This window comes from Benincasa hispida, chromosome 4, assembly GCF_027475165.1.
Source record: "Benincasa hispida cultivar pf3 chromosome 4, pf3_genome.v1.1, whole genome shotgun sequence".
NCBI lineage: Eukaryota > Viridiplantae > Streptophyta > Magnoliopsida > Cucurbitales > Cucurbitaceae > Benincasa > Benincasa hispida.
The window spans coordinates 50289525-50361613 of NC_143481.1; the positions used below are offsets into that span (position 1 = coordinate 50289525).

At 31.4% G+C, this 72089-nt stretch overlaps 2 long non-coding RNA genes across 2 annotated transcripts; one reads left to right on the forward strand and one right to left on the reverse strand.

The window, feature by feature from the left end:
• The first annotated feature begins 11608 nt into the window (after window positions 1-11608).
• Window positions 11609-14432, forward strand: LOC150036785 (uncharacterized). The gene is made up of 2 exons (XR_016529061.1): window positions 11609-13432; window positions 14047-14432. It is a non-coding gene; the product is annotated as an uncharacterized LOC150036785 (long non-coding RNA).
• A 16091-nt stretch (window positions 14433-30523) lies between these two features.
• Window positions 30524-31549, reverse strand: LOC150036786 (uncharacterized). The gene is made up of 2 exons (XR_016529345.1): window positions 30993-31549; window positions 30524-30887 (listed from the first exon to the last, which is right to left on the reverse strand). It is a non-coding gene; the product is annotated as an uncharacterized LOC150036786 (long non-coding RNA).
• Between the last annotated feature and the right edge of the window lie 40540 nt (window positions 31550-72089).

A 72089-nucleotide genomic window follows, 5' to 3' on the forward strand; every position in this document is an offset into this window, starting at 1 on the left:
ACCTCAAGAGTATCAAAAGATGATGTTGACATTTCACCTACCACGCCATTAGCAGCAGAGATACAGAAAAGGACCATCATGCCGCGAGTGTCAGATTTAGAGCAGGTCCATTAATGTTGTCGGCGATCAAGCTCTATAAATAGAAGCCGCTGAGCAGAATTTCAGAGAATCCAAGTTTCTACCTTCGGGTGGATCCTTGTGATCCAGATCAAAGTGTGAAAAGATAGCTTGAGAGTTCTTCATCTTCTTCATCCATTCCGAGTGACGACCGGAGCCTTCGCCAGAGTTAAAGATCGAGAGAGTCTGCTCCACCGCCCATCCATGGCACCACCGACAGCCTTCATACACATCTGGAAGCAAGACATTGCTTCCAGCTGGTCCTTCCATTTCTCTTCTTTCCTTGTATTGTATTACATTTTGGCTTAAGGAATTAATACATTTTGTGATCAATACATTTCTATATTTTCCTTCGACTTCATCTTCATCTTCATTTACTTAGCATCCTTAACTTTCATTGCATCACTTAGTGAGACTGTTAGAGTATAGCATACTTAATCATGCGGCATAAGAATATGAAGCATGTAGCAAACCACTAAGAGGTATGCATTGCGTGAGTCTTGTGAGAAAACCTTATTTGCTTAGTGTGAAGCAGTAGCAATGCTTGTCTATAAGCGGACGCAATGCTTGTCTATGAATAGAACCAGCAACAACTAACTGTCCGGGAGGGTAAGTGGTTGGTCGCATTAAGCAATGTAAGCAAGTGTTCACTAGAGATAGAAATAATCTTACATCAGCCAGGTTTATGCGATTACCTTGCATATGAGATCAACGCATACATTCCATTCCAACGCATGACCACCGACGCATGAGATCCAACACATAACCTAAGACATGCATCGTATATTTGTATTCACTAATTATCATCATCACGTATGCAATGTTATGTACACGTCCTGACATATACTTTGAAGTTGGAATCATCAGCAGGTTCCAATACAATCCAGGACACAGTCATTGGACTGCTGTAAAAAACATCCTCAAGTATCTATGGAGAACGAGAGACTATGAGCTTGTGTATGGACCTAAGGATTTGATCCTTATTGGATATACTGATTCTGATTTCCAGACTAACGTAGATTCAAGGAAATCTACTTCAGGATCAGTTTTCACTTTCAATGGATGAGTTATAGTTTGCAGAAGCATTAAACAGAGTTGTATCGCTGACTCCACAATGGAAGCAAAATACGTAGCTGTATGTGAAGCGGCAAAAGAAGTAGTATGGCTACGCAAATTCTTAGTTGACATGGAAGTAGTGAAGGAAATCAGACATGAGAATTTTCATGAGCAGCGAAAAGATCGTTCCAAATTTCATTTGTATTTGAACATACACAATTACAGTCAAGAAACAAAAACTAACCGGTCATACAACAAAATGAAATTACAACATGCTTTACCAGATAATCAAGGGAAAGATTAAACATACTTTTGAAGACTCATCTTCAAACTCCCTCGATCACGAACGCTCGTTCAATCTCCAAGACTGCAACACACGAACGCTCGAACATAGTAATCGCGACACAAAACAATCAATCAACAACCACCACACGAACATCGCGAACACAACGAACGACCTCCAAAAACCTCGACTAAGTCGAGTTAAGTGAGATACCACCACAATGGCTATTTTGGAATTCTTGGTGTGAGAATCCAAAAGTATGGGCTTTGTGTGGACTTGGTTAGAAAAATAGATCGGAGGAAGAACAATCGTGTAAACGATTGGGCAAGTGGGAGATAACAAAAGTCTATCACATTGACGAATGCCCAATCGTTTAACAAATGCTCTGCGATCGTTTAGCAAATGCCCCGTGATCGTTTAGCTAATGGCAAGCTGAGTGAACTGTCGTCTAGTGTCACTCCACAATCGTTTAGTCTCTCTTCAGCTATCATTTAATGAATCTTATTCACTTGACAGCAAACTGTGAGAACTTGCCGAGAAGGGTAACTCTTTCTCAAATCTCAATCATACTAAATTTAAGAAAACATATTTCTTTTTATCTCACGGTTACCATGAAATCACCAATAACCTCCCACTCAATTGGTTATTAGAGAAAAAGATATAATTATCCAATAATTAATATTATTATAAATATATATGATAACCAACTTACCATACTATATTTATAACCTATAGTTTTAATATTTCATCTCATGAAACAAATAAACTATAGTTCTTTTTCTATTTCATGGTCCTTAATATAAATCTCATTTACATTAATCCTCCACTTGATGTATCTCATACATCACACCGATCATATCATATATAATCGAATTTCCTCTTGTCAATTTGAACATTTCAATTCAACACCATGAACTGATTCTCAACTTGAATCCATTGAGCAACCAAGGGGACCTTATGGACCTGTAGCTTAAAGCTCCAACGGTACGTGAACAACTAACTAAACTTTTTAGTCATGGGATCCACCATCCGTTAACTGCCAGACACTCTACTAAATACCGACAGTTACACTCTTTTTACTACAGATATATTATGTGTCCATATCAACCAATCAACAGTGCGATAACCCTTCACAGATCGCTCATATGTACAGCTGGGCCAATAACCGTTATGCCTCTGTAGTTACACTAACTCTTTAAGTACCACTGATCCCTTTAATGAACATAAGTCATAGTCCTACTATGACTGAGTCCTCTCTTCCAAAGAGAAGTTGTGGCCACTATGTTCAAGACCCAGAACCAACCTTTAAGGGAGCAATCTATCTACTTACTCCTGCTTTGGAGAAGGAGTGAATTCCATCTTATGTAATTGAGTTCCCAGCTCCCAAATCAGATAAATTCCCAAAAAGGTAAGCATGTTGAGTTGGCAATCTGGCCACTCTCACCCATACTAATCAAAGGACTGCCCTTAAAGGCAAGAGTTCCCAAAACACTCAGGATTGAAATTATGTCACCTATGGTCGTTTAGGTGAGATGTAAGTCTCAAGTATCAACGGCGTTATATATAGAAACTAGTCATCTCGTGGTTCAATCTTATACAAATCTTTGTATAGGACACCCCCGCTCGTTGTCTCCACATGAATGGTCAGGATCTACCATCTGTAGTAGTTCACAACACTTGCAAACCTCTACAAAGTGGGTCGTATCCGTAGTGTCACCAGGATCAGGTATCCCTCTTTAATCCTTATACTACAGACCTTTTTAGATTATCATATAAGGCATGATCCACTTGTATATCTCATATACATGCTTAAGTTTACATATAATAACCATGGAGCTTTGTTTATTGGATATGAGTAAATGTCAAATAAAATAACTCTTATTTTAGTCATAACAATGTGTACAGATTACAAACTACAAGACTCTAGGAGAATTAGGACACCAATCCCAAGTAGTTCTAGATATGCACCTACCCATCACACTGTATTGTGACAACAATGGTTCTGTTGCCAACTCGAAAGAACCAAGGAGTCACAAACATGGAAAACATATTGAAAGAAAGTACCATCTCATTAGAGAGATAGTACACCGAGGAGACGTGATCATCACAAAGATAGCCTCTGAAGACAACTTTGTTGATCCATTTACGAAGGCCTTCTCGGTTAAAGTGTTTGAGGGCCACCTGGTTGGACTAGGACTCCGAGCAACGTAATCTAGGGTAAGTGGGATAATATCTATGGTATTAGAGATGCCCTAGTTTATTGTATTTTTCCTCTATGTTTCTCAACATTATATTCTCACTAGAGTTTTAGTCCAAGTGGGAGATTGTTGGGAATGTCCTAGAACTCGCAGTTCGTAAATTTCATGTTAAACATTCTATTTATCAATAAAATGTTATTGAGTATCTTATTTGATAAAGTAGTTGATATTGCATTCTATTATGAAATCCAATAAACATATCCATGGCTATAGAATGAATACTGTAACTTTATGTAGTAATATAAATAGGATCAAGGTAATAGTATATAGCCTAAATGGTCTATAAGTATATGGATGAAATTGGGTATCTCATCCTGCTATCACTATTGGATACGACACGTTTTTTATAGGTAATACAAATGATGTGATCCACAGATCATTCATGTAGAGACATGTGAGTGAAAACATCCTATGCAATGAGTTTTCATAAATATTGGACCACGAAATAGTCACTTTTCTTTATAACAACCGTTTACTGTTAAAACTGATATTTCATACTAAAGTAACCTAGGATAACTCGATCTTAATCCTGAGCTAGCTATGAACTCTTATTTATTCGGGATTGTCCTTTGATCTACATGGATGAGAGTAGTCCAACAACACTGCTCAATAAGTCTTCTATTTTGGGGATAAGACTAGATAGATAGTTGAGGACGTAGCCCTACGAGATAGAATTCACTCCTACCTGTTTCAAGGTTAGCAAATAGGGCGTTCACTTAAGTGTTGATTAGTCTTGAACAATTAGGGCTCTGCCTTCTCATGATAGAGAGGGACATGATTCATAAGCGGTATTATGAATCAATTATTCATTAGAGGGTCAGTGAGAACTTAAGGAATAAGATGTATTTATAGGGGTAAAACAATAATTTTGATCTAGCTGTAAATACAAATAACTTGTGAAGGATCTACTTGATCATGGTTAACATGGACAGAAATACATCTTCAGTGAAGAGAGTGTAACTATGAGCTATAGGTATGTCTTGATGGTTAACGAAAAGTAATTAATTAGATTTAAAGAGCTTAACCAATTGATTACAAATCGTTGGAGCTCATGATCTATAGGTCCAATAGGTCCTAGCCCATAAATTGGAATAATGAATTGAGTAATTGATTCGATGAATTTTGAATTTAGGGTTATGAATTTGAAATGTTCAAATTCAGTTTTAGGGTTTTTCTATTGATTATATACGATACAATTAGAACGTTTAATTTAATTGAAATTAAAACGAGATTGGAGAATCAGTTAATATTTAAATTATGATTTAAATATTGATTATATGAATTTGAATCATATTGGTGGAATTTATGTTTTATTAATTTAATATTAAGATATTAAATTAATTAAATTAGTTTTATTTAAATTAAATAATTTTGAATTAATTATATAAAACTAAATTTTAAATAAAATAGTTTTATTTAAAAGTAAAAACCACTTTAATTGAAATTGATTTTTGAGTTAGTGGATTTTTCCCAAAAATTGAAAAAATTTATTAACAACATTTATGGTGTTTTATCACCAATATCCACTATGAGTTCTTCAATTTATACAAAGTAGGAGCTGCCCTATATGCATCCATCTTCTAATGCATGATTCAAGGCTATATAAAGAAGCTTCATGCATGGAAATTAAAAAGAAGACTGAGTTCTTTATCCTTACTACTGTAAAACTAAAACCCTACTCCACCTTCATTAGTTCATTGTCAATTCAGCTTGATTAGAGTGTTTCCATCACACATTCCTTCTTAAGCATAGATGAGAAGATCTTGGTGGTGGTCTATCTGAAGAATCCAGCTCAAACTTGTGGAGATTATGTTGAAATCGTGAAGAGAACTGCAAAGGTATTGTCTATTCAAACCCTAATTTGAAAACTTCATGAATAGCATGTTTAAAACTCAAATTAAATATAGTTTATGTACTTATTGATTCTGAATTCTTCTGTTGCATATTATATTACTCCTCCAAATAAGTCTTTGGAAAGCAGTAAAAATGGGAGGGGGTGATTTGGTTTAGTTAATAGGAAAACTAAGTGCATGAAACTAAAAATGCAGGAAAGTAAAGGATAGAAGTGCAATTAATCAAGACGTCCTAGTTTAGAGGAATGAAGTCGCCCAATGCAATTCAGATCATCGAACTAATAACACATGAATTAACCTTTTTGCCCATGCCTAGCCCAATTGGTTGGGAATCCAGCCAATAGTTCTAATTACCTAATTAACTAAACATGCATAGATGAATCCATACTAAACATATTTACCCTAACCGCATTACGCTCTAGGGCTTACACTATGATGAATATTAATTTCCATTATCTAATTAAATATTCAATATGGTTTCTCCTAGGTCAATAGAACAATGTTCTTCATTATAAACAACAAATCACAAGTCTCTCTAACTTTTTGCTTTTCAAAGATTAATCCACAATGTCACATATTGCAAGTTAATCTAAAGCATTTGAATTTCACAATAAAGAATTAGTTGTCCATGAATAATAAAATCATACCATTTATAAACACTAACTCAGAGTGAAACTCGTAAACAATAAATATATATCATAATGTCAAAATCTCCCAAAGTTACAAGGGTTTCCTCAAATCCTCTAAACTAAGAAAACCTAAAACCTTACCTTCTCATAGAGATAGAGAAGCTAAAATCTAGAATTTACTTGAATAATTACAAGGTGAAGATCAAAAGACGAAAATAGAAGAGAGAAGATAGAGGAAAAAGGATTGGAAGTTGAAAATGTTTGATTATCTGACCTAAAAATCGAAGAAAGGTTATATAGACACTGCGCAGCGTCGCAACACTGAGGGACAGCGTCACAACGCTTTGCCTTCGACGCCTTGTTGCTGCAGTGCAATAGACATTTGGAGCCCAACAGCACTCCAAGGCAGCATCGCGATGTTCTCACCATGCATACTCTCTGCCTTCAAGGGGCATTTTCGTAATTTTGACTCCTTTGAAGTTTGGTTGCTCATTTAAGCTCCTAATTATCCCAAATTAATCCTGGATGGCTCGTAACAGTCAATTCTACCTCCTAAATGCCTAATACCTATACAACACTAATTAAACACATTAAATATACTAACGACCTTGAATTAAGCAGAGCAAGATAATACATTCTTTTTGCTATTAGAGATTTGATGATCAGCTAGGCCCCCAATCATCAATTTTGAGGAATGTTAGGTACTTTTCTATGGTTTAATGAGATTTTGATGAATATTCTTGGGATTTTCTACTCGTATTTGTTTTCCTCTCCTTGTAATGAATTCATATGCAATTCGTGTTCAATTAATGTGATAGTTTAGTCATTTTAACCATAGGTTGTGTATGTATGCTATGTATGTTGTGGTGGGATCGAATCCCTAGCGAAAGCGTTTTGTCGCTTTTGTTTTGATTTTTGGAAGATGAAAATTATAGAAAATTAAGAAGTAAAAACACATACATCACATGTTGTATACAATGTTTAGCTAACCATGAATTTAAAATTGAAAGATGAATTACCTTTCCTCTAAGAACGCCTCCAAAAGGCTTTCCATGAAATGACTCTGACAAGAACTCACTTGTGAGAGTGGCTTTTGAAAGAGGATAGGGAATTGGGAGGAAGAAACAAAAGTATAGAGAACCATTATTCTGTAATTGTTTTAGAAGGAAGGAGTTTTGATGAATTTTATGTTAGTCCCAACACAAAGCTTTTCTGTGTATTTTAATGTAAGCGGAAAGGGTAATTGCCTACCTCTCCTCTCCCCTTTCATTTAGGGAGAGTTATTAATTAATTAATTAATCATTTAATAATTAATTAAACATCTCATATTTAATTTAATAAAGATTTAAATCATATTCAAATGCATATTTTCTCTCTTAACCTATAGTTTTAATATGAATCTTATTCACCTTGATTTATAACCTATACTTTTAATATGAATCTCATTCGTATTAATTTAATATTTGAACTATATTCAAATACATTAAATCTTCTATATTATATAGTTTAATTTTGAATCTCATTCAAAATTAACTATATATTATAATGTATCTATATACATTATATTAATTGCATCATATACAATTCACATATATTTTCTTAAATTAATTAATTTGAACTTTTTAAATTATTCTTTCAAAACTTTTTGGTCCTTGATAATTCATTGTAAGCTGGCAAGGGACCTAGTGGACGTACAAATTATAAGCTTTAATGATTCAAAATTAATTAATTAAACTCTTTAAGGGCCTGTTTGGCCCACTGATTTTAGGTTGAGGGAGTGGAGTTCTAAAGCCCACTCCCCATTTGGCCCACAAACTTTCTAACAAGGAAGTTTCACAATATTGGGGTTGATGTCCTAAATCTCGTGGGTCTTGTAGTTGTAATTGTATTGTACAAACATTTTATTTATCTAATAAAATAAAGAGGTATTTTATTTGTCATTTAGTTGTATTTATCTATAAAAACCCATAAACTAAGGTCCATGGTTATTTTCTGAAACTTAAACATGTATGTAGAGATATACAGGTGGATCATATTTAAGTGATAACCTAAAACGAGTTGTAGTAGATGGATAAGGATGGGTACTTTATTCTAGTGATACTACAAATACGGTCTGCTTTGCAGTTGTTATAATTGTTGTAAAGTGCTACAAATGATCTGATCTTGATCATTCATGTGTAGACTTGTGAGTAGGGGTGTTCTGTACAAAGAGTTTGTATAAGATTAAACCACGAAATGTATAGTCTCTCTATATAACATCATTGATAGATGAGCCTTGCATTTCATCAGGATGACCATAGTTGACTTGACTTGAATCCTGAGTGAGTTGCGAACTCCTACCTATGAAAGCGGAACTTTGATTTATATGGGTGAGAGTGACCAGTTTCTCCAACTCAATATGCCTATAATTTTGGGGATTCGTCTGATTATGGAGTTGGGAACACAGCTACACAAGAAGGAATTCACTCATTCTCTATAGTTAGAGACTGTATATAAATTTCTACATTAAAAGTTGACTCTGGGGCTTGAACAATGTGGCTCCACACCGTTGGGTTATATGTCCTAAAACTCGCAGTTTGTAAAGTTAAACATATTCTATTATCAATAAAAATAGTATTCGACATTACTTCAATAAAGTTGTTATTGAATCTATAAATTGCACTTATAAAGTCTAAATCCAATAAGCTAAGATCCATTACTATTATATGAATACTTGAACTTTATGTGGAGAAATAAAAGTGGATCAGGTCCAAGTAAATAGTCAAAATAATCTATAGTATACGAATAAGGTTGGGTACCTTATTCTGGTAACACTATTAGATGCGGTCCACTCTGTAGTTATTACAAGTTGTTGTAAAGATACAACAAACGAAGTGAACCTGATTTGTTCATGTATTGACATGAGGAGTGGGGGCGTCCTATGCAATGAGTTTGGATAAGATCGGACCAAGAAACAAGTCACTTTTACTTTATAACGTTGTTTACTATTTAAAGACTGACTATTTCGTTCAGATGACCTAGGTAACTCGATCTTAATCTTGAGCTAACTATGAACTCATGTTTATTCAGAATTATTCTTAGATTTACATAGGTGAGGGTTGACTCAATAGCGCCAGTTCAATATGCCTCCCATTTCAGGGGTAAGACCGGGTAGATAACTAGGGACATAGGGTACAATAAGAAATTCACGCCTACCCATTTTAGGGACAGAAGAAAGGTTGTTCTCTTAAGTACTGAACCCATGTCTTGAATAATGGGCCCCACCCTTTTATTGGCTCGAGAGGGATTTGGTTTAGTGATCAGATCACAAATCAATTGTTCATTAGAGGATCAGTGGAACTTAAAGAGCAAGACGTAACATCGGGGGTAAAACAACATATTGACCCAGCCGTTATTTGAACAACCTGTGAAGGGTCGACTTACTGATTATGGTTAAATCAAGTGGATACAAATATATTAACAGTGAGAAGAGTGCAGCTATCGAGCAATAGTGGTATGACTTGATAGTTAACAAATATTGATTAATATGGTCTAAAGAGTTTTAGTCAATTAATCTTAAATCGTTGAAGTTCATGATCTATAGATCCATAAGGTCCTCTACTAGCTCGTAAAATATGAACTCCTTGAATTAATAAATTGAGTGAATTTGGAATGATATCAATTTGAATTGTTCAAATTGGATTTCAATTTGAAAATGTTCAAATTGAAATTAGGGTTTGATTTTGAATAAGTTCAAATTCAAATTAGGATTTGTATAATTATATTTGATATAATTAAACATTTAATTTATTGAAATTAAACGAAATTGGAGAGTTCATAATATTTAAATATTGATTTAAATATTAATTACATAAATAGGATTCATGTTTTAAATTGAATTGGGTGTGTGATTCATTTAATATTTGATATTAAATTATTTAATTAATTAAATATGTTTGATTAATTAAAAATCAAAGAAATTGAATTTTGGTATTTTAGATTTAATTAATTATAAATTGATTAAATCACATTTTAGTTAATTTTGGAATTGATTAAAATTTGAAATTAAAATATTGGTTTGAGTGGGGTTTTCACACATTTACACCAAGTAGGAGGTGTTCCTCCCAAATTTACACACAAATCCCACTTCTTCACGAATTTGCTATTGGCATTGAGCTGAGTATTGAATGCTTGCATGTACTTTGTGTATAAAAGCTCTAAAATTGAAGATTGGAAGGGAGAATTTCTGAGTTCTTTAAAAGACTGCTGCAGAAATTCGTCTTGACCAAAACCCACACAAACACCCTTCACAAATTCACTCTAATTGGAGTTCCACCACTCAAATTCAAGGATGAAAATAGTAGAGAAGATCTCTTGGTTGTTCACTGCTGAATTGGAGCTGGAATCATGTGAAGAGCAGTTTGAAGTTGGGAGAATTCATCAAAGGTATGTTCATAAGGAATCCTCTTTTGATTTTCTGTCAAAACATGCTCTTAGAATTCAAATTAAATGTAATTAGAGTGCTTATTGATTCTGTTTGCTTCCGTTGCATGCTTGTATATCCTATCACACACCCTCTCCTAAACCGAGAGGGGTTTAGTCATAGTTGGACTATGACTTATTGTTCATCAGAGGGATCAGTGGTACTTAAGGAGTTACATGTAACTACAGGGGGAAAACGGTAATTTTGGCCCAGTTGTACTTACGAGTAATTTTTGAAGGGTCAATGCACCATTGATTGGATAAAAGTATAGCCATCAGTTTTTTGTGAAGTGACTTACAGTTAATGAAAGTTGATTAATTTAATCAAAAAGTTTGATTATTAATCAAGTACCATTGGAGTTTCAAACTATAGGTTCATAAGGTCCCCTCATTAGTTCAATTGGGATAAAAATGAGAATCGAATTAATTTAGATTAATTTGAATTGTTCAAATTAATAAAGGAAATTATTTATCTAAAATTATATGACATATATTGTGAGAAAAAATGTTCAACTTAAATGAAGTTAAAGTATATATAAAATTATATCATATTAAATAATTAAGAGAATTTGTTTTTATAATATTAAATTAAAGTATATATATAAATTAAATAAAAATTAGTTTTGTTTAATTACATGTATATTTTTTAATTACATAAAATAGGTTGTTAATTAATTTACATATTAATTAAATGAAAATTAGTTTTATTTAATTATATGTATTTTTAATTATATAGATCTTTCATTTTCTTTAAATAACTTATAAACCTTTCATTTTCTTCCATAAATTCTTTCATTATTATTTTGGAAGATGAAATGAAATGTTCTTTCATCTTCCACTGCACTATTTAAATACTCCAAAATGTGTTGAATTGTAAGATGTTGAAAATATTGAAGTTATCGAAGGTTTTAGAAAAATGTTCTTTTATCTCAAAACAAATCATTCCCTCTCAAAATTATTCAAAGAAACCCACAAACTCTTTATGGTTCTCTACCCCTAGAATATCGAGGTCTCCACGTGGTGGTGTCTGTTGGTTTTGAACCCTTGTTTTTTATTGTTCATGTTCGAATTTTTTGGAGAGGAAATCATGAAGAGACTAGTTTTCAAGAATATATTTTTCGAATATTTTATTCTTCTTAATTTCTATATATATGTATGCTTAATTGATCAGGTATATTATGTTTCCATCGTATATATTCTTTGCACGTTATGTAAAATTAAAATTAGGATGCGATCTTTTCCGCAGTGGATACTCACCTATTCTTTCATACAAACCCTTCCCACCGATTTCAATGATAATTATCGTTGAAGTCTACACATTCACTTTTCATTCTTCCAACTCTCTCTCATCAGACGTGTCCTCTCATCTCTCTCTTCACACGTTTTCAATCTTCTGTCTTTTATCTCTTTTCTTCTTTGTCTTCCTTTGTTTTCATCATATGATTTTGGACAATTGGATCTTCAAAAAAAAAATTTGATTTTCACTTTTTTCTTTAGATCCGTGTATTTTGTAACGATTTTTCTATGTGATTTCAGTGGTTTTTCTTCAAATCTATGGGTTCCTATTATCTTTCTCTATTTAAATTTGTCATATTTTCTTTCTTTTTCTCATATCTAATTTTTTGTTTCATATTTTCTCAAAAAACATGAGCTTTCTTTTGGAGATCTATGATTTTTTCGAAGATCTATGAGCTTTCTTTTGGTTTTCTCTCTTAGATCGATTTGATTTTTATATGTTTTTCTTAGATCTATCGAGACTTCCATTGAATTTTCATTTTAGGATTTTTTCCATTTTTTTCCAAATTTATCTATATATTTTTCTAAAACATAATTGTGTTTTTTTTTTTTTCCGATTTTTAGGGTTTCTTTTTATTTTTCATTTGACTATGATTCATCTGTGTGATATTTTTTGGGTTTTCTATGGTTTTTTTCATAGCTATTTTATTTTCAATCATATTGTTTAATTTTTATCTATGTTGCATGAATTTCTCGTTTTCTTCATCCATCAATTTTTTTTCTTGATGTTGTTGCTTGGGATTTGCTTTCAAGTATAATGATGTCGGATGTGTGTGTTTTTTGCTTGGATTTTTTTTTCCATTTTGTTGCATGTTTCATATATGTTGTTCTCTCTGTTTTGGTAATTCTTTTCATTTAATTTTTTGAAGTTGTATTCATGTGAATGAATTTTATATATGGATTAATTTGTGTGTCGCCCTGTCTTTTTAACTAATATATGTTCTACAAGTTTAATTTTATGTGTACATAACACATTTCATCTGAAATTTCATTCCTATCACCTACGATGATATCATTTATCTTTGAAACCGATTTATTATTTATTATTTTTATTTTTAATTTTCAAAGTTTCTCTATTTTCCATTTGTGAAATCAAAATACATCTTTGAGAAAAAAAATTAGTAGAAGATATTATTATGATGACAAAGATTTAAATTATAGGAGAAGAAATGTGAAAAGAAAGAAAAAATTTATAATTACAATCGATGTCTGATTTTTTTTGTTTTGTTTTATTTTTTCTTTTTTGTAACATTTTGATTTAGATAAGAGTTAGAGACTTAGATCTTCAATAAAAAACTTAACTAAAAAATATTATATCAAAGGGTTTGATCTCAAAGGCATCATATAAAGGAGAGCAATATCATCTATCTGAGTGGCATGAACATAATCAAAAGGGCATTCGGTAGGTTAAAAGGCAGATGGCTATTCTTAGAGGGAAACCATTCTACCCAATTCGAACATATTTTGTGAAACTAAATGGTAATACAAACATATTTTGTTAAAACTAGTAATGTAATGACCCTTTATTAGCCCACTACGTATTAAACAAGTGTTATAAATCTAACTTTTGTTGTTAATTTCAATTAAAATTAATACTTAAATAAATTTATAAAATTGACACAATATAAATAAATCAAGAAATGACAATGTTATAATTTATGGAACAATATTCTTGCTTATTACATTTTCAAATTTGTATGAAAGGAATTAGAGAAAGAAAACATACTTCAAAACTCCAAGTTTTACAACTCTGCACCACAAACACAGACTCAGAACTCCAAGTTTTACAACTTTGCACCACAAACACAGACTTCACAACTTTAGACAACACAAACAAAAAATTACTGCTTCCCAAAATGAAAAATTAAAAAATATTTCTATCTCTGGAGCCCTTGAATGCTTCAAAAGCTCGCTCCCATTGAGCAGTTTCGTGGATTCAAGGAAGAAAGGGCCCGAGAAATATGAGATTTTTTTGTACCTTGACAAGCAAACAACGTAGAGCAATCGATGTTAAAAAAAATTTCCTTGCTAGAGGGAGCCAAGTGAACAAATTTACTGCTTTTTTAGTTTAACTCTTTGTTTTTATTATGTAGGTTCCTCTCCTTGGTCCTAAAGAAGAAAGAAGCATCTTTTGAGAGGCGAGCCCTACTACCACACCTCAAAGACCCTGCACGAAAACGCCTACAGGGGAGGTTTTTTGTTCCTTTGTCTTTATTTTCGTTGGGCTTAGGTTAGAGATACATTGGGGACAATGTATCAATTTAAGTTGGTGGTGGTGGTTATATATGCATGTTTGGCAAGTCCTAGAACACTTGAGCTCGAACTTTGTGGTTGAACGACTGTTCTGATTTTGGAATGCATGTATTGTGATAATGACTTTCTGTGATAGGTTTTAGATAACTCTTCACTCTGTTTTGGATTCACAAAATGTATGCATGATTTTGGGCCAAATTTAAAAAATTTTCTTGATTCCCTTACATATTTTGAGCATATAGCCATCTTATTTGTGGTTTTGAATGCTTAAGATTGGATTATTTGATCTATATGCCTGTTGTCACCCCGAAAGATCTAGGTGGTAGTTGTTAAGTAACTAAAGCTCAACTTAGTAATGCATGCTTAGGTTTTTGCCGAACTCTTGTTTTGTAAAGTAAAAACTTGTTGTATGTTAAATAAAAGGCAAGAATGTTGTAGAGTAAAAGTTTGTATGATATTTTTTAAGGGGATTACTCTTCTTTCTTAGGAGTGTGATTAACCTAGGGCAACTATGATACCCTGGTGAACTGTGCTAGGTTGTATCGCACCCCAAATTAATTTCCTTACTTTACTAAATGTAGCAAGGAAAGTACGGAGTCGATCCATAGAGAGTCGATTTAGATTTCTTAACTTCGAAACTTATAGAATATAACCGAAAGGGGGGTTGTGAGGATGATTAACGTAAATTGCATGAAAATTAAAATGTACCGAGTAAATTACATGCACAGAGTGAATTGAGTGAATTTTTATGTGAACGTTATTAATCGAACAAAACACTTAGCTTGAGTCAGCCTACTTTATTTCATTCCCTTTCAATTCTATCATGGACTTAGTCATAAGACTAATGTGAGATTTTCCAATTAAAACTTAGTCTACTCACTTAGAATCCTAATTGATAGTCCTTAAGATCAAATTAATTTAACGAAATAGCAAGAATCCTCCATTAATCAATAAAACAAGCATTAAGATTAAGGGCATTGTTAAGCCGAATAATTGATTTTCATCATCTAACCAACCATTCGAGTGAGATTTATCTAGATTAGAAAGTAATGCTTATCAAAGGAATCCCAATTTGACTTCACAAACTTACATAACCCTTGCTTCTAGGTGATTAATTACCTAACTATTACAAATTAGGGCTAATCAAAGCAATCAATCACTCTAACATAGCCAATTTGTCAGATTATCCCATTCAAGATAATAGCTAGTTTGTTGGATTATCCCATTCAAGATAGATTGAAGAATAAATTCAAGATGAAATCTCTAAAATTCAAAACCATCCCAACAATATTACAACCCAAGTCTCAAGAACGAAGAAGGAATGGAGATAAACTACAAAACCCAAGCTATGTACTTACCTCTTAGCCACAAATCATGCTCTAAAACCAATAATCAAGTTTTATGATGCTAAAAATGGCAAGAGATTACAGTATTCAATTGAGAGGAGAGGAAAAATGAGTCAAAAATGGAAAAACGGCATGATAACCTAACGTTTCGGACAAAAAACGTGATATATAGCAGACGTCACAGTGTTGCAACGCTGCGCGAGGGCGTCGCAACGCTGTGCAAGCCAACGCGCGTCTCCGTCTGGTATTCTTAACATTGCAACACTACATTTAATGTTGCAACGCTGTCCTGTTCCACGCAAAAATAATACGCTTCTATCTTCGAGCGTTGCAACACTCCGACTGAGGGAAAAATTGTAATTATTCGGCCTTCTTTTCCTTTTTTGTGCAATTTAGCTCCCAACTTGGCCGTTTTATCATCTTTTCACTCAGAACACTTCATTCAACCTCTTGTACACTCGAGACCTATAAAAACATCAATTAAATGCACTAAATAGCCTAATGATCCCGAATTAAGGTGAGAGAGATAGCACATTTTCGGTGCTATCAAACACCCCCAACTTAGATGTTGATCATCCTCGAGCAAGGTAGAAAAAGCAATCATACAAAAATAATCAAGTTACCAAGTTACAATGTTCCCTACTCAAGCTTCAAAAGTCAACTAGAATCATACATACAATTGATTAGGTAATCAAAAAGCATTCAACCCTTTCAAGACAAATTTGGAAATTCGTTTCAAGTTTCGTCATGCATGCACAAGCACAAAGTTATCTATTTTGAACATGAGCAGACCCAGAATAGCCTTATGAACCCTCGGTTTATTTTCCCCCTACTTTGGCTCGAAAGATCCAGAATTAAGTTTCCTAAGCTCAAAGTGGAAATGTCATTAAATTGGAGTGGTCAAAATTGATATACTAATCACCTTTATTACATATTTTCTTTTCTCTTCCTTTTTTTTTTCTTTTCGTTTTGTTTATCAATCTTTTTTTTTCTTTCAAATGGAAGGGAAACTTTATCAAGGAAGGTTGTTTTCGTTTTGGCTTGCCTACATGCGTTACATGAAAGACATCCAACTGCGGGCTGACTTCCATACAAAAGTGCCTAAACTTACTCATTCCTCTAGGGCACTTTAGCTCAGAGAAAAACTACAGGTGTCATAATCACTCTAAGTTAATCATACCCTTGAGAAAGAGGAATAAACCTCTCCTTATTCTAACTTCTTTCACTTTTTTTCCATTAAGGTGAATGGTGATGTCAATTGACTACATCTCAAAACATGCATTACTAAATTGAACCTTGAAAAAACTAATATCTGTCACTAAGGCCTTTCGAAGTGACAACAAACCTATGGCCCCATAATTGAATTCTAAGAAAGCAAAAGTCAAGATAAATATGCAATGGGCTTGAAGATATATGGAAAAAAAATCAAGCAAAATTTTCTAAAGTTCCAAAAAAATCATGAATCCTTTCTTCTAACCTATTCTCATGCAAACACAATTCATACGAATGCATCATAGGGTGGCCATAGCAAGGAACGAAACAACAAGGAAAACAACAAACAAACAAACAAACATCATCAAACATAGTCCAAGCACAGCGCTTAATGACCCCAAATAGTATTATCACGAAGAAAAAAAACTGCTCCAAAATCCAAATACCCCAGCCCCAAGTTTTAAAGCTCACATTGTCCCCAATATGATTGAAAATAAAGTGTGAGGGATCAAAAAACTTCCCTGAACAATGGAGTGAAGGAAGGATCTGAGACACTCGAATCAACTCTTTTCGACCAACAATTATAACAATTCGAGAATGATAGAAAATATTAGCCTCAAATAAAGGAAAAATTACGGTAATAAAATCTAATCTAGGAAATTAAGTAAATTTAAAGTCTGGTTGCTTCCAGGAAGCGCAAATGTTTAGAGCATCCATGTTGGCTAATTGTCAAATGTAAACCGGCGAGTCCAACCGGTATGCAATGTCAAAGCAATCTAAAGACTCTCTATCATGAAAGACCTTCAGCCTATGCTTGTTCACTTTTTAAATTTTCCCTGGCTCAAGATTCATAATATCTACGGTACCATAAGGGTAAATGTGAGAAACGTCAAATGGCTCAAGCCACTTAGACTAAAGATTTCTAGGCATAAATTTCAAACAGGAATTATATAAAAGAACCTTTTGTCCTACCTGGAACTCCTTGGGAGCGATCATCTGATCGTCAAGGTATATTTTATCATCTTATAACAAGAAAAAATATATATGTTTAATCTATATGTTTATCATGGCTTTGAGTATCGAATCACGGCGAACGGGGATGGGAGGGATCCTACGAAGTTTGGCAGAAGAGGGAGAAAGATGATGATCGGAGGGAGGTGATTCGGGCATGGATGAAGAAAGCTTGCAGGAGAGATGGGGGGTTTCGGTGAAGATTTATTGAAGATTGAGGAAATCTTCTTAGATGATGGGAGAGATCGGGAATGAATATCCTCCACCTTCAATGGGACAATAATCTCTGTGAATTTCAAAGATTGGTAAAAAGAATTGAAATTCCTTCATATTCTTTATGAAGAATTTGGAACCTTGAACTGTCGTTAGTTCTAAACGCGAACCGATCCTAAATGGAAGATGATTTGAGAAATCGACAATTGGTTCTGGAAAATCCAATGGAAGGAAGTTATAGATTTGATATTTAAAATATATATATATTTATATTTGGGATTATGAGACAGATTTCTTGAATTTGTTGAAAGATATACATACAGTAGAGGCCATAAATTAGAGAGAATTAAAAAATGAGTCAATTTATCCATTCGGGAGTCCTTTACAGTCATTTTGTACCATTTTCCTTTAGGGATTATTATAGATTTAATCCTTTTGAAAACTTATTTTCATAAATATCTAAATATTTAGATATTTTTATATAAGGAATTCAATGCTATTTTCGGACAAAAATATCGTTTGTGGTAGACGGTTGGAGAGAGAAAATATATTTATTATTATTTTTTTCGTATTTTCGAAACATCTTTAATGTTGGATGAATAAAATCCATTTATTATATTCTATTTATAATTTGAGATTTCTTCTCATTTCCAATTGGAGAGAGAAAATGTACTTCATATGATTTTATTTTTTATTTGATGTATTTGACGTATCAAGCAATTGAGTTTGCTGACAAATTCATGGCTGTTTTAAATATATCTTAGAACATTGTTTTAGATGTTTGCAAATATTTTAACATAAATCACACTATATATATTGTAGATTTCTTTTATATCCCAATATATATAATCTCAATAAATTAAAATTTAACAACTCTCTAACAAAAGTGTAATTCAAAATTAATTTAATAACTTCAATATATCATAAATTCTATTTATATAACAGTGTATATCATACATTTCATATTTTCGAACAAACAAAGATATATTCGAATACATATATCAGAGAATATACATAATTTTAGGTTTGAAGTCAACTTGGGGATAAAAAAAAACCACATTAATTTCAAATGGCTAAAAAAAATCTCAACCAACTAATAATATCTAATAAATACATTTAAAGCTTAAATGGAATTTAATGGGATTTCTGAATACTTAAAAGGAACTTATGATATATATTGTGAAATAAATGAAATTTATGATATATACCATGATTTATGTTGAAGGTTGAATGATTTATATATTATGATATATTTATGTCGTTAAATTAATTTTTAACTACACTTCTATTAGGAAGCTCTTATTAAATTTTGATTTATTGGGATTATATATACTATAATAAAAAAAAATTACGATATATATTGGGATTTGTCTTGAACATTGAGTTAATTTCTTATTTATATACGGTAGTATATTTCATATACTAGTTAAAACATTTACAAATATCTAAAATAATATTCTAATATTTATTTAAAATAATTATAAATTCGTTAGGAAAAACTACTTTGTTTGATATGTCTAAATGCATTAAATGAAAAATAGAATCATATTAAATGTATTTTCTCTTTTCAATTGAGAATAAGTCAAATAATTAATAAAATATAATAAATACATTTTTTTTCTTTCCAACATTAAAGATGATGTTAAGTAAATATGGAGAAGTATATTACATTTTTTTCTCCTGAATTTTCTCTTTCCAGTCGTCCACACAAGGAGTATAATTGTAGGTTTGGAACTAAAAAGTAATTGGATCATAATTTTTTGTATAATTAATCGACCCATTTAGATATTTGTGAAAATAAAAGAAAATGTGGACATAATTGAAATATAGTAGCTTTCCTTTATTAATATTTTTGGTATTTTTATTACTATTGGTCTAGCCCATGGGTCTCGTTTGGGCCTCTAGTTTTCAAGGTCAAATTGGGCCGGTAATAATAAGGGTGAACTATTCTACTAATTTTATTGCAAAAACAAACTTTTGAGTATATCTTATCCTTCCTTCTTTTATTCATTCTGCATTTGGGAATTGACCTATGTTACTACACAAGCAAAATATACCATACAACCTTTTTTTCGGAAATTACATTGTATGTCAAATACATTTTAAGAAATCAAAGTCATGACTTCAACTTTTTAGTAATTGCAGATGTGACAATCACATAACAATCACATAGAAATCAGATAAAAAATCAAATTTTTAGGTCAAAGTCTTTTGACATGTTTGCAAAAAAGCAAAACCTAAAGATACACACCCAATTTTTTTTTTTTATAATGGCCCCTTTTTGTTGTGGTCGTACACCTTGGATATTGAGAAGCGAATGTTAGAGAAACAAGGTGCCATGAAGGAGTATTTTAATTTGATAATTACTTGAGGATTGGTATGTTAGGAATTTAATTTCATTTAAATGCATTTTGCATACACTAAAAATCTGTTCGATAACATTTATGTTACATGTCAATTATTTTCTATTTCTATTTGTCCGCTTGATTTAACCATAATTAGCAAGTCGATTCTTCACAAGTCGTTCGTATCTACGGCTGGGTCAAAATTATTATTTTACCCATGTAATACATCTTGCTTCTTAAGTCTCCACTGAACCACTAATGAACAATTGGTTTATAGTCCTACCAATAAACTGAGTCTCTCTCAATCATTAAGAGGGCAGGGCCCCTTTGTTCAAGACTAGGAGGGAATAACTCTATCTACTAACCCTGAAATGGGTAGGAGAGAATTTCATCTTGTACAACTATGTCCCCAGCTATCTATCTGGTCTTACCCCTAAAATGAGAGGTTTATTAAGCGGTGATGTTGAGCCACTCTCCACTACAAGAATTTTTACCTGTTCCAATATTTTTTTCCCTGACACATCTATTTTTGTTGGCATATACGTATTTATCCTAACGAAAATTCAATATGTTGGCCAAAATATAGCAACGTGGACATTTTTTTTATAAAAAAATTATACCGACAAAAATTTGAACTTATCCTGAAAACCCACACTATTCTTTTTCCCCTTTTTCCAAACTAACTCTTCCCTCCCCCCTTCCCGCTGACCCCACTCCCCATCCCGTCCCCCTCCCAAACCTCACTCTTCCTTCCCCTTTTACCTTCCCTTTCCCTTCAAATTTTTTACACAGATGGTTGCCGCTCCAACGTCCAACACCGTTGCATGCTATCGCATACTACCGCCGCACGTACTGTTTGGTTCTCCTTCTTTTTGCTTTCTTTTAACAAATGTGTATATGAGTTGTGTTTATATTATTATTTTGATAAGGAGTTTTGTTTTTAATAAAATTGATGTATAAATCCATTTAAAACAAGCTTTTAGTTGTTTTTTTTCTCTCTCTTTCTTTTAAGATGGATTTATGTATTTGTTTCATATTGGAATTAGGATATTCATTTGTTTATGAATAAAATTGTTATTCTATATTTGGTTTGTATGGATGGATATAATGAAGGATGGATTATTTGTGTATTTTGGTTTTGATTTTGTATATAAGATTCATTTGTTAATATTAAAGTTTAATATTTCCTTTTTATGGATATAATATGCTTTAAGTTTTAAAATGAAATTGCTAAGGATGTTTAATTAACCAAATTTCACACTTTTTAGTTGCTAGTGTTAAATTTCGTACTTTATTCATTTGGTTCAACGATGAAAAAGGATTGGATTAAGTTTAGAGATAGATTTTCAAGAGAGTACATTGATGGAGTTGCACAATTCATGGAAGTGACAAATTTTATGTGTTTGTTGTACTTATTGTTTACATAAATTGGTTGTGCTAATAAATTATAATTTGTGTAGGAAAAAAGGGAGAAGAACAAAAAGAGTATAGAATGTTTCAATTTCAATCATTATTGTGGGTCAAAATCCTTTCTTCAATTACAAAATGAATTTGTATGGTATGATGCAAATTCATTACTATTTTATTCATTTCCCATTGAATGTAAAAAATAAATTTGTTTATTGAATTATAGATGAAGGACCTTCGAACAACTAGGTACGTTATGACAACTTTCAGTTCTTGGTTAGTGGATTTAGAAACTTAATTTGATTGTTTATGGTTATCCTGTAGTTATGGTAGTCACCTCAAATAGGAGCGTCTTAATAGATTTAGGAACTTCATTTGTTTGTTTTGTGACTATCCTGAGTTATGGTAGCCACTTTAAATATGTATGTTTTAGTGTACTTGTTGCCACTTTGTAGTATAAATGGCGTTTAGGTGGAACTAGGACACATTCGTAGCTGGGGGGAGATGTATATGTTGTAATTATTTTTTAGATTATCTAAAAGTCTAATTGTTCACTTTAAAGGAACTTTGTTCTTGGATTTATTTGTAGGGATCCGAGAGTTGAGTTATATGCTTTTAGGACTATCGAATGACGGGTTAGCCTTGAAAGAAATTTAGGTGGATTTAGGGGGGATAGATTCACTTCGCGTTTTCTATGCATTTGTTACTACTTTGTGGTTTAAATGACGTTTAGGTGGAACTAGGACACATTCGTGGCTTGGGAGGGGAAAGGGGATGTATATGTTGTAATTGTATTTTAGATTATCTTGAAGCCTAATTATCGATTTTAAATGAACAAGTTCTTTGCTTATTTGTAAGGATCCTATAGTTGTAGAGATTTAAAAGGCGTTTATCTATTTGTTTAAGTGGATTTACGACATGCTTGTAATGTGGGGGAGGTTCACATTTAATTATAACCATTTTAATCACTTTTTAGAGAGTAAAATGGTTGTTTGTGGTGTTCATGTTTTAATTATGAACATTAGTGACATGTTTGTAGCTTAAGAGAGGGATCATTCCTCATAACCATTTAAAATATTTTGTTTAAGTCTTTATGTGATGGTTAAGATCTTTTTGTGCATTTTTCTTTGTTGATTTTAAGAAATCTTTAATAATATTTGTTTTCCCTATTTCAGATTATTCGTGTAAATTCTTAAAAGATCGTTTTTTTTTTTTAGATTGCGAGAAGATTTTGTGAGATGATTACTTAGTTTAGTTTAGTACCTCACTTATTTTGGATTAGGGTATGTATACTTAGGGAAGATTAAACTTTTTTTTGCATATGAGATTTGTAAGAAGTTAGAAAAGCTCAAATTTAATTGTATACACAGTTTTTTCGTAAAATTTTATAGCTTGTGTATTGAATATTAGTCTTATTTTTAAATATATAAGCTTACTTTTGATATATTTATCCCCAATTGATTTGTTTGAAGATTAATTTTTTTTTGTACATAATTAGGTATTAATGAAATAAACAATTGGTTATTTAATTATTACAAAAAAAATATATAAAATTATAAACAACTTATGCCGACGCAAATAAACGTTGACAGAAATCTATCTATTGAACTGAATTTTTGTTGTTTAGAACTATGCTTTTCTTGATGCACATTTTATTTTGTTGGGAACACATATGCCGACGCAAACAATTGCATTGCCAAAAATGGTGTTTATGCCGACGAAAATAGTTTTCGTCAGGAGGAACTTCTCCCGACATGGACACGATGAAGATTATGTGAATGCAAAAAAAAAATGCGTTGGCATAACCTATCCCAACGTTTTTAATACTTTGCTGATGTTTTTTTGCATGGGGAAAGTTGAAAATTTTTGTAGTGCTCACCCATGCAAATTAAAGGATAATCTTGAATAAATAGAAGTTCATAATTAGCTCATGATTGAGATCGAGCTACCTTAGGTCATCGAATTGAAATAGTCGGTTTTAACAGTAAACGGTCATTATAAAGAAAAGTTACTATTTCGTGGTCCGATCTTATGCAAACATCTTTTGCATAGGATGCCCCCACTCCCATGCCTTTACATGAATGACTTTGGGATCACATCATTTGTAATATACAAAACGGGCCACATCCATAGTGTCCCCAAGATAAGGTATCCAACTCTATTCATATACTTATAGACCGTTTTGACCATATACTCAAACTTGATCATCTTTTATGTCTCAATATAAAGTTTAAGTATTTATGTTATAGCCATGGGTTCATTTAGTTTATTGGATTTAAGTTTTATAAGTGCAATTTACATATTTAAAAACAGCTTCATTAAATAAACCTTAATAATATTTTAATTGTGGATATTATATATATATATATATATATATATATATATATATATATATATATATATATATAATAGGAAAACTACCAATAGGCCAATGATGCATTTTTATTTTAAGAAGAAAAAATAATAATAAAAAGGGATGCAACACGAGGACTTTCCAAGAGGTCACCCAACTTAATACTATTCTCGCCCAAGCACGAAATAGAATATATTTAATTTTACAACTGCAAGTTTTAGGACATACAACCCAACGAAAAGCACTCTCTCAAAGTATCTGAGCTAGTATATCAAACTTAAAGTGCCTCAAATTAAAACGTTTTGAAACTAAAGGCATAAACTCTTTTTATAATATTTCGAGTCCATCATTTTCTTAAATCTTTCCACTATGGAACAATCACTATTAATATTTTTGTTAGAACTCAACAAAGAGGTATGTAGCGTTGAGAGATGTTACCAGGATTGTCTCAATGCTACGAAAAATTATATCACAATTCTCACATCAAGCCAAAATGCGCGCGTTATCAATAATTTATTATTTTTTTTAAAAAAAATGCTTATTCTATAATTTAAATATTTTCATGATTTTTTTTTTCAAATAAAATATACATCGAATGTCAGACATTTTACTGGATCTCAAACATTTTTATCGACATCAACCTTGCTCAAATATAAATGTATATTAGTTGATCAAAGTGCAAGTACGTCCTTTCATGTTTATGTCTCTAATAACAAACTAGCAAAATCCAAAATAAAGGCAGAACTATATTGTTATGTGAAAGTGTTGATTTTATATTTAACAAGTTGGTGGATTACCAGATGAATTTGGTGGGCAGATAAGAAACTACAAAACACAACTAATTAACAACTGTAAACAGAGAAAGCATTGTCGTGTTAATGACTAAATAAAACCACAACATATTCTCATTAATTTAGTTAGCTCTCTTAGTACTCATTTATTCGTTCAATATACAAATCGATTTAAGGATGTACTTCTTCGATGTTCAATCGTTGTTTCACACACATTTTGATGTTGGATATTTATAATGTTGTCACAAAAGAAGTCAAAATTTGGATAGATTTAATATGTAGATTAATAAATTCATTCAAATTTGATTGAAACCATCAAACTAAATGATATTTTATGTATAAATTTAATACATGCGAAAGTTAAATTTGTAGTTTCTTCAATTTAAATGAGTTGGATTTGATTTTGATTAAGTAACAACTCAATTGGGTTAAATTTAACAAATATTTCAATTTTGTATGTGATTTTATTTTTCATCAACTTGTTTTTTCCTTTGTAGTATCTCATTCCAATTTGAAAAGTTATCTCATTTCTTTATTTCTTTTGATCTTGATTTGAGTTAAAAGTAAATAGCTAAGAGTTCTATCAGATTCAAGTAGTTCGAGGTTGCAGTTCTATCGAAATTAGTCGTCGCATCCTTTTGAGACGATATTGTAGTCTGCTTGCAGCCTGTATAGAATAAATAATTGTGTTCAAAATAATGCTTATTAGAAGTGTGCAGTTGAGTGATATTCAGTTTTTACATATCGTTCCTCCCTACACATCCACTTTTTTACGATCATATTACATATAATTTCTAGTGTTACCTTTTTTGTCAATAAAAATAATTGATTTTTTTAGCATACATGACTTATGCCACAATGTGTGGTTTCTTAACTATTTTGACTAAAACTTTTGAACTCTTTAATCATGGCATTTTGAATATGACCAAAATATCACTCTATTTCTTACGACTCACTACTAATAAACTAATCCGTTGTTAATTTTAAAAGCTATTGTAAATGCTGTTATGAAGTTATTTGATTTGGTTTTATTCTTTATTTATTTCATTATTATTTTGTCAAGATTCAGTTCTATTGTTCGTGTTCTTTGTCTATGAATAAGACTTTTAATTTTCAAATTATCCAATAAGATAACTCTTTTTGATTAATTGAGGGATTATATCATGGTAGCAAATCTATCAAATCCAAACGAATGTTCAATCCAAAAGATGAATAATTGATATTCGATCCAAAACAAATATTATTTTTGTGTAAATTTTATTTTGTCTTCATTTTAACCGAGAAACTAATTGGAAGGTTTGTTTTGTACAAAAAAAAAATGCTAGGATTAAAGTGGAGCTTTTGAAATGAAATTAAAGTGGTGTATTTTTTAAACCTAAGTCAAAAATCAGAGGCATGATTGGAACTTATTGCTTGTGCTCCTAGGTATACCATTAGTTATGCAACTAACCTTCAAGTCAAATTTTAGTTGTCATTTTAATATAAAAATTGGATTAAATTATCAGTTTAGTCTTCAAATTTTGAGATTTATTTCTATTTGATCATTGAAATTTCAAATATTTAATAAGTCTCTATAAACTTTAAATTTTATATATAATAAGAACTATGTAAAAAAAAATCTATGACAAATTTGAAATTTTAGAAAATTAATTAAACTTTGATACGTAAATTTAAATTTTATTTTTAATAGAATCCTCAATTTTCAAATTTTGTTTATAGTTGATCTGTGAATTTTAAAAAATTCGAAAGTTCATAGATTATGCGAAATATATTTTCTTTATTTGAAAAATTGTGTCTACAATCTTTTTTGTAGATTTTTTTGCCTTTCCTAAATTGTGTGTACAAGCAAGGTTGGTCTCTTGGTTTTTCGTTGGACATATTTAAGGAATCGTGATTGTTGATTAAAGGTTGGCGATTTTATGAGAATTATTTGAGTCATTGTTCTAGAGAGTTGTTATTGGGTGTGTTGTGGTTTTTTATCGAAGAAGACCCTGTGTCTTTGATCCAAAGATTTACTGTGAATTGTTTAGGTGTATTCGTTACTAACTTGAGAAGAATTCTCAAACTTAGGGGGAGCCTAAGTTAGTCAAGTGAAGAGGCCTTCGTTTGATGTGGAAAGATAACATAGTGGTGAGAGGAAGTCTCATACTTAGGGGGAGCCTAAGTTACTATGAGAGGGAGTTTCACAATTAAGAGGGACCTAAGTGTTCATTCACTAATACACACAATCTGGGGGAACCTAGGATCATCGAGAGGGTGTCTCACACTTCGGGAGAGCCTAAGTGATATTTAAAGAGTTAAGTTTTTCGGGTGTCACTGCATTTGTTGTGTCATTATAGATAAGTACAATGTTTTAATTGCTTGATATTGTATTGATAAAGTTATCTTTCTTGGGCATATTGCCACTAGACTTAGGTGGAATTGCACCAAATTGGATTACCATTCTTGGTGTTCTCTCTTACTTAGTTATCTGTGACTTATTTCAATGTTTTGTGATATGTTGTAACATTGTGCATAACATTAACTGTTATGGGATAGGGAACCTTTATTTTCAATCATTTTGAAAGCTTGAGGATCAAATAGACTTAAACTTCAAAGTTCATGTTCTAAATTCATAATTTACCTGAAAAGTTAATATAATGGTTGTTTTGAAAATAATTTTGAAGTTTGAGGGTAAAAATGAAACTTTTAAATTTTCAAAACATACTATAAAGTTTAAGAATATTTAGTGGGTATAATAGATATAATTAAGTTTTTTTAAAAAAAGAAAAGAGAAGAGAAGAAAACAAGAAAGAGAAACTTGTTGAATGGATTTTGTCCATTATGATTCTAAGAATAAAATACTTTCAATGAGGTTTGAGGTTTTTTTTTTTTTTTTTTTTTAAATTTGATCCCTAAGTTTCAAAACATCTAGGATTTAGGTTTAGACTTTAAGTTCCGACATAAAACATTAAATGTAATAAAATATGTCATAACATTTTCTTAAATTAATTTTAATATTTGATGTGTCAAAAAAAAATTTCTTCTATAATATTGTGTCACCTCTCTCTTTAGGGGCCGCCTCTCCTTCTCCCACCATTATCAGCCACCAACTCCGCCGTCCCCCACCCCCTTCTCCTTCCTATACCTTCGTCGGTCACCGATCCCATCGTTTTTCACCTCGCCACCGCTGTCGCGTCCCCTCTTCCTTTCCCACTTTGTTCTATTTCAATTATTAGATAACACGAAATTTCGTTTTAAAATCGACAACCAAAAAATTGATTGTGTATTTTATAAAACTTGTGGTAAAACTCATGTATTGATGAGTAAAACTTATGTATCTACATAAAACTGGATTTATTATTCTTTTAAAAATCATGGGTTGGGAATAGTTTAAGTAATTTCATATATTAGTTCTTATGATGAATTTTTAGATCTATTGGTATACAACATTTTGATTTGGTTTAGTTCAACAAACGTATGGTCTCTAATCTTATAGAAATAAGTAGTTGTCTTAATCATAATTTAATGGGTTAAATGTAATTTTTGGTAGAAGAATTAATGAAATTTTGTTGGGATGAAAGCCAACTATTTTTAAGAATTAAAATTAAAATTTTTCTAAAAGGTATTTTAACTGTGTTATGGATAAAGTTTTAAATGTAGATATGGACAAAAATATCAAAAATTCAATTCTAGAGACAAATCAATGGACATATCAATAAAATGTCAATGTTTATGGTAACAAAATATTTTATGCCTTCTTAGCCGGTTAAAAATGTTATAATTTTTAGGTTAAAAATCAATTTTAGTCCCTAGATTTTTTTTAAAGTATCAATTTAGTCCATGAACTTTGGTTTGTAACGATTTAATCTCTAAACTTTCAATTTTATAACGATTTAGTCTCTGAAGTTTAGTAGGTAATAATTTAGAACTGTACTTCAAAATTTGTAACATTTTAATCCCTATTGTATAAATTATTGTTAAGATTTAATGAGAAACTATTTAGACACTCAATATTTTTGTAAAATATAAAGTCTACATAAAAAAATAATAAAAATTAACATCAAATTTTGATAAATTTTTTTATGTTAAGGACTAAATTGTTATAAATTGAAAGTACAAGACTAAATTGTTACATATTAAAACTTAGTGACTAAATTGTTACCAAATTAAAAATATATGGACTAAATCATTACGAACCAAAATTGACTAAATTATTACTTTTATAAAAGTTTTGGGATCGAAAGTTTTTTATTTTTTATTTTATTACTTATCTTTTATGCTTCATGCATTTTATACTAATATGATGAAAGTGTGAATTCACTCAATCCACAAACAAGTAGAATTATTAATCAAAATGTCGATACGTCCATGAAAGTTTAATACATAGACTACCAAAATTAGGAATTAAAGTCAAAAGGAAAAAAACGAAGGATTAAATTTTTGAAGAAAGCCCCAAAATTACATAATTTCCTAAGAGTATAATTATCTTAACCAAAACAAATAAACTACATTTCAACAATTTCCACTAATTTAGGCTCAATTTGGTAACAATTTTATTTTTTGTTTTCGTTTTTTAAAAATAAATCTATGGGTACTACTCCCACCTTAAAATTTCTTCTTGATTTCACCAATTGTTTAAAAAACCAAGTAAAATTTTGAGGACTAACAGAAGTAACTTTCAAAAAGTTGTTTTTATTTTTAAAATTTGACTAAGAATTCAACAATTGTACTTAAAAAAAAAGATGCAAATTATTATACGAAAAAATGGATGAAATAGGTTTAATTTTAAAAACAAAAACAAAAAACTAAATCATTAGTAAATAAGATCTTAGATATATAGTTCAAGATTTCAAAATCTCAATCTACTAAAGTCTAAAACATATAAACTTTAGATTAAGAGATTTGAACATATCTACGGGAATGTTTGATCCCTCGTTATAATTAAAAGAAGTACCAAATGAAAAATCTGACAAATTAAATTCTCTCCCAAAATAATTCAAAGACAGAAAAAAAAAACGCAGTAAAAGCAAATTTCGACATATCACTGAATCAGGCTTAGTTTTTCTTTTTTTCTTTTCTTTCTTGGCAGAACAGAGGACAAACAAAATTACTCCTACAAAAGAAAAAAGTACAATAATTATGAAAACAAAAATACGTACTCTCTCCCTTTGTTTTTTTTTTTTTTCCTTTATAGGAAATAATATCTTTAATTCCGATTTAATTCATAAATTTTAAAATGTTATATATTTAATGTTTTAAGTTTTGAATTTTATTTTAATTTAGTATCTAAGTTTTAAAATATTACCATTTTACCTTTGAGATTTGAGTTTTGTTTCAATTTAATCCTTTGATTTCAAGATTTTACATTTTTAATCTTAATCTTTTATTAAATACTCACTTTCAATCATTCACATCAATTTTTTATTAATTAAATAAAAATAGTTATGAAGTAAAATTTTAAATTTTGATTTCAAAGGTGATGAAAATAGTGAAACTTAGTTAATTGTAATTATTTTAATGATATTTAATTTATTAACATAAATTAACTCTAAAGGTAGAAAGTGGGTATTTAGTGTAAAATTGTTGTTAAAAGTGTAATTTGCAACATAAAGACCAAATTGAAGCAAAAGTCAAATGTCAATGGTAATATTATAACATTTTTAAATTCAAATCAAATTCAAAATTTAAAGATGAGGTGGTAACATTTTGAAACCTAAATACTAAATACTAAATAGACAAAAAAAAAAAGAAAAAAAAAAGTATTTTTCCCATTTTTATATTAACCTGCAAAAAAAATAAAAAAAAGAAAAATGATGATTCTGTGATTGCAAATCGCATCTCTGCCATTCTTCCTCTTCTTTTCTTCTTTCTTCTCAGCCAAAAAGTTCTCCAAAAGTGGTATTTCCAATTTTCTACTTTTCTGTACAGATCAATTAACCCTCCATTTCTGAACCTTCATTCTTTTTTCTTTCATTTATATAGCACTCTAAATTATAACTCCCAAAATACCCCTGGTTTTGCCTATCACAAAAACAAAATGTACTGGGTATTTTGGGGAGAAAATTATAAAAAAAAAAAAAAAAAAAAAAAAAAAAAAAAAATTAAGAAAAGCAAGAATTATTGTACTAGTTATGCAGAGGATCGGGGCAGCTGGGAACTGTTCGTTTGTTCTCTTCAAACTCTTTTGAACCGAAACTACTCCTTCCATTGAAATACTTCCGGACAAGCTTCTCCTTGCTTCCGCTTCCGGCGCCGGCGGCTCCGATATCGGTTGCCTCTGGATTTTGACTTTCCGGTAGCAGTCTAGCGACGGCGACGGCTTGGTGGCAGAAGATGACCCAGATGAAGAAAAACATGATGAAGAAAGAAGAGAGAAATCGCCGCCGCCGTGTGGGAGTGGCGCCGCCGTACATTGCCGGAAAACCCACCATTTGGGATATATTTTTTTCCTTTTTTTGGTTTGGTAATGGGCAAATGGGGTTTGGATTTGATGGTAATTTATAAATTATGGGTGGGTTTGATTGGGAGAGAGTTTATATGGGCAATTGAGAAGGGGGTTGAGGATTAACGGCTAGAGAGAGAAAGAGAGGAGAGAGAGAGAGAGATGGAGACAGAGACAGAGACAGAGAGAGTGAGGGCCAGTAGTGACCCCATGTGAACCCAGTAAAATAGCAATGCAAGGGACCCTCTCTCCACCTATGTTATATATATATATATATATATATTATTTTATTCCGCTAATTATATTAACTAAAATCTTCAACTAACGAGTTTATTTATTTATACACTCAATTATATGGTTCATTTAAATAAATAAGACATAACTTTATTAATTTGATCCATAAACTTATATATGCCAATCAAGTTCAACTCTCGAAATCGGTTCATGCATTTATTCTATTCGTGTCCATTTTATTAATGCAACATTTGAAGCATACACACATGTAAGAATCGATGCATTAATGATTTCCAAAGACAACCTTGATAAAAGGTATATATGGACTCACTACGATTTAGGAGTTTCATTCACATAATATTGTGAAGGGACAGTTGTAGATATAGACATTAGACCCAAAGTATTAGCAGATATAACATAATGTAAAAAAAAAATGCAAATATGACCAAATTTAAATAGTCTATTAGTGATAGACCATATCACTAGTAAGAGTCTATCAACGATAGTAGTCTATCACTGATAGACTTGTCTATATTTACAATTCTTTTAAAATGATATTATACACTTGGTTATTATTCCTAAAAATGTTACCAATCACCCATGAAGCATAGATACTTCATGTAAGGCAAAGAATCCGTATCAGACAACACATCTAATCTTTTTCATCTAAAACTAGGCAACTTATTTTTTTAAGAAAGAGAAAATGTACCTTCAATATATCAATATCCTCATTTTTAAGAAATATATATTAAAATAATATTTAAAAAATGACATATACTTCGACGTATCCGTATCTTAGTTTTTTAGAAATTAACGAATCGTCATATTTAATCGTATCCGTATCGTGTAGGCGTATCCGTGTCTGTGCTTCATAGCCAATCGCAATTACCCTATTTTTAAACCCCTGTAATTTCATTATAGGAACTGATATTAACTATATTGATGTGCCAATTGACTCTCTTTCTTCTGTCTACATGGTTGATTGTCCTCGTCACAATGAAAGATGGATGGCAATAATTCGTTCTTTCATTGGTCTATGTTCTTCTACTGAAGAGCGTATGTACTAAGATCTTCAAAACCTTGGGCTAAAAGGTCATATTGTCTTCTTATTTTATAATCATCTTAATATTCAGCTTCTTTTTAACTTTTATTAAAATTGAAATTTAATTATTTAATATTGTTAACAACAAAGGATAACATGCGTTCAATAATTGTGGACTTGAACTGAATGCAACCTAGCTATTTCTGAGATTAAGCAACCTTTTTCATTTTTTCTTTAAATGTTTTAGATTCGAATCTATTCTCTTGTGTTTGAAATGTAAAACTAAAAAGATGTGTTTGTTAACTGTTTTTCTCCTTCTAAGATGTTGTTGTTGGCTTGAACTTGAATGATTGACGAAAGTATGTTTTAAAAATAATTAATTTGATCATGGTTTAAAAATCAATTTTACACAAAATCACTTTGACAAACGTAAAAATTATATGGGTTTGTCAACTTTTGGACTTGATAGTGTAATTTAAAAAGTTTCTAATAGGTTCTTAAACTTTTAAGTATGTTTTTCTAAATTTTACATGCTTCGAAACTAATTCTAATAGACCACTAGACTCCTACAATATATGTGCAAATCTACTCTAAATTCTTTGAACGAGTTTTGCATTTGATGTTCGATAAAGTTATTAAGTATTTTGTTTGATAAATCAAGCACAAAATAAGGCTACAAAAGAATTAAGGAATGATTAGCATATGATATTTTTGACAATCTAAAATAACAAACTTATAAACTTACTAACAATTGACTCTTAGCTAATTCTACAAATTCGTTTGGAACATCAGTTAAAGTACGACATTGTACTGAAAATGCAGATTTGATGGCGATACCAATCGCATTACTAAATCGTACAGAATGTTGACAAATCATCTTTTTCTCCCCTTCTTTGATCACGATTGGAATTCTCCCATATATTTTTACGTATTTTTTCAATTCGATGTTCCGCGAGTACTCGCGTTTCCTTTGAATGGATGAAGAGCTACCATTTGAGGAATAAAAATTAAAAGAGTTTAGGATATATTTCAATCAACAAAAGATGTGTACGAAAATCTGAAGTGTCACCCACAGAAGATCCTACGTGAGGATATGTCTCTATCTCCTGGAATTATTCCTCCTTCATGTTACCTATTAGGGGTTGACATCGTACTTATACAAACACAAAAAAGATAAAACAATATAAAATCAATATTAAATATGTGTAAACAAAGAAAGAGAAGTGAGCAGATACATGATTAATCATCATCGTCATCTAAATCAAATTATTGGTCAGCACTTAAACTATTATGGGGAGATAATTGCTCTCCATCATTGTTTATGAAGTTATCATCGACATGCTGAATAATTGGTCGTTCCATAACCGTAGGATCAACGCGACTCTGCATAAAGTAACCTCTTTAATGATTCAATCGAACTCCACCGACAATTTCTAGTAAATTCAGTTGTTCATTTTCAATATTCTCCACTGACAACCAAACGACGACCCTAGATCGATGGCCGACTGCGGTGATCGGTTGAGGGGCATGGCAAGAGGCATTGAGACAGAAATCGGCAGAGAGAAATCACCCAAAGCCCTAACAGCGCTTGAAGATTGATTTCCAAATTTGTGATAGATCTAGAATTTTTAAAGGGTATCTTCCGATGCTCAAAACGCTAGCGTCGGGAGTTAATCCTAACTCCCAACACCAAAAATTACTCGTCGAGAGTTCATATAATCTCCCAACATTGTAATATGTCAACATCGGGAGATATGTATATTTAAACTCGATGTTGTATGATGACGTGAAGCCTATCTCCTGACGTGTAAAACTAGCATCGGGAGTTATGCATCTTCAAACTCCCAGACCCATCATGGAAGATGTGAAGCGTATCTCCCAACGATGTAAAACTAGCATTGAGAGTTACACACATCTCCTGACACACTAATTAACCCATCTTGAGGTAGACCATATTTAACCAAAACTCCCTGCGTTGGTTACATATCGTCGAAAATTATAAGTAACTCCCGACGATTTTTTTACGGCGTCCCGAGATAGTGTATCTCCCGACTAGTGAATTCCCAACAATGGTTTTTAACATCAGGAGATCGTCTTTTTCTTATAGTGACAACTAGTTAAGGCATTATAACATTACTAAAAGGTTAAATATTTGAATCTCCAATTAATCTAAAGAGTTGCTTTCAAATAAAGGAAAATGGGTTAACTTAGTTACAAATATAGCCAAATGTCATTGTCTATTAGGGATAGGTCACGATAGACTACAATAGACACTTATCACAGTCTATCGGCAACTACCAGTATCAGTAATAGATGTCTATGGTAGTCTATCATTGATAGAAAATAACATTTTGCTATATTTATAAATATTTTCAGTAGTTTTACTATTTAAAACAATTACCTTAATTTAAATCTTGTTTAGCTAAACAATTGTGATCAATGAAGTTGACAATGAGAATAGGTTAGGCATGAGGTACAAAGTTTAAGAATCTATTGAATTACTAAAAAAAATACCCATTACTATGTCAATGATATTAAAAATAAAAAAAAAAAAAAAAAAGTAACCAAAAACATAATGTGTCACCAATGCAGAAAATATAGTGTAGGAGAATACGTAAATAGAACAATCTCAACAATAAGTTCGAGCCAAAAGACGAAAGTGAAATACGAATACATTTAAAGTTATTTTATACTTATTGCATGAACCGAAAGTGGGACACGACATAAGACATGCCTCAGTGGGTCGATTCAGGGGGATTCTTCAAAGAATCGTCCCCACAAAACTAGTAGAATGCACATCCATATGTAGGTGCTCACCAAACATAAGTCGATGTTAATGTTAGATCAACGTTTATGTTAGTGTAGCAAGATTTCGAGTTAGGTAGCATACTCACATTTAAGTCTTCTCTCTTTCCATTTATATGGATGTTCGTCAGCATCAAACTCAAAATCCTTGAACTTCAAATTGAACCCTCCTGAGTAACCAGATTGATTAACTCAACCTAGTAAGGGATCGACCGTTCTACTCGGCCCTTAACTCTTATGGTTGGCCATGGACTTGGCTATGGCCTAGGCCTAATTAGACCTTGGGTCAAGAAAGGCCTAGTCAATTTTGACTTAGTTGACATCGGTTTTTTTTTTTTTTTTTTTTTGTCCTGTTGTATTTTAGACTTAGTCATATCTATAACAATAAGAGGGTGTTTGGCTCACCAACATGAAATGAGTTGAGTTGGTATATAATATACAAATTCAATGTTTGGCCTACAAATTTTAAATGTTGGTGGAGTTGAATTGGTAAAATATACGAACTCACTCCAACTCTCCCTCCTTCCAATATTTTGAATGACTCCACCTATCAACCTTCATCAATGGCTACCATTGCCACACTCCAAGAACCAACTCCGACGATCACTTTCAAACAGCCAACTCCAACAACCAACTTTGGACTGTGGTAACCACCTTCCATGACCAGCTTTGACAACCACCTTTGTGTGACCAACTCTAACGACCAATTATGGGCTCTAGTAACCACCTCCAGTAACAAACTCCAATGAAAATCACCTTCAGTGATCAACTTCGATGACCACCTTTGCGCAATCAATTTCGAGCATCGATGACAAACTCTCGCAACCAAATCCAAGACTACTTTCATGCGACTAATTCCTGACTCCGACAACCACCTCCGATTACAAGTTTCGATGAAAATCACCTTTCATTAAGACCACCTTTGAGCGATCAGTTTTGGATTCCAATAACCACTTTTGATGAGAAACTCCAACGAAAATCATCTTTGATGATCAACTTCAATGACAGTCATCTCTAACGACCAATGCCAACATTCACCACAGGCAACCAACTCCCCCAAACACCACTTCTACAATCAACTTCAGCGAGATCACATTTGGTGGCCAACTTTGACGGATCACCTTGGGCAACTAACTTCAACCACCAACTTTGTTGTTCATCTCCAACAACTAACTCTATTGACCAACTCGACAAATATACAAATTCGAAATTATTAGTTTCAAGCATTTAATAGTCATCTTTTATAGTAATTTGATATTGAGAGATTGTCTAAGAATGATTTTAGTCATCCTTATAGACTTGTCATAAATGTCCAAAAACCCAATTGCTTCTTAACAACCTACCACAGTCTAGGAAGGCTGAAGATGTATTGTCTACATCTATTTGGTAGGACTAAGCTTAACTATTTTAATGAACAATAATTTTTGTATGCATAAAATTGGCTTATTGTTGGTCATGATTATATATATATATATAGTCCCTATTATATTTTATTTAATTGAATTCACATATCAAATGGGTGTTAAAAATTTGGAAAAGTATGTATTTAGTTGAATGGTTGAACAAAAAGTTAAGCAAAAACAAACAAAAAAAGCATTAAATGATGATTTAATTTTTGAAACATTTTCTAGTAAAAATTGGAGATATGTTCTTGATGATCGTCCAAATTTAGAGGAATTGAATGTTGAATTGTGGAAGAAATGTGGTGGCTTGAATGTAGAATTGTTGAAGAAATGTAGTGGCATTCCATTGGTTGCTAAGATGGTGGGGAAAATTTAGGTAAAAAAAATTATTTAGATAAAAAAATATAGAGCAACAATAGGAAGGAAAAAGAAGAAGATGATGATAATGAAATTAATGGAGAAAATTAAGAATAAATAATTTTGATTTCTCTTTTGTTTTTCATTTTATTTATCCATGTTCATGCAATAAATGTAGTGAATTAATTGTTGTTCATTACCAAAAATAAAGAAAAAATGAAAAAAAAATTACAATTCATATTTTATTCAAACAAAGATATGTAGAATTATTGAATAAAAAAATTTCAAAACAAAAATTATCATCATAAAAGCAGATTATTTAGACCCCGTTTGATAACCATTTTTTTTTAATTTTTAATTTTGAAAATTAAGCCTATATCATCCATATTTATTTACCATGATTTGCATCTTTCTTAAGTACAATGGTTGAATTCTTAGCCAAATTCTAAAAACAAAACAATTTTTTGAAAGCTAATTTTTTAGTTTTCATAATTTGGCTTGATTTTTTAAACCATTGGTGAAAAGTAGTTTACAAAGAAAGAAATTTGGAGGTGGAAGTAGTGTACATAAGCTTAATTTTCAAAAACAAAAAACAAAATGGTTACCAAATGAGACCTTAGAATTCAAAACTTATACCCGATATTGACATATGAACTCAACTTGTACCCGAAACATAGATAAATGAACTCCATAGACATATGAATTCCTGACATTATATTTCAATTCAGTGCTCCAAACAACCTCTACAAGTAAATAAAGGTAATAAAAGATCATAATAAATTGAAAGCCTAAATAGATATCACACTAAAAATTTAGAAAATATAGGCACAATTTAACATATTAGAATTAATTATGAGGTAGTGAATATATAATTAAAATACAATATATGAAGAGAGATTTGAGAGGGAAAGAAAAATAGGAAAGAGAAGTGAGAACTAAAATAACAAAGATCCTCAAAATCTTTAATACCTTGAAAAGAGACTAGTTTGGATTACAAATAAGGTGAAATTTCACTTTCAAGGCATCACCCCCTGGTTTTGGATTAAGCTATAAATATAATATAATATAATAGAATTTCTCTTTCCATTGACAACAACCTCGACAACAATATAGTATTAAAGTAGGAAGCGCCTCTACTTCTAACGGTACAGAAAATTAGTATCAGATATGCATAAATATAGATATATGTATCTAATACATGATTTAAAGTATCTGATTTTTTTTCCTATTTTTAGATACACATTTCTACTTCGAGATACATGAAGGGGATAGTTTGATATTTTTTTTTTTCAAATTTAAGTCTAACCAGTTAAAAAGGCCAACCTACAATCCATTTTATTTAAGTGCGTACTTCGGAATTATTTTAAAATCATAAAAATCATTTTTTTTCATTTTTAAAATCACTCAAAAACACACTTTTAATTACTCAAAATTAATTTAGTTTTAAATTTTACACTTTTAAATACAATTTTCATATCTTCAAAATTTGTTTGGAAGGATTAAACACGTTTCATGGTAATTTTGAAAATGAAAAAAATTATTTTAACCATTTTAAAATCACTCCCAAACATAAAAGTCTACATAAATCGAGCAATCCAAACCAAAATAAATTAAAATGGTAAAAATATAAAAAGTTAAAAGAAAAAAACTCAAAACATAATTAAATCTTCATTGTTCTCTTCTCTCTCACTATCTAAATCATGATTCAAACCCCTCCATCCTTAACTTCATTGTCTACTTCTAGTCGTTCAACCACCACTCGTTATTGGATTTTTTTTTTCTAGTTTTTACTCTCTTCTTGAATATATTTTAATCTAACTCAAAATAAGTATTATAACAATTAATTAGGCATTATCATACATATATATATATATATATATATACACATACATATATAATAATGTATCTTCAACGTATTTATATCTTAACTTTTTTAAAAATGAACGTATCACCATATCGTATCATATCCGTATCCTATATCTGTCCGTGTATGCGTTTCTTGGGTATTATAGTTAGTATTGCTGTTACTATTTACTATTACAAAACCAATCCCTAGGAATTAGCAAACACTAACTCCCTGCGCTACCCCAGCAACTGTCTTCCAATGCCTCATTATCAACCGCGATTATAACCCACGCGAGACTAACACGCGTGGGGTGATTAGGAGGCTCCTAATTTGACTAAGGATTAAATAATTTGTTTCTGAAGAGAGAGAAACACATGGGGAAGGCGCGGCGGAGAGGGGCGGCTCTGCCGGAATTCTCACCGGGTATTGGCCGCCACGTCAGCAACTGTCCGACACACCAACATCATGGAGTTTATTAGGAATTTATTTATACAAACACAACTAAAATGTAATCTCAATATCTCACCTTAAAGGCTAAACCTAAATGAAATATAATTTTAGATTTTGCCATGCAAATAAATGATGATGATATGCCATGTAAGCAATAGTTTAGTTAAACATACAAATCACTTTCTTGGATAATGACATTTTGATCGGTTTAGTTAGTGTTTATTTTATTCTTGAAATTTCAAAATCGATTAAAAAACTAATTTTAAATGGTCTCTCAGCTATTTTGAGAGTTAGTTGATCTAACAAAAAGTTGACATAGATGTTGATCAAACATCGATGAGATATCAATTTTGTTGATTGAACTGTTGACGTGACTAATTTCTTGATTTTCTCTCATTTGTTGTCTTCGTCTCGTTTTCTCGATCCCTTCTTCTCGATGAGTATATTGTCACCAAAATTACTCACTATCATCGTCTACCACTCCACTTACATATTGTGATATCATCTCCATAGAACGAATCAAGAACAAATTAGATTGAGGTGAAGGAGGGAATCAAATAAAAATCTGTAAATCTACTAAAGTCGAAACTATCAATGTATTGAGTGCTACTAAATAACAGAATACAATAAAAAAAAGAAAAGGTTTATCAGGGGAATATGGGAGAACGAGAGAGGGGAGAGTAGAAAGATGGAAGAGAGAAGGTCAAGTTAGCACCCTGATAGATGCACATGTCATCGATCTTTAATCTATATTTTAACTGTTATGCTAGCTTGAGATAAGGACGACTACTAAAAATCTATTTTTAAAATCTAATGAATCATAAGTATCATTTTTTTTTTTTAATTTAAGAACCAAATAGATATAAATTATAAATCTTTAATTATCAAAAGTGTATTTTATCAACTAAATATGAACATAGATCAATTGACATACAATTTGTACTATTCAACCTCACTACATTTCAATTCTCTCACCTTTAGGGTGAAAAATAATTATTTTATAAAAAAAACATATATATTATCTAAGTAGTAGTGTGAAAGCATCTTTGACGGTTTAATTGGATTCAAATTTCCTTTCTCCATCCAATTTAATAATGTTGAATGAATCTATAGATTAAAGAAAATGAAAGAAAATGAAAGATTTGACATGTTATATATATATATATATTTCTTCTTTGAAAATTGAACCGATCATCTACCTGAAAAGTGACCAATTGCCACCTATATATACATGAACAATAATTAGGTGCAACTTAGATTATACTTAATCCCCATACTATTTTTTCCTTAAAAAAAAGTTATTTTTAATCCATTTTTTAAAATATATATAAAAAAATGTCACAAATTATTTTTTTAAGTGCGACAATAGCTGCATAATATATGGGTGCAGCGACACTATGCTTAAGTTTATAGTTTTTTTAAATATTATTATTTTTTTAATTTTCATTTCTATTTTAGGTTGCAGCAGTTGCAAATTCTATTATTGGGGGAATCAATTTTCACATATGTGTTTCAATTTGGAATTTAAAATTTTAATTTTATCCATTTATGGATCAATTTCTACTAATTCACCCACTATTAACTAAAAAAATAATTAAACCAAACTTTTGTTTTTTTTTAATATATTTGTGAGTTTTCGGATCAACTTACACACATATTAACTAATCTCATGAAACAATTTGCCTGATTCTATAACATGTTTGAGATAAATCTTATTTATATAATATTTTATTTTAAGATGAATGATATGTTTATTTAATATATTGTGGAAAAAAAACAAGTATTATTTCGTAAGAAATTAATTGAAATTTTTTAATACAATATTAAGGAAAAAGCAAACATTTTAACACATCAAAATGTAAATGAAAATTACCTACGACATTAAAGACTATTTTGTATATTAAATCATTTATTTATACATTTTGTTTTTCTTAAAGTAAAGATTAAATTTAGTCCCTTCAACAAATACAAGAAAATGATATCTTGAATTTAAAAACATCTTTATAGCATTGAAAACAAAAAGTAAGACTCTGTTTGGTAACAATTTTATTTTTTATTTTTGTTTTTGAAAATTAAGTCTATAGGCACTATTCAACAAGTTGTTTTTGTTTTTGAAATTTGGTTAAAAATTCAACAATTATACTTAAAAAAGATGCAAATCATGGCAAGAAATGTGGATAAAATAAATTTAATTTTAAAAGAACAAAAACAAAAAAAATAATTGGTTACAAAACATGGCCTAAAATACTCGATAATTAAATTAGATTTATTCCCAAATTATTAAACCAATATATTACTGCCTACAGACTAATAGATAAATTACACCAATTTAAATATAATTATCAAAACACTTAAAATCAAATCATCCTCAAAATATAGTGGCGATTGGTGTGGCTTGTTGGTCCAGATGAGATTAAGCCTCATTGTTGGTGGAATGATTTTTAGAGTTGTATCCAATCATTACAAGAAAAACGGGAACTTCCGACGTCATTTTAATGCGTCGGGAGTTAGGTCGTCGAGAGAGACGGTCTCTCCCGACGAAGTAAAGGACCGTCAGGAGTTCCCCAGGGCGGCGTCGGGAGAGGGGCCTAGTTTAAACCAGACCCTTTCTTCTTCCCCACTCCTCCAAAAATTTTTCTCTCTCCCTCTCAAAAAACTCTAGCCCCCCTCCTCCACCGCCCCCCTTTACACCCGCCGCCCCATTTTCCTTCTTCCCTTCACGCCCCCGCCACTCCCCCCTGTCGTCGCCCCTCTTCACGCATGCACCGCCACCTGCCCTTCCCCCTTCACACCGCCGTCCACTGCCGCCTTCCCCCTTTATTGCTTGCAAATTTGTTGTTTATTTTCAAGCTTTCATCAAGGTTCGTGCAAATCCATTTAATTTATTTTCTCTTATTTTGTATCTTAATTTAAGCCATTGTTTTTAATTTTTAGCATGTTGGTAATGTTGGTAATGTTTAATTTTTAGCATGTTACTAATGTTGGTAATTAATGTTGCTAATGTTTAATTTCTAGCATGTTGGTAATCTAATGTGAATTATGAATTATGGATGTTATTGTGGATTCAGTTTTTTTTTTCCTTTTAATTTGTAAGGTTATGGATTACTTAATTTACTATAATATATGTTACAATTTATGCAATTTGGTAGATTATTGTGAATTGGTGGATTATCACTCCCCAAAATTATGGTTTAAACCAGACCCCTTCTTCCCCACTTTTTAAAAATATTATATTTAACGCATTTAATATTTTAAAAAAGTTTAAAGAATCTACTAGACATAAAACTAAATTTTGTGTCTAATAGAAAATTAAACTTTAAATTTTGTGTCCAATAGGCTTGTAAATTTTAGAAGATATTGAATAAAGCTTGGAGACGTACTAAATAAAACATTTAAAAGTTGTTAAGACAATTTAAGCGGTCTAGGGACCTATGTGTTTATTTTGCCTTAAGAAATGAAAATTATGGAACTCAATGCTTAATAATACTTTGTACTTTGTCCTCTAATCCAGGTTATTGTTTTGGATTACAAGTTGGTCAGAAAATATTTATTTTTGAGGATGAATAAAGAATGGATTAAATTAAGGATAAGTTATCAGTGGAGTATAGAGAAGGCAATTCTTAGATATAACAAGGTTTCGTATAAATGATTCCGGACGAATAAGATGTCCATGCAAGAATTGTATGAATTCAATTTGGGAAAAGATAGATATTGTGGAACGACATCTATTAACATATGGAATATCTCCCTCATATTGTGAATGAGTATATCATGGAGAGCCAATAAACTTATTTAGAAGTCATACAAGTCATTCAATACAGGATGTTGAAGTAGATAATATAGAGAGTAATGCTGTCGAAGAAAATGAGATGTTGAATCTTATAAACGATTTATAAGTTTCAATTGAAAACGAAAATGCAAATGAAGGAAGGATTGAGAATAATGAAATGTCCTTTAATGGTCAAGAAAGAGATACCACGAACTTATTCGAGGATTTTCTTTAAGACTTCAATATTTAGATATTAATACTCTTTAAGACTTCAGTCAATATTTAGATATAAGTGACGTCGATGTAAATTAAAGTATATTGTATGTTTTTCTAATGAGATTAGTTTAGTCAATTTATACATTTTTTTTACGATACCCTATTGCTAGAATCATAACTAACATATTGCCGGAGTTAAGGAGAGAAGTGGACTAATGCATATCTTGACTCAGTCAATATCGAGCTGATGTGGATAAGTTGTTTGTCTATATAAGTTGCGTGTCTCTATTTTATAAGATCATACCTCTTGCATGTGTGATCTGAAGGCATCGAATCTCATGAGGCAAGTGATCACTTTACTTTGATTTGTTTTGAAATTACAATATAAAAAAAGAAAAAACTTACATCAATATATAGTAAGTTAAACATGAAATTAGAGGGAAGAAGAGACATACTTTTGAAAAACCGTTCTTCAAATTTCTCCAGATCTTCACAATTCGTCAACGAATCGATCTTCCACAAACAATATTGTAACGGCACCATCAGGTTTCTTGACTATTCTCTTGGCAAGGACCGGTTTGTGGGAACCGAATTTTTAAAAGAACAAAGGAAATTTGTGTTCATATGAAGATCTTTTCAGAGAATACTCTTCTCACTATTTGAGAGGGCTTAAAAATAGGAGTTAGGAAAGGGAGAGTTATTAAAAAAAAAAAAAAAAATCTCTACAATAGCTTTCCATTTGTAGAGAAAAACCTCTCTATTTAATGAGAATAACCACTCACTAATTTTCTTTAATAAATTAAAACGATTTTAATTTAATTAAAATAAATAAATAAATTTAGAAAATTAAATATCTAATATATATTTTAAATATTTGAATCTTTTATATATATATATATATGTGTATGTATATATATTTCTCTCATAATTTATAGTTTTTAATATGAATCTTGTTCATATTAACTAGTTAACCTATAGTTTTAATATGAATTTAATTCATACAATTTTAATATTTGAATTATATTCAAACATATTAATTCTCTTTTTATTATAAAGTCTAATTTTGAATCTTCAAAATTAACTTTATATTATAATGTACCTATATATATTATACTAATTATATTATAATACAATAATATTAATTGTATTATATATTAACACAATTAATATTATTCCCTTTAATAATTTGAACATTTCAAATTCTTCCAAAACTATTGGTCCTTGTTTACCCGTTGTGAGCTAGTAAGAACCTAATCGACTTGCATATTAGAAGCTCCAATAATTCGACATTAATTAATTAAACTCTTAAATTATGTTAACGAATATTAATTAATTGTAGGTCACTCCACTAAATGTAGGATTGTATCAAGCAACAACGGAAGCACAAGGATCATCTAAGCACTCAAATTCACTAATTTTGGCAAAATATAAAGCATCATTTTGCAGAAACAAGTGAGTTTCAAGAAATTCCTCTTGAAGAACTTCTTCAATGCTCTTTCACCAGCTGCTATCTTCTCCAAAATCTTGTTGTAGACCACCTCAAGATCTTCCCCACTATTCTTTTGGTGCTCTAGATTGAGTTGTGGGACTCAAAACAAGCTTGAATCAATGGAAGAAGGAGAAATGTTCACTGCATAAAACTAGCTGAAGAACTCTTTCTTCAAACCAATTTTTCTCTCAAAATCTCTGTAGATTGCATGCCTGATTTTCACTCCAATCTCTTCATTATATTGTAAATCAACATGCAAAAAAAAGAGTTGCATGAATTGTAGCTCATGCTTGGAAAAGACAAGGCCAAAAAGATGCATTATGTGTGAGCTACTTGAAAGATGGATAATGGAAAAATCTCTTTTTCCATTTTGTGTGTCTGTTTTCTAATCTTCCAATTTTATCTAAAAATAAAAAATTGATTTTATAAAATCTATTTTGATTTTTAATTTTTTTAATTAATTTCATAAATTAATTATCAAATAAAACTTATTTAATTTAATATCAAATATTAAATTAATTTTAACACATATCCATCTTTATATATTTAAATCATATTTAAATATATATAAATTCTCTTATTCCGTTTAATACTCAAATTAAACATGTAATTATATTTCATATAATTACTAATTCTCTTAATTCTATTTTGAACGATTCAAATTAACTTATCACGCTATTCTAGAGCTAGTCCGTTACGAGCTAGTAGGGGGACCTCACGGACCTACAGATCATGGGCTCCAACGATCTGAGATTAATTGGCTAAACTCATTAGACCAAATTAATCTCCATTCGTTAACTAATGGGTCACTCCACTAAAGCCCATAGTTGCACTCCGTAGATATATTATGTCCACATGATTTAATCATAATCAGCAAATCGACCCTTCACATGTTGTTCGTAATAACGGCTGGGTCAAATATTTGTTTTACACCCAAGATTATGTCTTATTCCTCAAGTCCCTACTGATCCTCTAATGAACAACTGGTTTGTGATCCAATCACTAAACCAAACTCTCTCAGCCCAGTGAGAGGGTGGGCCCGTTGTTCATGACTTGGATTTAGTACTTGAGAGAATAACCTTTTTCTTATCTCTAAATCGGGTAGATGTGAACTCCATCTTGCACCCTATGTCCCCAGTTATCTATCCGGTCTTACCCTTGAAACGGGAGTCTTATTGAGCCGGTGTTGTTGAGCCAACCCTCAACTATGCAAATCTAAGGGCAATCCCGAATAAATAGAAGTTCATAGTTAGCTCAGGATTAAGATCGAGTTACCTAGGTCATCTAGGTGAAATAGTCAATCTTAAACAGTAAACAGCGTTATAAAGTAAGAGTGACTTATTCTGGTCTCGATCTTATGCAAACTCATTGCATAGGATGCCCTCACTCCTCATGTCATAACATGTACGAATTAGGATCACATCGTATGTAGTACTTTACAAATATTTGTAACAACTACAGAGTAGGCCGCATCCAATGATGTTACTAGAATAAGGTACCCAACCTCATTCATGTACCATAGATCATTTTGACTATTTACTCGAACCCGATCCATTCTTATGTCTCCACAAAATACTTATGCAATAGTCATGGGTCTTAGTTTATTAAATTTAGACTTTCGTACAATTTATGAAATCACTAACAAGTATATTGATTATAGAAGATGTTTATTATTTTACAAACTGCGAGTTTTTAGGACATAAAATCTAACACTAAAAACCCACAGGTGCATTATTCACACTGTAAAATATTTCTGTGCCCATGGATTTAACCATTACAACAAGTCAATCCTTCAGAACTAGTTTGTAATTACAGCTGGATCAAACTATTATTTTACCTCTGTAATTATCTTTTACTCTTTAAGTACCACTGATTTCTCTAATGAACAATGCGTTTATAATCCTACCATAAACCAAGTCTTCTTGGGCTAATGAAAAGGTGGGTACTTTTTCTTCAAGACCCATCAACACTTAAGGAAAATACTCCTCTACTTACCCTAAAGGCGGGAATGAGAGAATTTTATCTTGTGTAGTTATGTTCCTAGCTCCCTACTCGGATAAATCCCAATATGGGTATGCTTTATTGAGTTGGTGACTCAAACCACTCTCACCCATAAAAATCAAAGAACTACCTTCATAAACAAAAGTCCACAACTCACTAAGGATTGAGATTGAGTTACATGATTATCTTATTAAATATTAATCTCTTCAGTCAACAGTGTTACAATGAGAGATTAAATATATCGTGGTCCAATCTTATACAAACTTATTGTATAGGATACCCTCACTTGTATATCTTTACATGAACGATTTGGATCAAATCATTTGAAACACACACAACATTTGTAATAATTATAAAGTCAGTTGTATCCATAGATTACCAAGATAAGATACTCAACTTTAATTCATATATTATAGACTCTTTAAGTTATTACTCGAAATATGATCTACCTGTATATACCATTTCAAGGTTCATGAAATAACTTTGATTTTTCCTGTAATAGATAACTAATTATTGTATATACACGATCCACGTGGCACCTGATAGCTCATCTGGGATGCAGGCCCCTAGCTCACTTTCAGGAAATTTTTTTTTTGACTAAATCAAAAGATTAAAGAAAACATTGTTGAGTCGGTAATTGGAAAATTGCACCCAAGTGCCGAGACCTGAACTTGGTGTTATTTTTATTAGGTTTAGATTTTATTTTGGTCCTAATTTTATCCTATTTTAGTTTTAATCTTTTAAAAATATCTAATTTAATCTCTGAATTTTAAAAAAGTCCTTACCTTGATTTTTAGTGTTAACACTCTTTTAATAGAATGGTGAGTTGGATTGTATTTATAGATGACTAGACTGGAAATACGTTATCCTGCCTAAAAAATCTAGAGTTTTAATTTTCAATTAGAGGGTAGATAAAAAATCAATTTGATTATGGTCGTTCACTATTTTGGTTTATTGGATGTTGGCATTCTACTTCAATTTATCAACACACAGTATTTGAATGTTTTGTTTTCTTAAGTTCGAGATATTTTTGTGATTCATTAAGATACTTTTTTCCCCCTTCCTCCCAATCTTTTTTTCATGAACCCAGTTGGTGATTCATTGAGGTAACATTTTTGTTAGAGTTTATTTTCTATATGAGTTGGGATTATTTTATTCTACTCTATTTTCATCTTATTTGCTTGAAGATTCCAATTTGGAAGAAAAAAAACAGTAGGATTTTTTTAATAACAAAATAAAAAGAAAGATACTATTTTTAAAAAATTAGGAAATATGTGAAACGGGAGGGGGATGAGGATGTAGGAGAGTTGAGTTTCAAAGGAAAAGAAAAAGAAGGAAATCAATGATTTTTTTGGCTTCAATTTAGCTCAAGTTTCTTGATTTTTTTCATAGATTTTGACAAGCCTTCGACTACAATTTTAAGGGAGACTCTAATTTACGTTCTGTTTGAATTGATTAAATTTTTGTTTTGCTTGAGCTGATTGCAATTTCATTGTTGTCTTCATTTCAGACTCCATTTCTGCTTAAGTCGATTGCAATGTTCCATTTTTTTTAGTTATTGTCGTCGTCACTACTTTGTACACCTCAAAAAATAATCTCAAAAGTAGAGTAACTCCAAAAGAATAAGAAGACAGAGGAGAGAGAAGGAGATGAGTATTAATGTTTCTAACCCGTTGACAAGAAAATAAATTAGAACCTTAGAATTTTCAGTCTAAATTTGATTAGCTTATTTGGGATCTTAGTCAAACCATTTAGTGAAGATACAACCACCTTTACTATTTCGTTAAATAATTAACAAAATCATAATGATAAGGACAAAAATAAGTAATTTTTCAAAATTCAAAAACTAAAACAAACGATTTAAAAAATTTAGAGATCTAAATAGAACAAGATTGAAAATTCTGATTGATTTCCATACTAATTCTAGGCTTATTCCCATCCCTGAATTTCTCTCGATGAGTAAATACGCCCTTATTAATAGTAATACTAACAAGTTTTGAAGTGTACGTGATTGAGCACTGCACAACGATATTTTCAAATAGCTAATCAGAGCTGACTTCAGAACCCACGTTGCAACTCACCTCATCTGGGATAGACAACTGATCAAAGCCCACCTCGAAATCCACATCAACCACTCGCCTTCTTCTATAATCCTGCATCAACAACAATTATTTATTGTTTTACTTTAGCTAAATAATTAACATATTTCATTTCTAAGTCAAGGATATATGTCTTAATTAATTGAATTAAGGCCACGTTTATACCGATTGAAAAGTAATCTATAAATATGTAGAAAATGAATCCCGATCGATTACTTTTATTGTCGTTTACCTACTTTCCTCAATCGTAATGAGATATAGAGTCCGTCTTGAAATTTGTATTCAAATTGTGTAATCTGATTGAGAAATAAGAAACCTTCAATCTAATTGTAGTTAAAAATTACGTAGGACCCACCATCTTTACCATTACTATAACACATATTATTACTATAATAGTATGAAAATTATGAATTTGCTACATTTGTTGTTACTTTTTCCGTTACTATTCTTGTTATTGTTACTGTTACTATTATTATTAGGGTCAAACAGCAATGGTAGCTGTAACAGTAAAATGTGATATATTCATAATTTTAGGTAAACGCGATAAAAACAATATAATCATATTTGTGATTTAAGCCTATTACGATTCATTCATCAATGAAATCTCTTTTCGATTAAATCAACTTTTATTATGGTTTGGTAAATGTGGCCTAAACTCAGTTAGATGACTATCCATTTGATAGCACAATAACAACTTTAATAGGTCCATTTCTATAGAAATAACCCGTCATGAATTAAAAATGTAAACATTAATTTATAGATGAACAATCCATTCTCCTCTAGGCTACACAAATAAATCACAAATAAATCTTTTAAAAATTCACACATTATCCTTCTTTTAAAGTTAAGTGAGAGAGTAAACAGAATTCAATATCAAGATGATCATTAATAGAAAATTAAAAAAAAAAAAATCACAAAATTGAAAAATGACGGACTAAATTATATAGAAAAATACTTGCATATCAAATTATCTATTTATAATTTATCACATATCAAATTCTTTTTATTTTTTAAAAAATATTTTAATTTTTATGTATATGATGAAAATAGAGATGCATAAATATGAGTGTATTTTAGGATGCATCAAAGTATTGCTCAATTATATATAAACGGTCAAAATTAGTTCACTGCACGATTATTTTTATTTATTTATTTTTTAAAATTTTACAAAATAATGATGGTATGGTACCAATGATTTTTATTGGTTTTTGGGCATTATGTAGTATTTGTCAAAGGCCTAAAAAGATGATTTCTTGTGGGTGTCTCTTATGATGAGTTGGAATAAGTGAGTTATTTTGGAGGGCTACAAACCACAAACAGATGTGACTTTGGATAGTATAGCAAATATCAGCATCGATGTCTTAGGATTTTCTTTTTCTTCTTCTTTTTTTCCTTCCCTTAGTTTAATTTGTTTTCTTTTTTAAACAAAACACAATAATGTCATCTTCTTCTTGTTCCTTATAACAATCAAAACAATTCAAACCCTTTCAAATGCTTCAATACAAAATAACAATTGCAAGACAGGTTGTTTTCATTTTGGTGCAAATGTAACTATGTGTTATATAATAATGAGATTGACATTTTAACAACTCCTTCGAACTCCTTCAATATTGTCTACTAACTACTTAAGGAGACGTTTAGAACGTCGAGTTGAGTTATTATGTTTGGAGTTGTTTAGTTTCAATAGTCAATTAATTTGTGACATTAAATAATGTGTATATAGAATGTAAAGTTACTTAGTCTAAGTTTTAAAAGTTAGTGTTTAGGATGCATAGTTTTTTAATCTGGAGTTATAAAGTTTTGTATTTTTTTTTATTTTTCTTTATGTACTATAAAATTAGAGCTATATTTCAATTAAAAAAAATGTCAGCAATAACCCATTTGCTTTCAAAATTTTCTATATTATTTGCTATAATATATTTTTTTTGAGGTAATCTAAAAATTGTGTTTGTAGCATAAGGGTCGTTTGGAATATATATATATATATATATATATATATATATATAATATTTTGTTTTAAAATTATTTTTTAAAATAAATTGGTACAAAAAATTATAAAAGTTAAGCCCGTTTAGTTCATGATCCAAAAATTGTTTTAAAAAACAAAGAATTTAGTAGAAACAGAAATAAAATTTTCTTTTTTACTTTATTTGAAACATGTTTGGTTCCAATTTAAAAGTCTAAAATTTGAGTTCAAATTTCAAAATTTTTGTTTGGTTGTGAATTTGAAAATACAATAGTGTATTCATAATTTCTAAAATTAAAGTTTAAAAACAAAGAAAATAGCTATTTATTTTTTAAAAATAACTATTTCAAGGATTGTTTTTGAAAATCGTTTTTTAAAATATGTATATCAAATACATTTTAATTATTTTTCTTGTATTTTTTATTTTTAAAAATGTAAAAACAAAAATGAATCACGAATCAAATGAAGCCTAATTTTCTCGTCCTAACATATTCATCGTAAAAAAAAGTAACTTCATATTTACTCTTAAAAAGGGAAAAAAAAGTCAAATTTTCTTTTCCCCCTTTTTTTAAAAGGTTTGAAAATGGCTGCTAGAAATAAATAATAAAAATGTAAATTAATAAAAATGAGGAAAAATATAGTTCCTAGAAAATAGGGGGAAAAAAAGGAGAAGAAAGCCTATATGTAAATTTTCAAATTCACTTTATATTAATTTGGACTTTCATTATCTTTGTTATGTTGTGAATGTAGATATTTAATATAGTGAAGAAATAATGACAACTACTAATAATTTAGACATAATTTTTTAATGTTGAAATTATAAAAGCAGTTAATCAAAATTAAATAAATTATGAAAATGATAAAACTGAAAAGTGGCATTATAAAATTTAAATAATCATCCTTAAAAAAAAAAGAAATAATCACCCATTCAAATAATAATAATAATAATAATAATCTTTAGAATTTAGGTAAATTTTTAAATAGAAAAAATCAATTATTTTTTAACTTTTAAAAATAACAATTGAAAATTAAACACAATCACATGAGGTGCTTCCCTCAACTCTCATGTTATCACTTCTGTCAATATTTAATTTCTATTACCGAATGATATTAATATAATGTATTTTTCACAACTAAAAAGTATATATAAATAAATAAACATAAAAAACCAGGTTATTATTGAAGAATAAATGCGAAGCGGAAGATCAGACTTCCAATTTTAAGAAAAATCATATTAATTATCATTAAACATCAATTATGATTGATTATGATTGAGCTTGAGCTCAAAACTTAGCCTGTTAAGATGCAACTATAAAGTTAAAAGTCATATATATATATATATATATATATCATATAAGGTTGAGTTTAAATAATAATAAATATCAATCTTCAAATGAATGACATTGTTATCTTTCAAATAATATTTGGAAATTTGTATATGTTCACCAACAGTAGAAAACAATAATTCAGTGTAAAAATTTAATTTCTTGTTTTCTTTTCATAATCAAATATAGAACAAACTTCCAAAAATTATATTTTCTTAGATAGATGGTTGAATTTACAAAAAATAACATAATATGTTATAAAAAAAAAAGACATAATATGTTATACAAATTTAATCTTTTAAAAAATTATTGTTATTGCTACTACATTTATATTATGGTTATATTTTTCCTAGAGATAAAGATGTTTGCTAACACGTTTTTGCATCTTGTTTTCTATTATGTCAAGCATGATGTTCCATTCTTTATAGAATTTGTCTCAAAAATATTTTCCTTGTTTATCAAAGTCTGCTTTGTTTTGTTTTCTAGATATTTTATTTTTTAGCGATAGAAAAGATAAAAAAAAATCTTGGACTATTTTTTTCGGGTTGCTGATTTCAAAATAATGACGTATTTGTTGCATTCTTGCGACAGTGTAAGAAAAACTTGATTGATGTACTACTAGAGGCCATTTTGTGTGAACTTTACTGTTTGAGGGCGTTGTTGATAGTCATTTAGACTAAGTTGATGTGTCCACGAGTCACGGACTTGTGTGAATATTAGAGAAATTCCTATTATGAATGTATGGAGAGTATCTTCTATCTAACTCGTGTGAAGCTAAGTTTATTGTGAGGGGTTCTCATACTTTGGAGGAGTCTAAGTAAGTCTATTTGAGGTAATCATCTTACAAGACAAGCAAAGATTGTGATGACAGCGGAGAGAGATTCTTATATTTAGGGAGGCTAAGTTATTTTTTACTAAGAGATAGGTTGTGCACGAGTCACTGTAGAAGTTGTTTAAGAGATAAGTATTCATTGTAATTATTTAACTCTATACTACTGAAGACTCTTTCTTTAGGAACATTAACACACTAGGTGTAGGTGAGATTATATTGCATCGAATAAAAATACCAATCTTTGTGTCTCTCTATCTATGCTTTATTATTTATCATGCACCCTCATTATTCATCTTGCTATTATATTGTATGTGACATGTCATTTCTATGTTAGATAAACCTACTTCTAGTTATGGGTGGAAAAATAGATGTATTAAGATGGTGTTTATTTGGTAAATGGAGGACTGACCTCGTGCCAATACAAAGAGGCCATGAAGGCTTAAAGTATAATCTATGTCAAAGTGCATAGCCTTTGGATATCATCTACAGGTGCTTAGGTTCGCCAAGGAAGTTATTCGGATTATTCGTAAATAGTTAGATTAAATTAACACCCAATATTATAAAATTGATCTTTCTTGACGCACATATATTGATGGTCGTAAAATATCAATAATTATTTATATTTAAAATAGGTCAATAAAAACACATTTCTTGACACAAAAATATATAAATTTCCATCAATAAGCGAATTTTTGGTTTTGTTAATACGTTGACGGCAAGAAATATCGATCAAAGTGATTTCATGATAGGCAATGCCTATCAAAAATATATCTATGTTGATGGGCAATGCTCGTCAAGAAAGATTTCAAGTTTAAATGGTGGAAAAACGTCAATATTACACACACAAATTGTTACTTTTTTTTTACAGTCAACGACTCTCAAGTAAACCATCTATATTGACGATGAATGACTGTTAAGAAAGAAGCACTAAACGGTGCAATTTTTCCTTAAAGTTCAAAACAACGTCATTTTGGCTATTTTTTCTTAAGCCAAAATGGCCCTATTTGTTCTTCCCTTTTATAAAAAGATTCAATCAAACCATCATCTGATAAATTGAACGCTTTTTTTTTTCAAGAAAAATCCTAACATGAATTGATTGCCTTCATCGGTCATTCAACTTTCAATTGCCTGCTTTTTATCGTCGTGAATCGACTGTTGAACTCTTCTTCTTCCAACAACCTTCGAATGCCTCTAGCCGTCAAACACTTCTGCCCTAAATCGTCCGACATTACTTCCGTCATCGTGAATCTACCAAATCGACCGGCGAATGTTCTTCTTTAAGCAATTGACGAATTGCTCACGCTGCTTTTCATTTCCGTGAATCAGCCTTCTAGTTGGCGTTGTTGTTAGCCTTCCAGTCGACATCTTTTTTGTGAAAAATAATTGTTAGCACTATTGACGCTATTGTCAACCACTTCGTCGGCGCTAAGTGAGTTTAAAATATATTTTGTTTCCCATCTTGAATCTGATTTTGTAATTAACAGTCCAATAAATGATCTAAGAAATTAATTAGCTAAGTGACTACTACAAGACGATGTTTCTATACTTACTATAAGTATAGACGATGTTCTATAATTAATTGACCAAGATAATGCATCATATTATTTTCAGGTATGTCATTAGTTCTCTACTTACAAAGTTTATGGAATTGTTATTGATTTGGTCATCAGAGTATTGATGGCTATACACCATATTGGTGTGAGATTTATTTATTTTTCTTGGATAACTATTTGATCGTTTGATCATTATTACAATGTTTACCCTTGATATCAACTAGGTATCAAACAATGATAATTATAATACAAATTTAAACTTAATTACAGTTGAAAAAGAAAGGTTAACAAACTTAACAATTGGACAAATAAAATTAGTTAATAGTTCTTTAAAACAACAATAATTTAATGCAAATTACAAATCAAAATAAAATCAGTCACTACTATACTAATTGACTTTTCTAAAAATAAACTTACTAGGGCATTTAATTGTTTATTAGGTTAGATATTGATGGTTATCCTTATAATAATAATTGATTGGTATAGATATCTTTATACTGATAATAATCATGAAAGTTCACGCATTATTTTATGGACAAATTATCAATTATCATATGAAATATTGATAATTACGGTCAATCTCTTACTCTTGTTCTTGAGTAAAAAACAATAATAATCAAAATTATTGTGTTCTAAGGAAATAATCGTAATAATTATTGATAATTGATAGAGGTTGTGTTGTGTTGTGTGTGTGTGTGTTTTTTTTTTTTTTAAAAAAATTAATGTGTAACTATTATATATTTTAATTTTTAGCAATCTAATATCTTTTATTAGTCTTTATCATTAGTTTTTCATAAATCATGTAATAGCAACTTGATTTGAAATTGCTTTTGTTTCCCTATTTTATGTGTAGGCTGCTATACTATCAAGTGTTTGGAAGTGACATAGAAAAGATTATGTTTGATTGCTTTTGAAATAAATCGACTAAATTTATGTAACTATTAGAATCATGTTCTTAAAATATTTATAAACATATTTCAAGCCATCTTAACTATACAATTTTTTTTTTTTTAAATATTTGTAAATATAACATTTCTTTGTAAGACAAAAATAACAGAACTCAGCTGAAATAGTGTATGCTAAGGATCAAAAGGTTGATTCAAATCTCTACACCTCAATTTTGTACTAAAAAAAGCTAAATCCTTAATTGACTTGATAATATATGATCATGGTCAAAATGCATTTTTGGTTTTAGGTTTAGAATTCATGTGTATTTAGATTATAAAGTGTCAAAATAAACAATTTACTCTTTCAGATTAAGAAAATCATTTGAATTTAAAATAGTCTAAAATTTTAATTGACCGTTAATTGACTGACGGAAAAATATATAACATAGTATTGAGTTGGCAATTTTTTTTAAAAGGATAAAAATAAAAACATTATTTTGGACTTATGTGGCTTTATTATTTGTTTCCCTCCTCTCGCCTCCCCCTCCCCTTCACCACAGTATCTTCTCCTTGTCCGATAGGTATTATGTTTCTCTCTGGATATTATTTTAGAATTTAGTTAAGTTTCATGATGAGGAGAAAAGAACTACTTAATGAAATAGAGAGAGCCAATTCATAGGATTTTATCTTTTATAGACACTTCTCATTAGGATATTTATTTAGGGAATTATCTTTTACTTAATTAGTCTAATAAAATAATAGACCCCAAAAATAAAATTGAAGATAAGGCACATAGGCCACATTAATAATAATATTAAATTTAAACATTACAAGAAATTTGGGCTTTAATGTCGGTTGGAAAAACTAAAAACGGATGTATAATGTTGGTTTTAAAAAAAATGGATCTTTAATGTCGGTTTTAACTCGACATTAAAGATATATTTTAATTAGGCTACAATGTCAATTTAAAACCAACATTATACATGCCCATTTATTTTTTTCCTTTAGTAAAAAATATCCTTTATTTCATTTCTCTATCTTTCTTCTCTCTCCTTTCTCACTTCTCTCCTTCAAACATTCTTCCATTTGACCAAATCTCACTTCTCTCTTTTCTCACTTCGTTCATGGAGGTGCAAATCTCACTATCATCAACTTCGTCGTCAACTCCGTTCGTGGAGGTGCATATCTCACCATTCGTCAGCAACTCCATCGTCTTTGGAGCAAGCGGATGTGGTCTGACATTGGTCAGATCCGCATTTGTTAGCTCAGTCGTCAGATTCGCCGAAGAACGGACATCTCAAATCATTCATCAGTGTGTGTTCGGTATCGCCGTCAGATCTGCGTCATCCAAATCTTCATCATTGTGTGTTCAGATCCGGTCAAATCTCAAATCGTGCATTCGGAATTGTCGTTCGTCGTTCAGCTCATCGTCGGCATCAGATCTGCAGATCTTGTCGTGGATTTTTCAGATTTGGTCGTCTATTTACCCAATCTATTTGTGGGTCTTTAGATCTGGCCGTACAAGTTCGTTTTTTAGATTTGTTCCAATCTTCGAGCTCTAGGTTAGATCCGTTCAAGCTTGTGGGTTGAATGAAGCTCTTCACAAATTTTGTGTGGGTTGTTTGAGTTGTTTGCTTGCTCCAAAGGTAAAATTTTCGTTTTATCTTTATTTTTAATTTAGTAATTTAAAGTTATTTCATTCATTTTGTTTTTATTCCAATGATTAAGCTTCTTGAGATTTTGAAATGTTGGAATAAAATTAGTTCAAGAGTATGTGCTTGTTTAATAGTCTAGCTTGGTGTGGTTTAAGTGTATATTAGATTTTTTTTTTTAAAATATATATATATTTTAGCCTTTAATATTTTATTTGTTCTTTTGAGTTTATCTCAAAATTTAATTTAAACAAATTTAGATATTGTTGTTGATTATGGTTTATAAGAGTTTGAAATGTTGAAATGAAAATTAGTTCAATAATATGAGCTTGTTTGATGGTCTTGCATTCATCTTTTTGTTTGGTAGTTCATGTTTGTTGGGTTTTATGTCCTAAAACTCATGGTTTGTAAACAATAAAACTTATTCTGAAAATTCAATAAGTTGTCATTATATATATGTATTGCTTATTTCCTTTAGAATTCCAATAAACTAAAAGACCCATGACTATTACACGAGTACTTGAATTTTATGTGGAGACATAAAAGTGGACCAGGTTCAAGTAAATAGTCAAAATGATCTAGAGTATATGAATGGGGTTGGGTGCCTTATTCTGATAACATTAAAGGATGCGACCCACTCTGTAGTTGTTACAAAGAGTTGTAAAGTACTACAAACGATGTGATCCTAATTTGTACATGTTATGACATGAGGAGTGGAGGCGTCCTGTGCAATGGGTTTGTACAAGACCGGACCACGAAATCAGTCACTCTTACTTTATAATGCCGTTTACTGTTTAAGACTGACTATTTCAAAGCGATGACCTAGGTAACTTGACCTTAATCCTGAGCTAACTATGAACTCCTGTTTATTTGGGATTATCCTTAGATTTGCATAGGTGAGGGTTGGCTCAACAGTGTCGACTCAATAAATCTTCATTTTAGGGGGTAAGACTGGGTAGATAGCTGGGGACGTAGGGTGCAAGATGGAATTCACTCCTACTCACTTTTAGGGATAATAGAGAGGTTGTTCCCTTAAGTGTTGACTCCGGGTCTTGAACAAGGGTCCTCACCCTCTCACTAGCCCAAGAGGGATTTAGTTTGTTAATCGAATCACAAATCAATTGTTCATTAGAGGATCAGTGGGACTTAAGGAACAAGAGGTAATCTCGGGGGTAAAATAGACATTTGACCCAGCCGTTATTACGAACAACCTGTGAAGGGTTAACTTACTAATCATGGTTATATCGAGTGGACATAATATATCTACAATGAGGGGAGTGCAACTATGGGCTTTAGTGAAGTGACCCATTAGTTAGCGATGAGGGTTAATTCTTTGTAATGAGTTTAGCCAATTAATCTCGGATCGTTGGGCCTATGATCTGTAGGTCCGCGAGGTCCCCCTACTATCTCGTAAGTGGGTTAGCTTTAGAGAGCGTGATAAGCTAATTTGAAATGTTCAAATTAGAATTAAGAGAATTAGTAATTATATGAGATATAATTACACGTTTATTTTTAGAATTAAACGAAATTAAAAAATTAATTAATATTTAAATATGATTTAAATATTAAATTCATGAAGGCGGAATTTGTGTAAAATTAATTTAATATTTGATATTAAATTAATTAGAATTAATTAAATTATTTAATTAATTATTTAATGATTTTAATTAGAAAATTCATTTGTGAAATTAATTTTTATAAAATTAATAAAGTTTTCATTTTTCAAATTAAAATAGATTTTGGAAAATCAATTTGATATTTGAAAAATTTTGAAAACACAATATGGATTTCTCCACTATCATGAACTAGCTCTCACAACACCCACTTAAGTTTGGCTTCAATAATCAAAGCATGAGCTGCATCTTATGCAACCATCTTCTTTGCATGAGAGCCCTACAATAAATAGAGAAGATGGAAGAGGAATTGAAGCATGCATCAATAGAATTTTTGTTGAAAAATTCGGTTTGAAGAAGCTGTTCTTCAAGTGGGTTGTTGCAGTGAGTTCTTCTCTAAGTTCCCTTCATTCAAGCTTATTTGAGTCCCACAACTCAATCTAAAGCTCTAAGAGAATAGTAGGGAAGATCTTGAGGTGGTTCACAACGAGATTTGGAGAGGAATTGCAGCTGAGAATCGAGATTCAAGGTATTGCTTGAAACCCTCTTATTCATATGAACATGCTTTAGTTATAGTCAAAATTAATGAATTAGAATGCTTATTGATCCTTGTTGCTTTTGCTACATGTTGATATACTCTTACAATTGGTATCAGAGCATCATTTAAGCATTCAATTTGGTTTAATTTTGGTGTGGTGGGTGTTTTTTTAATGAGATATATGAAAATGGTGAACTGATATGGTTTTCTGAGATTTGGCATTTAATTTCTCTTTGATTCCTTGATTAAATTTGTTATTGACTCTTGTTTGATGAGCTTATATGTGTACTCAAGAGTTTGTAATTTATTTGGAGTCATTAGAGTTGAAATTAAGTTGTAATTGAAGAAACAAGTGAAGAAGGCTGAACTACTATTTGAAGATCGTAAGCTTCTGCCCAGGTAGCATTGCAACGCTGCTAAAAAAATTCCAGCGAGACTGAGATGTTGAAGGTCAAACGAGATATCAGATCAAAACCAGCGACAACGAGATTTACATCATGTAGTGTTGCTACGCTGTCTTGAGTGTTGCAATACTACTCACATTTCCAGGAGATTGAGTTCAAGCAACGAGATTTGATCAAGTTTCAAGTGAGATTTTATTTCAAGCGAGATTCTGATAGATTTTTCAAGCGAGATTTCGAGTTGAAGCGAGATTTTGAATGAAGTTTGAGCGAGATTTCTAGTTCGAGCGAGATTCTATTGGAATTTCAAACGAGAGATTGAGTTGAGTGAGATTTTGAATCAAGTTCAAGCGAGATTTTAAGCTAGGAACGAGAGATCAAGTTTGAGCGAGATCTTTGATCCAGTTTTGACGAGTTTGACCCGTTGTCTGGGAATGAACCATAGAGGATTGACTAGTTTAACCGACTTTCTTCATACTTGATCTGATTCAGCATCAAAAGGATTTTTGTCTGGTCCGATTCAAGTGGTTCACATCCAGTTCAAGCTGTTTGGGTTTGGTTTGAAGCAGTTCAAGCAGTCCAAAAATGGTTTGAAGCTATTTCTTATTATTTATGTAATTCTTAGGCCTTTATTTTCTTGTTTATGCCAAAACTAAAATGTATCAGTATGTGTTTAATTATTTATGCATGTTATGTATATTATAATTAAATAAATCTTGAATGTGCATACAGTATATCATGTAAATTTAAAATCCCACCATAAGAAGCATGTTACATGCATTGAAAGTATGTTATAAACTGTTATAATATATAATATGTATGTTAGGGTTTCTTTTATTTAATATAAATGTTATATTAAATATTGAATCCCTTTTATGTATGTTGTGGATGTTTAGCATGTCTAAAATTTTGTAAGTTGTTATAAAATTGGGTTAGACATTTAAAATCTATAACAAAGAACAACTGCATGCTTACGTAAGTTAACCACTCGTTTTAATAGCTAAAATAGGTCATTAAACATGTAAAATTCAGTTTACAAACTTAACCGGTATATCTGTCAAAGGCTGGAGGTATTTAAGTTGATGGTCTACCAAACACCTCCTACCTGGGGATTATGGCCAAATAATTGAGCATTGTTAACCAATTTTACGAGCAATACATGAGCGATGTGAGGTTTTAAAACTGATTTATCACCTAGACATCGTAAGTTAAATCCAATTATAAAAGTTATACTTGGATAAACACCTAGACTTAAGTTGTTTAATTAGCCGAAACAAGCCTAATAAATGAATACCCCATTTAATTGTTAGAACACTTTAGTGGGAGTTTAATAACATATATGATATGCTATTAGAACACTTCAGTGAAAATCAAATAACGTATATGAGAACACTTCAGTGGGAGATTATTATACATATATTATATGATTATTTCTAGCTCTCACGTCCCTAAGAGTTCACAATAAAAAATTCATATGGCACTTTGTGTCACCCTGGGAGTGACCTCCATATGGAAAGTGTTTTACATGAATCTAGATTTTGGTGAATGGAGAAAGTTGTTCACTTTAAAATCAAATATGATGTTTCGATTTTAAAATTTTCATGTTCTCAAGATGTTCACACCGAAAGATTCATGCGACACTTCTGTCACCTTGGGAGTGACCTCCATATGAAAAGTGTTTGTGTGAATTTATCATGGTGAATGAGAGGTAGTGGTTCAATGGAAAATTAGATATATGAAATATTGATTTCAATTCTGACATCCCTACATAATTCCCACTGTGAGATTCGTGGAGCACTTCATGTCACCATGGGAGTGACCTCCATATGGAAAAATGTTCGTCATAGATCAAGACTAAAGCGAATGGGGGAAGTAGTTCATAGTAAGTGGGTGAAGAATATGTGTCAACATATCCTACGGTCTCTTCTGTTGGTTTGAACCGTGAGATTCCTATGTTGTGCCTGCTTGTCATCTTCACTTGATATCAAAGAGTTAAATAACATGCAACGGAAGTATCAAGGATCCATAAGCATTCAAATTCACTAATTTTGACAGAAACTAAAGCATGCTTTTCTAAAAAGAGGGTTTTAAGATCATACCTTTGACGAACTCTCCAATAAACTACGTGTACAACAACAGTCTTCAATTGATATCATAGTGAACCACCTCAAAGCCTTCCCTACTATGCTCTTGGAGCTTTAGGCAGAGTTATGGGACTCAAGAACAACTTGAAAAGGTGAAGAACAAAGAAGAACTCACAGCAGCCGACAAGAAGAACAGTTTCTTCTCACAGTAATTTTTCTCTAAAAAAATTCTGCATTAAGTCTTCTCAAATGACTCCAATCTTCTTTATATATTGCAGATGAATATGCAAGGAAGTGAAATGCAAGGCTTGCAGCTCATGCTTGAAAAATCAATGAAGAGAAGATAATGGCCTTTGTGTAAGCATGAAGATGAAGGTAATGGAAAAAATTCAATCTCCATTTTGTGCAACATGCAGAACGAATTTTCATTTTTTTTTCTTTTAAAACATAAAATGATTTCAAAATCATTTTAATTGAAAATTGATTTCTTAATTAATTTCATAAATTAATTTAAAATATCAATTAATTTAATATTAAATATTAAATTAATTTTTGCATAAAAATCATCTTCATATATTTAAATCATATTTAAATATATATATTCTCTTGTTTTGTTTAATTTGAATGTTTCAAATTAATTTCTCAAGCTACCCTAAAGCTTATCCATTTACGAGCTAGTAAGGGGACCTCGCGGACCTACAAATCATGGGCTCCAACAATTCAAGATTAATCGGCTAAATTCATTAGTTCGATCTAACCCCCGTTCGTTAACTAATGGGACACTCCACTATAGCCCATTGTTGAACTCCCCTTACTGTAGATATATTATGTCCACTTAATAACCATAATTAGTAAGTCGATCCTTCACAGGTTGTTCGTAATCATAGCCAGGTCAAAAATATCGTTTTACCTCTATGAATACATCTTGTTCCTTAAGTTCCTACTGATTCTTTAATGAACAATTCTAATTCATAATTTCCATGAATCAAATCTTTTCTCTATCATGAGAAGGCAAGGCCCTGATTGTTCAAGACCTGGAGTCAGTACTTAAGAGAACAACCTATTTGCTAACCCTAAATAGGATAGGTGTGAATTCCATCTTGCAAGACTATGTCTCAAGATATTCATCTAGTCTTATCCCCAAAATGGTAGGTTTATTGAGCAATGTTGTTGGACTACTCTCACCGTTTGCAGATCAAAGGATAATTCCGAACAAACAGAAGTTCATAGCTAGCTCAGGATTAAGATCTAATTAACCTAGGTTATATAATCAATGAAATAGTCAGTTTTAACAGTAAACGGTCGTTATAAAGAAAAGTGACTATTTTCGTGGTCCATATGCAAACTCATTGCATAGGATGCACCTACTCTCACGTTTCAACAAGAACAATTTGTGGATTACATCGTTTGTAGCACCTTACCACTTCTTTTAACAATTATAGAGTGGGCCGCATCCAATAGTGTTACTAGGATAAGATACCCAATTTCATTCATATACTTATTAGACCATTTAGGCTATATACTGTTAACTTGATCCTGTTTATGTCACTACATAAAGTTACAATATTCCGACTATAGCCAAGGATGCGTTTATTGGACTTTCATAATAAGATGCAAAATCAACAAGTCATTGTTTATTGATAAAATAGAATGTTTAACACGAACTATGAGTTCTAGGGCATTCCCAACAATCTTCCACTTGGACTAAAACTCCAAGGAGAACAAATATATACAATATAATGTTGCGAAACATAATGAAAAAAATACAATAAACTAGGGCATCTATAATACCATAGACATTCTCCCACTTGCCCTAGATTACACTATTCGGAGTCCTAGTCCAACTAGGTGGTTTTTGGAAACTTTAGCCGAGAGGGCCTTGGTGAATGGATCAGTAAGGATGTTTTCAGAGGTTATCTTTGTGATGAGCACATCTTCTCTGTGTACGATCTCTCAGATGAGATGATATTTTCTCTCAATGTATTTTCTACGCTGGTGACTTTTGTGTTCCTTTGAATTAGCAACTGCACCACTATTGTCACAATACAGTGTGATAGGTAGGTGCATATTCGGAATGACTTCCAAATCAGCTAAGAATTTTTGTAGCCATATTGCTTCCTTAGCAGCTTCGCATGCAGCCACGTATTCCGCTTTCATGGTGGAGTCAGCGACACAATTTTGCTTGATGCTTCTCCAAACTATAGCTCCTCCGCAAAGATTGAAAACTGATCACGAGGTAGATTTTCTAGAATCTACGTCAGTCTGAAAATCAGAATCAATATATCCTATAAGGATTAAATCCTTAGGTTCATATACAAACATATAGTCCCTTGTTCTCCTTAGATACTTGAGGATATTTTTGACAACGGTCCAGTGACCGTGTTCAGGATTGGATTGGAACCTACTGACGATTCCAATTGCAAAACATATGTCGGGATATGTACACAACATAGCGTACAACAAACTCCCAATTGTAGAAGCATATGGAATTCTATTCAACTCCTCAACCTCTTAAGGTGTCTTAGGACATTGTTCCTTCGACAAATGAATTCCATGTCTGAAAGATAATAAGCCTTTCTTGGAATTTTTCATATTATACCTTGACAACATCTCGTCAATATAAGATGCCTGAGACAGTGCCAATGTTCTATTCTTTCGGTCTCGAAAGATCTATATTCCTAGAACATACCGAGCATCACCCAAATATTTCATTTGGAACTGTGATGCTAACAATCTCTTTACAACAAGAAAACTTGTCTCATTCCCAATGAGCATGATATCATCAACGTATAGAACTGAGAATGCTACAGTTTTGTTGACTATCTTCTTGTATACACAAGGTTCGTCAACGTTCTGTTCAAAGCCATAAGATTTGATTGCAGTGTCAAATTTTATATTCTAGGATTTGGATGCTTGTTTCAATCCATAAATGGCTTAATTAAGCTTACAGACTTTATGTTCCTTTCCTCTTTCGACGAACCCCTCTAGTTGAGACATAAAAATACTTTCGTCAAGATAGCTATTTAGGAAAGCTGTCTTGACATCCATTTGCCATATTTCTTAGTCATAATATGTGGCAATGGCAAGAAATATTCTTGTTGATTTAATCATGGCAACAGGAGAAAAAGTTTCTTCATAATCAACTTCTTCTCTTTGGGTAAAAACCTTTTACCATAAGCCTGGCTTTATAGGTCTGTACCTTGCTAGTTTGGTCTCGTTTCTCTCGTAGATCCACTTACAACCTATAGATGTAACACCTTGTGGTTGATCTACAAGTTCCCAGACTGAGTTGAAGTACGTAAACTCCATTTCATCGTCCATGGCTTTTATCTATTGTTTCCTGTCAACATCTTCCATTGCCTTCTTAAAGGGTAATGGATCCTCTAAACCATCATCTTGTATGATGTTTTGAGTTTCTGTTAAACCCATGTAGCGTTCAGACTGTTGAATAACTCTTCCACTACGACAAGGCATTCCCAACTCTTGAGAGGACGTGATGGGATAACAACCGTTGTTGATGGACCAGCTTGATCAACAATTCTTGTTGATCTTTCTATAGTATCTTTAGACAGTACTTGCAATATTAATTTACTGCGAGGTAGATGATTTTTAATATGATCATCTTCCAAGAATGTTGCATTTATTGATACAAACACTTTATTTTCTTGGGGATCATAAAAGTTCCTCCTTTTGTTTCCATGGGATATCCTACAAATAGGCATAATTTCGAACGCATTTTCAATTTTTTGGGATTCTGTACCAACACATGTGCTGGACAACCCCAGATGTGGAAATGACGTAAACTCGCTTTGCGTCCTTTCCACAATTCATATGGTGTTTCTCAAACACTTTTGGACGGAACAACGTTCAGAATATAAACTGCAGTCTGTACTACATATCCCTAAAAGGATTGAGGTAATTGAGCATAACTCATCATAGGCCGAACCATGTCTAACAAGGTTCGATTTCTTCTTTCTGCAACACCGTTTTATTGTGGTGTTCCAGGTGTTGTGAGTTGGGATTGAATTCCATGATTTACTAAATAGTTCTGAAATTGCAAATCCATATACTTACCACCTCGATCAGATCAAAGTCTTTTAATTCTTTTACTTAACTGATTTTCAGTCTCAGCCTTAAATTCTTTGAACTTTTCAAGAGTTTCAGACTTATGACTGATTAAGTAAATATAGCCATATCGAGAGTAATCGTCAATAAAACTGATGAAGTACTGATATCCTCCTCGAGCTTTAATATTCATCGAACCACAAAGGTCTAAATGTATAAGTTCAAGAGGTTCTTTGACACGAAGACCTTTGTCAGAAAAAGATATTTTCGTCATTTTTCCCTCAAGACATGATTCACATGGAGGTAAGGAACTGTCTTCTAACTGATTTAGATGATCGTTTTTTACCAATCTCTCAATCATGTTAAGATTAATGTGACCAAGCCTGAGGTGCCAACGATAAGCGTTAGGAGAATTTTTTTCGCTTTTTATTATGAGTCTTAGCCTTTTTAAACATCTCTATATTTAAAATGGCTTTTTCTTCCATTGGTTGTAATATGTATAAGTTATTTGCAAGTCTAGAGAAAAAATATGAACACCTCTTGAATAAACAAACACTTCATTACATTCAAAAAATACACTGTACATATTCTCTAAAAGACAAGAAATGGAGATTAGATTTCTTTTCATTTTAGGTACAAAGAACACATTCTTAAGCAAGATAAAAGAATCTCCAAAAACCAACTTCACATCTCCCACTGCTTCAGCTGAAATGACTTTACTTGTGCCCATCTTGAAAGTCATCTCATATTTAGAAAGTCTTCTCCAAGAACTAATTTCCTGTAGAAAAGTACAAACATGATTAGAGGCGCCTAAATCTAATATCCAGGTAAGGTGAGAATTTTCCACTATACATGTTTCAACAACTAGTAAATCATATTTACCTTGTTTATTCTTTTTTGCTTTTTTTTCAGCCAGATATTTTGGGTAATTGCGCTTCCAACGCCCAACCTCTCCACAATGGAAACATTTTCCCTTGGGAGTTTTGTTTTTGTTCGCAACAGTTTTCTTTTTCCCTTTTCCTTTCTTCATCTGTACGGTTTTATCCTTAGAAGAAGAAGAACCAACTTTCTTATCATCAATGGGTTTCGTACCAGACATGGACCCTTTATAAAACTTTTTCGGTTTTGAAATAACATTTATTTATTTTTCCTTGAGTTTCATCATAGATTGATAAGTTTGCAATTCATTCAACAACATCGTTAAGTTATAAGTGATTCTGTTCATGATAGCATTTGTCCTGAACGACAGATAGTTCTCAGGAAGATATTCCAGTATCATGCTCACTTGATTTGTTTCGTCTATCATAGCCCCGTGAGCCTCCACAATGTTAAAATGGACCATCATGTTGAGAACGCGTTCTCTGACGTTGGTCCCATCCTTTATATGTGTCACATACACATATTTGACGGCTTCATGTCTAACGAACGATGATGGTTGCCCGAACATCTCCTATAATGATGCCATGATCTCACGAGCTGTGGGCATGACCTCATGTTTCTTGTTGAGTACATCAGATATACTCGCCAAGATATGGGCCCAGGCTTTTTGCCCTCACCCACCTATCATAAACATCTCGAACATTTTGAGTCACCGTTGAACTGGGAACTGGAGGACGCTCCTCCGTTAACAAAAACCTCAAATCATCTACTACTAATATTGTATTGATATTTGATTTCCAATTCGAGTAACCCTCTCCGTTAAATTTGTCAGAAGCAAGCAGTTGTATAATCGAGTTCGACATTGCTGAAACATTTTAAACAAACTCTATTAAATATGCATCTAAAACCATTTTAGCAAAACTAATATAGTACACAATAAATCTTTATTTATTTGCAACGATACTTAAGTGATTTAGAACAAGTGCTACCGTGGGGCAGTTAAGAATTCCTTCACAGAAGCAAGACAATTCTTGACCAAATACTATTATCTAGGATAACTCATATTCTAATAGTTCTTTTGGTCATTTTTGGTCAAGATCTTTACTAACCCTTAGTAATTCTTGTAAGTGTGACCCGCCATTTTAAGATTTTATAGGATGATATGAATATGCCTTTGAGTTAGAAGACAATATCCAAGACGGAACTATAAGACCCTATTCATTTTACTGAAGCTTGGGTTTTTCCGAATCCTTTGTTACAACCCTCCGTAGGGATCGCCGTGGTTAACGACTAGCTAGTGTCGCATAAAAATGACACCAGGCACAACATAGAAATCTCACGGTTCAAACTAATGGAGGAGACCGTAGGACAATGTTAACACATTTCCTTCACCCACTTACTATGAACCACTTCCCTCATTTACCTTGTTATTAACCCATACAAACACTTTCCGTATGGAGTAGTCGAGGTAAAATCGACAAGAAACCGAGCGTGGATCTCACTGTGTGAACTCTTGAGGACGTGAGAGTTAATAACTATATATCAAATATATTGTTAATCTCCCACTGAAGTGTTCTAAATGTTTGGGTAATTTACTTAGGCATGACGGCTAATTTCATACAACCTAAGTCTAATTGGTTTATCCAAATATAACTCTTATAATTGGATTTTACCTATAATGTCTAGGTGATAAACCATTTTATTACCTTACATTGCTCATGCAAGCTCATAAAACTAGTTAACAACTCTCAATAGTTTGGTCATAATCCCCAGGTAGGAGGTGTTCCGTAAACCGTCAACTTAAGTACCCCTAGCCTTAGACAGGTTTATGAACCGATATGAGTTTGTAACTGTATTTTATAAGGTAACAATCTATTTTAACGATTAAAATTAGTTGTTAACCTAAGTGAGCATGCAGCTGTTCTTTGTTATGGATTTTAAACGTCTAACCAATTTTATAACAACTTACAAAATTTAGACAGCTTAACATCCACAACATTCAACAAAGGTATCTAATATAACTATTATATTAAACATAACGTTAACATGCATACTATATATTATAACAATTATAACATATTGTTAATGCATGTAATATGCTTCCTACGGTGGGGATTTAAATCTACATGGCATACTATAAGCATACACATGAATTATTTAATTATCACATACATCTCATGCATAAACAATTAAATACTGACTGGTATGGTTTTTGTTTTGGCATAAACAAGCAAATAGATAGCTAACTATTACAAATAGCTTCATAACTGTCTTTGAACCGCTTGAACTGCTCGAAACCGAACCCAAAACAACATGAACCGGGCTGGATGAGTCTGAACCGGACCAACCAAAACGATTTGAGGATGAATCGAATTGAACCTTGAGTAAACCGGTCGAACCGGCTGCTTTCGGTCCAACCTCAAAGTGCTGCTAAGACTAATCGTGTAGCGCTGAAGGTAATCGTCTAGTGTCATCGCCTTAGGTTGAGAGGAAGTACACGATTGTATAGTGTTTGCTGAAAGCTAAACGATCGTTTAGCTTTATCGCATAGGACTAGACGATCGCTTAGTTCCATCATAGTGCAATCGTTTAGCTCTATCTCATAGTACTAAGCGATCACTTAACACCATCACCCAACGCATTCAAGTCATCGTTTAGTAACCGCCGTAGCTAAATGATCGCTTAGCTTCATCGTATAGAACATCATCGCGTCGCATAACATTTATCTACACGATCGCTTAGCTTCGTGATCAAATGATTGCTCAGTTCTATCGCGTAGCACTTCATCGCATCACTTAGTGTGTATCGTTTAGCAAAATCAACGTAATGCATCGTTTAGCAAAATCAACGTATCATTTACTTCCCATGACAAAGCTAAACGATCAAGTAATGCTATTGTATAGCAAATGAACGCATTGCTTAGCTCCCGTAGGTACACGATCGTTTAGTGTTCAGCATCACAATGACCAACGCATATTACTAAACGATCATCTAGCTTTTCTATTCATTGTGTAACGTCTAGAGCTAAAAGATCGCTTACCAACTGGACCTCAGCAACAAATTTGAGCAAAAGCTAAAAATACTGGAACAGCAGCTCGACCTCTTTTTCTTGTTTCTTCAATTACATTTTAATTTTAACTCTAATGACTCCAAATAAATTACAGACTCTTGTTAGAACATAAATGCTAATCAAATAAGAGCCAATTACAAATTTAATTGAGAAATTAAAGAGAATTATGATGCCAAAACTTAGAAAACTATAGCAGTGCATCAGTTTCATATATCTCATGAAAGACACCCACCTAGCCAAAATTAGACAGAATTGAAAGCTTAAAAGATGCTCTGATACCAATTGAAAGAGTTAAATAACATGCATCAGAAGTATCAAGGATGCATAAGCATTCAAATTCACTAATTTTAACAGAAACTAAAGCATGCTTTTCTAAAAAGAGGGTTTTAAGATCATACCTTTGACGAACTCTCCAAGAAACCAAGAGTACAGCAGCAGTCTTCACTTGATATCATTGTAAACCACCTCAAAGCCTTCCCTACTATGCTCTTGGAGCTTTAGGCAGAGTTGTGGAACTCAAGAACAACTTGAAAAGGTGAAGAACAAAGAAGAACTCACATCAGCCGACAAGAAAAACAGTTTCTTCTCACAGTAATTTTTCTCTAAAAAACTTCTGCATTAATTCTTCTCAAATGACTCCAATATTCTTTATATATTGCAGATGAACATGCAAAGAAGTGAAGTGCATGGCTTGCAGCTCATACTTTGAGAATCAATGAAGAGAAAATAATGGCCTTTGTGTGAGCATAAAGATGAAAGTAATGGAAAGAATTCAATCTCCATTTTGTGCCACATGCAAAACGAATTTTCATTTTTTTTCTTTTAAACATAAAATGATTTCAAAATCATTTTAATTGAAAATTGATTTTCTTAAATTAATTTCATAAATTAATTTAAAATATTAATTAATTTAATATCAAATATTAAATTAATTTTTGCACAAAAATTATCTTTATATATTTAAATCATATTTAAATATATATTCTCTTGTTTCATTTAATTTGAACGTTTCAAATTAAATCTCATGCTACCTTAAAGCTTATCCATTTACGAGCTAGTAGGGAGACCTCACGGATTTACAGATCATGGGCTTCAAGGATTTGAGATTAATCGGCTAAACTCATTAGTTCGATCTAATCCCCGTTCGTTAACTAATGGGATACTCCACTATAGCCCATAGTTAAACTCCCCTCACTATAGATATATTATGTCCACTTAATAACCATAATCAGTAAGTCGATCATTCATAGGTTGTTCGTAATCACAGTCAGGTAAAAAATATCGTTTTACCTCCGTGGATACATCTTGTTCCTTAAGTTCGTACTGATCCTCTAATGAACAATTCTGATTCATAATCTCTATGAATCAAATCCTTTCTCTATCATGAGAAGGCGGGGCCCCGATTGTTCAAGACCTGGATCAGTACTTAAGAGAACAATCTATCTGGTAACCCTAAATAGAGTAGGAGTGAATTCCATCTTGCAAGGCTATGTCTCCAGCTATTCATCCGGTCTTATCCCTAAAATGGTAAGCTTATTGAGCAGTGCTATTGGACTACTCTCACCTAGGTTATATAATCAATGAAATAGTCAGTTTTAACGGTAGATATTCGTTAGAAAGAAAAGTGACTATTTTTGTGGTCCAGTCTATATGTAAACTCATTGTCTTAACACGAACAATTTGTAAATCACATCGTTTGTAGCACCTTACAACTTCTTGTAACAACTATAGAGTGAGCCACATCTAATAGTGTTACTAGGATGAGATATCCAATTTCATCCATATACTTATTAGACCATTTAGGCTATATACTGTCAACTTGATCCTGTTTATGTCACTACACAAATTTACAGTATTTAGGCTATAGCCAAGGATGCGTTTATTGGATTTTCATAATAAGATGCAAAATCAACAAGTCATTGTTTATTGATAAAATAGAATGTTTAATACGAACTGTGAGTTCTAGGATATTTCCAACAGAACATGTTTAGTTATGGCAAAAATTAATGAATTAGAATGCTTATCGATCCTTGTTGCTTCTGCTGCATGCTGATACACTTTTACAACGTGCTTATAGAATATTTTCTTGGGTTATATTTTAGTCTTGAAAATATTTTATTTGTGTTCTTTTATGTTTGTCTGATGTATCATAAATAAATTTAGGTCTTATTATTAATTATTGTTAAATTTACAAGCTCAAGGTTA